The 52,987-nt window shown below is 51.0% G+C and overlaps 1 protein-coding gene across 1 annotated transcript; it reads left to right on the forward strand.

Moving 5' to 3' along the window:
• The first annotated feature begins 12,474 nt into the window (after positions 1-12,474).
• NUMBL (NUMB like endocytic adaptor protein) lies at positions 12,475-49,963 on the forward strand. Its single transcript, XM_079985613.1, has 9 exons — positions 12,475-12,712; positions 30,679-30,821; positions 32,995-33,069; positions 36,939-37,013; positions 37,288-37,428; positions 39,033-39,237; positions 41,616-41,888; positions 45,386-45,556; positions 47,583-49,963. Exons 2-9 carry the CDS (start codon positions 30,696-30,698, stop codon positions 48,191-48,193), a joined length of 1,677 nt encoding a protein of 558 aa, XP_079841739.1. The 5' UTR covers positions 12,475-12,712; positions 30,679-30,695; the 3' UTR covers positions 48,194-49,963.
• The last annotated feature ends 3,024 nt before the right edge of the window (positions 49,964-52,987 follow it).

Genomic DNA, 52,987 nt, shown 5'->3' on the forward strand with positions numbered 1-52,987 from the left:
CTCCGCTGAATCATCTCTTCCTAGTTATTTGTACCATTGTGACATTTACCCAGGGGTGCCAGGTGGTCTGCAGACTTCTCCCCCCGCCCCGCCTACATGTTATCTTCACAACGACCCTTTGAGGTAGGTCAAGCCAAGAGATAATTACTGGCCCGCAAGCGTCATGGCTGAGTGGCAGGATTTGAACCCCTAACCCAGGACATCCAACCACTACACCACAATGACATCTGCAAGATCTAGGGTCATTAGGATGCCCTCTTTGCTCCCAGGAAGAGAGGCCTGTTCCACTCATGAGGCAATAATAATAATATTAATAATAATAATAATAATAATAATAATAATAATAATAATAAGAAGAAGAAGAAGAAGAAGAAGAAGAAGAATTCCCTCCCATCTGGCTGAGTTTTCCCAGCGACTCTGGGCAACTATAATATTAGCAGCAATGAGATTTGCTATTAAAGAATTAGAATCCCAGAGACCCTTTCCTGTAAGCTTTAAATTATTATTATTATTAAACCTCTGTAGGTTTAAATGTCTGCTTGGGTCCACTTGGGTCTACAGGCTCAAAATGTGAAGGGCACAGCACAACCATCCTGGTTAGTAGCCATTGATAGCCCTCCTCCTCTATGAATTTGTCTAAGGATAGCTCTACACACAGGGGAAACCCCCGCTATAAATAAGTCAGAAATTAAATCGTAACAAAAGAAGAAAACTATGTAAAAATTGCATATAATTTTTTTGCTCTCTGGCGCCATCTGGTGTTGCATGTTTATAATGTTTATTGACTAATGTAAAGGTAAAGGGTAAAGGGACCCCTGACCATTAGGTCCAGTCATGGCTGACTCTGGGGTTGCGGCGCTCATCTCGCTTTACTGGCCGAGTTAGCCGGCATACAGCTTCCGGGTCACGCGGCCAGCATGACTAAGCCGCTTCTGGAGAACCAGAGCAGCGCACGGAAACGCCGTTCACCTTCCCACCTGGAATTGTACCTATTTATCTACTTGCACTTTGACGTGCTTTCGAACTGCTAGGTTGGCAGGAGCAGGGACCGTGCAACGGGAGCTCACCCTGTCGCAGGGATTCGAACCGCCGACCTTCTGATCGGCAAGTCCTAGGCTCTGTGGTTTAACCCACAGCGCTACCCGTGTCCCTTATTGACTAATGTATCTGAGTCCTAATCATCTTTTAAGACCATCTAGGTTGGTGGCCTCCTGTGGCAGAGAGTTCCGCAGTTTAACTCCATCTGTCCTGAATCTTTCCGCTATTCAGCTGCATTGGATGTCTGCGAGTTCTTGCATTAGGAGAGAGGGAGATAAGCTTTCCCCTCTTTTCTGCATGCCTTGCCTCCTTTTAGAAAATTCTGTCCTGCTGCCTCTTCCTCGCCTTCTCTCTAGGCGAAAAAGCTACGGTCTTTCTTTGCGGGAGAGTCTCTCTATCGCCTGGCTCCCTGTGGCTGCCCTTTCCTGAACTCAGCAACACAATATCTTCTGCAGAACGATGTTTGCAAACGCCTGCGAGCGCTTTTGCTATTGTGCCGGGTTCAGGAGCTGCCCACTAACCAAACAATAACTTTCCCCAACCTGCTCCAGCAAGTGGCTTTACCCTGAGCCCCAGGCCACAGGCCTATCTGGCTCCATACTGCCCACCCTGGCTGGCAGCAGCAACCACCGCAGCCCTCCAGGATTCCAGCTGGTGAATTTCTCCAGCTCTGGCAGGAGACGCCAAGACGACGGAAGCCGAGCCTGTCAGCGTGTAAAGGAGATGCTCTTATCACGTCTGCGTGAGTGTTTTGGAGCTGCTCCAGAGAACCGGATACTGCGGCTGAAGGGAGATGGGTTTTCAGGATCGCTTCCACTTTGCACCTCGCGCTTGGCTCCCTCGGCAGCATCGCAAAGGCAAACGGCATCCAGGCTGCCCCACAGGTGTGGGGGGCTGCTTCCTGGCATGTTTGGCCACAGAAGCAGTGTGGTGTAGTGGTTAGAGTGTTGCACTAGGGCCTGGGAGAGAGCAGGGTTCGAATTCTGCCACTCAGCAAGGAAGCTCACTGGGTGTGGCCTTGGGGGGCCAAGCACTAGCCTCTGTGGATGTCTAGTGTTGCCCCCTTGGTCACTCCCTGGGTGGGGGGGGTGTGCGTGTATGTGCTCTCACGCTTGGGGAATTATGGCAGGATGCCCTGTTCCTGCTGCCTGCTTCTTGGTCCATGGAGGGAGGTGGAGCCCAAATTCACCTTTCTTTAAGGGTTAAAATGGCGCTGGAATGAGGAGAGACGGTTAAAGTATGGATTTTCTATGAATTTATAAAGCTAGGTATCTTCCCTGAGCTGTCAAATCAAAAGGCTACATTTAGGCATAATATTTGTGTAGCTATGGCTGATTTTCGCTAATGGGAAAACCATAGCTTTAACTATACGGGCCTTTCTCAGCAAGGGGATGTCTGTGCTAGGAAAATAGGAACACCCTATTCCGTCCCCTCCATTTCTCCAGTGAATAGAGGGACGTCCGGTTCCAGAAGATGTCCCAGGCCTGCTCAAGGAAACCGCCCCCCCCGCCCCAGCTCTGGACCAAGCGAAAGGTGCAAAGGGAGCTGAGCTCACTTCCAGGCTGAATCTGAAGGGGATTCACACCACAACCTGGCTGCCCGCTTCAGGTGCCGCTGCAGAATGGCTCAGAGACATTAGTCTGGAAAGAGGAGCAGCTGTAGACGGAACGGGGGGCCTGTTTCTGGGGGAGCCCTGTGGATGTGGCGGGGACTACGCCACAGGGTTCCTAGTGCAAATTGGAGCTCTTGGCCTGGGCTTAGGATTTGAAGCCAAGGCTGCTGTGCCAGGGGAACCACTCCTTCTGGTATGGTCTAGGGGAGCGATGGGCAGAGGCTGGTGGCCAACGAATTGGCTGGCTCTCCTTCCTTCCTTAGCCGAGTATGTGTGGAATCAGAATCATAGAGCTGGAAAAGGACCCCCAAAGGTCATCCATCTAACCCTCTGCCATGCAGGAATGTAACACCTTGAACTTGGCCCCCAACCAGCTCCGATCTCCGAGCACAGGTGTTGCACACTGACAAGGTCTCGCTCCTGTCAGCAATTGCGCTGCAGCATCCTGCACTAACCATAGCTTCCAGATCAAACAGGGGGGAAGTCCCACATTGAGTGCACTGCAGCAATCTCTTCTTCGGGGCAGGGACCTGCCATGCTTCTTATGCGCTCCTCAAAGCCCCCCCCCCTGCCTTCTGCAGCCTGGAGTCGGCCAGATGTTCAGCACCGCTGCTCCCAGGCAGCACAGCCGTGTTGCCCCAGGGGCTGATGGGAGTCGTAGTCCAAAACATCCCCAGAGGGTGCACATCAGTGACAGGCCATAAATAATATCCTAAAGGGTTGGCAGCCCTGCAAAACAGCTCGCAGCCTCCCCTCCGAACAGCTGGACGCTTAAAATCCTAAATCCGGGAGCAACACTGGCCCAGATGGGATTAGTTTGTGAATGGAGGATCCGGCGAGGATTAAGGTCCGAAAGCACTCAAAGGGAAAAGCCCCGGGAGATCAAACACAGCGAGGGAAAGCCCCAGGAATGGAGTGAAGGCGTGGGGCAGAATTTGTCCAGGGGTCTGGTTCCTCCCTCCAAGGCAGCATGGGGGCAAAGAAGGGCAAGGTCAGGCAGAGTTTCCAGAGGAAGCAGAGCTGTGGAGGAGACCCTGTGAGAGGCAGCGTGGAGTAGTGGTTAGAGTGCCGGACTAGGACTTGTGGGACCAGGGTTCGAATCCCCACTCAGCCACGAAGCTCCATGGGGTGTGACCTTGGGGGGCCGGCCACTGCCTCTCAGCCAAATTACCTCGCAGGGTGGTTGTGGGGATTAAATGAGGAGGGGGAGGGAGGCTCTGCTCGCCTTGAGCCCCTTGGAGGAAAAGGGGGGGGGGGGAGAAGAAATGGAAAGCGCTTCCAGAGGACACTTTCTCTGGCCCCGCCTTAAGAGATCTCCCGGAAGAAGGGAAAAGGGTCAGGGTAGAAATCCCAGCAGAGAACTGCAAGTATGTGTGGCATAGCTGTCAACCGTCCCTTATTTGGCGGGAAACTCCCTTATCCCAGTGCCGTGTCCCGCTGCTATCCCTTATTGATGATGTCCCTTAAATTTCCCGGGTTTCAAAGGAAGCAGCTCCTCTCCCTCCCTCCCTCCTTGCCGGCCAGGGAGGAGGGAGGCTCCAGCTGTGTTGCTTGGCTGTGTTGCTCACCCAATAAGGAGTCTAAGAATGACTGGGGGGTGGAGCTTGCATGCCTTGTGCCGATCAAATTGGCCGTGTTGCCTGGGGACTCGCCTTTGCTCAGCGCTTCCCAGTGGAGAGGTGAGGGTGGTTTTCCTTGCTGCATCCCCTTTGCCGGGTTGCTGCGCTGTGGGAACCACCGCTTGAGGCTTCGTTTGGCTGCTGGCTGGGCTTTCTGCCTTTGGCTCGGAGGGGCTCAGAAGTTGAACATACCTGTGCCTGGAAAATCCCTTATTTTGGCTGCTGATCCCTTATTTTTGAGGCTGCTGGTCCCTTATTTTCAAATCTGTAAGTTGACAGCTATGGTGTGTGGACCAGGGCAGCCACGGCACTTTTTAAAGAGCTTTATGGTATCTTAATAAGGACTGCTTCTCAAAGCACTTTAAAGCCTTTAAAACAGCTCTGAAAAGATGATTTGGAATACATAAAGTCAGAAAAATCTAGAGTTGCAAGGGATTCCAGGGACCAGTTCAACCATCACAGTGCATCTAAAAAAACCACTGGAAGGGCCATCCGACCTCTGCTTAAAACGAAGAAGAGTCACCACCTTCTGAGGTAGTCCTAGCTGTTGTCTCCTTCCTGCTCGTTTGCCAAGACCTGAACCTGATGGCTGGTGCTTTTGACGCTGAAATAAAAAATTTAAGGTTATATATATAATGTTCATAAATGCATATATAAACCACATGTCTGAAACCCCACAGAAAAAGTCCTGAAACCATTTTGCCCCTCCCAAATTGACCTCAAATATTTCTCTGCAAGGTCAAAGGAAAATGGAAAAGCCTCCCCATTGTCTTTTCCTTCACAAATCCTGTCTTAAGGGTATGTCTGTGTATGAATAGGGTGAGCCTGTGACCTGGCTCAGGAACAAAAGACAGGCCAGGCTCCCCAGGATATCCAATCAAGTGAGCATTAACAGGTAACCTGCCAAACAGGAGGTAAAACAACGCACTCAGATTTCTGTTGTAGACCGCCCTTTCTGTTATGTAGGTATGATGAGTCTGGGGGTGGTATTGAGCTACACCCATTTCTGTGATGTATGTATGATGTTTCTGGGGGTGGTCTTGAGCTCCAGGGCAGGGAATTTAAAATGTCTATATAAGGGTGGGCACACCTTTGTTCTGGGTCCTCCTCCTTTCCTGCATGTGAGGGGAGCACCCTGTTGCAACAGCTTTAATAAAGATCAGGCTTACAAGCTGCTTTGCTTCTCAATATTCTCTGGTTGGCCTCTGTTATTTTCTCCGACCGATGGAGAACCTACGAAGGACTCTATAAGGGCTTTTGTGTCCCCCATAAGGAAATAAGGGCAGATTTTTGTTTATTACAACACCCTTTCTTCCTTTTTAAAATAATTCTCTTTTTGGGTCCCTGGCGCTGTGGGTTAAACCACAGAGCCTAGGACTTGCCAATCAGAAGATTGGCGGTTCAAATCCCCGCGACAGGGTGAGCTCCCGTTGCTCGGTCCCAGCTCCTGCCAACCTAGCAGTTCAAAAGCACCTCAAAGTGCAAGTAGATAAATAGGTACTGCTCCGGCAGGAAGGCAAACGGCGTTTCCGTGCGCTGCTCTGGTTCGCCAGGAGCGGCTTAGTCATGCTGGCCACATGACCCGGAAGCTGGACGCCGGCTCCCTCGGCCAGTAAAGCGAGATGAGCGCCACAACCCCAGAGTCGGTCACAACTGGACCTAATGGTCAGGGCTCCCCTTTACCTTTACCTTTACAGCAGCAGTGCCACCTTCCAACAGTCTAACTTCTCCCACAAAGGCGCACTCCTCCTCCGTTGACTCCCAAGACGGACGGACGGATGCCAACAACGACAGATTACTCCAGCCCAGGCAGAGCTGGGACTCTCCCAACCAAGCTGACTCAGATTTGATATGGCTGTGGCAGACGTCTGCATCCACGCTTGGGCTGGGCGGATGAGAGCCTGCGCCCACAATCCAAGGCATGTCCGAGGGTTTGTGGGCGAGGGATGTGGAAGAGATGGCCATGACCTGGGAAAAGGCAGGACCCAAAGCCCCAAAAGGAGCAAGGGTGGAGGACGGCAGAGGAAAGGGTCTCCGACGGAGCTTCTAGACCAAACAAAGGCTGGAAGGCTATCTGTCCGGGATTCTTTAGGTTCGATTCCTGCGTTGTGGGAGTTGGACTAGATGACAACATAACAGGCTGCTGGATAAGTCCAGGGACCATCTCACTGAGCATCCTTTTCTCACAGTTGCCTGCAAGCAGAATTCCAAGCATTGCTGCCACCACTCTGGGAGAGAGTTCTATACTTCAACTACGGGCTGCATGAATAAGGACCTTCTTTTTATCTTCCAGCAGACTCTTGGGCATCCCTTCCAACTCTACAATTCTGTAATTCATTAGATGTTTTCAAACACATGTTGGATGGCCATACCTGAAGGAGCGCCTCCACCCCCATCGTTCTGCCCGGACACTGAGGTCCAGCTCTGAGGGCCTTCTGGCGGTTCCCTCACTGCGAGAAGCGAAGTTACAAGGAACCAGGCAGAGGGCCTTCTCGGTGGTGGCGCCTGCCCTGTGGAATGCCCTCCCATCAGATGTCAAGGAAATAAACAACTACAGTGGTACCTCGGGTTACATACGCTTCAGGTTACAGATGCTTCAGGTTATAGACTCTGCTAACCCAGAAATAATACCTCGGGTTAAGAACTTTGCTTCAGGATGAGAACAGAAATCGTGCTCCAGTGGCGCGGTGACAGCAGGAGGCCCCATTTGCTAAAGTGGTGCTTCAGGTTAAGAACCGTTTCAGGTTAAGAACGGCCCTCCAGAACGAATTAAGTTCTTAACCAGAGGTACCACTGTACATGACTTTTAGAAGACATCTGAAGGCAGCCCTGTACAGGGAAGTTTTTAATGTTTGATGTTTTATTGTTTTTTTAATATTCTGCTGGGAGCTTCCCAGAGTGGCTGGGGAAACCAAACCAGATGGGCGGGGTATAAATTATTATTATTATTATTATTATTATTATTATTATTATTATTATTATTATTATTTTCTGCCAGGGATTCTTTAGCTGCCCCCCACTTTCTGCCCACCCACAGCAGAGGGTGACTGCAAGGCGCAAAGGAAGCTCCTTTCCCCTCTTGTGGGCTGAGCGTCCTTGCCAGCGTGTGCCAACTCACCAGCCCCTGCCCCTCTCTTGTCCTCCTTCTACCCAACAACTGGAAGAGAAGCGGGTGTTCATCATTGCTTTATTGATCATCTGGCATTAAATGCTCTTGCCTTAAATGTATTCCCAATTGATCTGAGCTCAGGCTCTGCACAGCTCCTGCCAAGCCTCCTATATTGTTCTGTGGCTGGTTTGCCGGGGAGAGAGAACAGGGCGTGTGTCCCAGTTCCGTGCCAAGCCAGGGCCCATGAGCCCCTTTTTAACTCTTCCTCCTCCTAGCACATGGACTGGATGACCCCGGTGTGCCCTTTGCGGGGCTTCCCTCCCACTTGACCCAGAAGCTGCGGTCAGGGCAGAATGATTGCTGGCAGGAGAAAGGCCTTATCTCCAAATCTGCCCTGGTTCCCCATTTACTTACTGGGCCAGGTTCAAGGTGTTACAATTAGCATATAAAGCCGTTGACAAGCTTCGGACCACTTTACCTATGAGATTGCTTGACTCCTGACTGCTTGTAAGAACCTGGCCACTTAGTGCGGCACTTTGGAACTCCCTGCCTATTGATATCGAACAGCCGTCTTCGCTGCACTCTTTTCCACCGCCTGCTAAAAACACTCTTGTTTGGGCAAGATGCTGAGAAATACTGGTGCGACTTTTAACCTGTTTGAGTATTTTTAGTCTTTTGTATGTTCTAAACGTATTCTTGCATTCCACACACCCCTTGATTTTCTTGTTTTATTCTTTTTTCATAAAATGCTTTGAGCCATGGGTAGGCAAACTAAGGCCAGATGGCTGGATCCGGCCCAATCGCCTTCTAAATCCGGCCCGCAGACAGTCCGGGAATCAGCATGTTTTTACATGAGTAGAATGTGTGCGTTTAATTAAAATGCATCTCTGGGTTATTTTGGGGGCATAGCTGGACCATCAAGAAGGCTGATCGCTGAAGAATGGATGCTTTTGAATTATGGTGCTGGAGGAGACTCTTGAGAGTCCTATGGACTGCAAGAAGATCAGACCTCTCCATTTTGAAGGAAATCAGCCCTGAGTGCTCACTGGAAGGACAGATCCTGAAGCTGAGAAGAGAAGACTCCCTGGAAAAGACCCTGATGTTGGGAAAGATGGAGGGCACAAGGAGAAGGGGACGACAGAGGACGAGATGGTGGGACAGTGTTCTTGAAGCTGCCAGCATGAGTTTGACCAAACTGCGGGAGGCAGTGGAAGACAGGAGTGCCTGGCGTGCTCTGGTCCAGGGGGTCACGAAGAGGCGGACAAGACTAAACAACTAAACAACAGGAATTCGTTCATTCCCCCCCCCAAATATAGTTGGGCCCCCAATAAGGTCTGAGGGACAGTGGACCAGCCCCCTGCTTAAAAAGTTTGTTGAGCCCTGCTTTGAGCTTTTTCGGCTTCTTTTTGCAATCAATTATTTCATGAAATAAGGTAAAGGTAAAGGTACCCCTGCCCGTACGGGCCAGTCTTGACAGACTCTGGGGTTGTGCGCCCATCTCACTTAAGAGGCCAGGGGCCAGCGCTGTCCGGAGACACTTCCGGGCCACGTGGCCAGCGTGACAAAGCTGCATCTGGCGAGCCAGAGCCGCACACGGAAACGCCGTTTACCTTCCCACCAGTAAGCGGTCCCTATTTATCTACTTGCACCCGGAGGTGCTTTCGAACTGCTAGGTTGGCAGGCGCTGGGACCGAGCAGCGGGAGCGCACCCTGCCGCGGGGATTCGAACCGCCAACCTTTCGATCGGCAAGCCCTAGGCGCTGAGGCTTTTACCCACAGCGCCACCCGCGTCATGAAATACTGGTAACTAAATTGTGGCTGGTGTGGAGTGGAGCCCTTATTCCTCACGAGGGCTTAGCAGGGAGGAAGCAGTGTGGGTCCCTTGGTTAGAGCAGCAAGAGTTTTGCTTTTTATTATTATTCCTGAGCAGTGTTGACTCAAAGGAGCATCTCTGGGGGGGCTTTATGGGCTGCTTCCAGGGTTAAATGCCACCAAATACCAGTTGCTGGGAAACAGAGATGGAGAGGGGCTTGGGGGTTGTTTTTTTGGGGGGGGGGTTGTCTATTGTCATCCTGCCCTGCTTGTGGTCTTCCAAAGGCATCTGGTTGGCAGAGCAAAGGAGAGGGGCCTTTAGCCTGATCCAGCTGCAGAACTTTTTCTGACTATCTTGGCTGTGGGTTCTGCCAGACAAAGCTTCTCACAAGGGCTGCAGATTCTTGGGCCTGGGTATCGTTTATGTGCTTTCATCGGGGTCAATATTCAATTGCGGTCGAGCTCTCACCTCCATACATCACTACTGGGAAAACCATAGCTACACAAATATTATGCCTAAATGTAGCCTTTTGATTTGAAAGCTCAGGGAAGATACCTAGCTTTATAAATTCATAGAAAATCCATACTTTAACCGACTCTCCTCATTCCAGCGCCATTTTAACCCTTAAAGAAAGGTGAATTTGGGCTCCACCTCCCTCCATGGACCAAGAAGCAGGCAGCAGGAACAGGGCATCCTGTCATAATTCCCCAAGCGTGAGAGCACATACACAGCCCCCCACCCAGGGAGTGACCAAGGGGGCAACACTAGACATCCGCAGAGGCAGTTGAGCAAGTCAGGTGTTCTGAAAGCCCATCGCCAGACCAGTCCCGAGGGCAAGGAGATGTCAAGAGTTTTATTGTTCTTTCGGTGATGGGTACTTAAGAGGTCCGTGTTGTTAAAGCTCTGGTTTTCCCAGTAGTGATGTATGGAAGTGAGAACTGGACCATAAAGAAGGCTGATCGCCGAAGAATGGATGCTTTTGAATTCTGGTGCTGGAGGAGACTCTTGAGAGTCCCAGGGACTGCAAGAAGATCAGACCTCTCCATTCTGAAGGAAATCAGCCCTGAGTGCTCACTGGAAGGACAGATCCTGAAGCTGAGGCTCCAAGACTTTGGCCACCTCAGGAGAAGAGAAGACTCCCTGGAAAAGACCCTGATGTTGGGAAAGATGGAGGGCACAAGGAGAAGGGGACGACAGAGGACGAGATGGTGGGACAGTGTTCTCGAAGCTACCAGCATGAGTCTGACCAACTGTGGGAGGCAGTGGAAGACAGGAGTGCCTGGCATGCTCTGGTCCAGGGGGTCACGAAGAGGCGGACATGACTAAACAACAACAACAATTTTCCTAGGAGGGGCTGGAATAGGAGAAACGTTGGAGGGGATGGATTAGGATGTCCCTCTTCTCAAGGGGAACACCGATCTCGCCCAAGCTTTCTCTTTCTTTGCAATTTTGGCTCCCCAGGTGCACCCAGCTCCCCCCCCCCGCCTCGCCAGCACACAGCTGGATCCAATCTAAGCATCGTCTTCCGGAATAAGGAACCACAGCTCCCAAAAAGAGAGGCGCATTTTTCCACTGCAGAAACGCCTGAAAACATCAAGGCTGCCAACGGCTCCCTTTCTCCTCTTTCCCTCTCAGAACACGGGCTTTTGGGACACTGGAAGAATTCCTTTTGCACTTTTTCAATTTCATTTCACTTTTCATTCGTATGCAGTTCTTCCATATTGCTACACATGAGGCGGTTTGCAAGCTGGGGAAATGACGGGATGCGCGTAAAAGATGGCACACCAGTGTTGGGGCTGGCAGGAGAGGCCGATGGACGGGCCCCAGGTTTGCAGAATCTGCCCTAATAATAATAATAAATAATTTTTTATTTATACCCCGCCCTTCCCGGTTCAGAAAACTGGGCTCAGGGCGGCTAACAACAGATTTAAAACACTTAATTGATACAACAAAAAACAGCATAAAATACAGTACAAAACGTGAATAACAATAAATTCAGAATTCAAAAATCAATTTAGGGGGGAAATCCATCCAATAAACATTAGATGATGCCCTAGTGGCAGCGGGAGAGGGGCAGGCCCTTCCTAGCCTTTGCCCCCCCCCCCTTGGCCTGGCACGGATGGGGCTGGCGCAGGCTGTTTGTTTTGAGAGCAAACAATTCCTTCCTTTCCACCCTTTGTGGGACCCGCCCTGGCCGGCGACAGCAGCCAACACCCGGGGGGGGGGGTGCCCAGGCAGAACGAGGGAGACTGCACATCTGGGGACAAGGGCAGGGGAGGGTTTACCCCCATCCCCCCTCCTTGGGGTGTCTTGTCGCCGTTTTTTAACCCTCTCCCCAGCCCCCAGTTGCCAATTTTATGTATTTTTATCTCATGAAATTTATACATCGCGAGGTTATACACAAAGCGGTTTACAAAAGAAGGATACAAGAATAAAGTTATCAATAAGAAGCATTTAAGGCCTTCGGGATGTCAGAACAGCGATAGACGAAAAACAGACCCAAACTCACATCTGCTTTCTAAGCTGCTCAGCCAAGCGAGAATGTTTCAAGTAGGCCCTGCTTGTATCAAGAGGCAGGGAGTTCCAAAGGCTCAGGTTCCGGCAAACACTAAAAAAAAAGGGTTCGGAAAAAGGGTGATCTGCCCTTGGGGGGGTCTTGGCCAGTGGTCCACAAGGCAGGTACAGAGTTTGTCTCTAGGGAAGCCCATCCAGGCAAAAATCAGGAAAAAGCGGCGGGGCAGAGAGGAGACAGGCGCCGCCCGCTGCGTTTTGCTGTGAAAGGGCTTCTGCGAGCATGTGCAGAGTGCCTCCCTTGGACCAGCCTTGAGAAAGAAGCCAGCGGGACTTGCAAACGGGGTGAGAGAGCCTTGAACCCCGGACACCTCTCCGCTTTCCCTTTCATGGTGTGGGGGCGGGGCTTAAGACAGGCATAGGATTTGCATAGTCGCATCCCGACGAGGTGGGCGGGCTGAGAGGACGGGCTAATTTGCATGCGGGGACGCGCGCGGGCCAATAGCCAGCCTCGGTGGGCGGGGTCGGCAGAACTTTGTAAATAACACCGGGAGGGGAGGGAAGGAAGGAGAGCGAGAGAGAGCGCGGCGGTGACCTTTTTTTTACTTTTGCATATTCAGGAGCGCGAAGCCAATAAAAACCAGCGGAGGCGCGGGAGGCGGGGTTTTGCGGCGAGAAGAGCGCGCCGGCGGGGGAGGGGGCGTGTCTGTATTTGCATATCGCAGAGCGGCGGGGGCGGGGCCGAGTCCAGCTGGACTCAAGGCGCGTGCGCGGAGGAGCCGAGGCAGCGGCGAGACGAGACGGGGCGTCCGCAGCGGAGAGAAGAGGCGGATCGGGAGGGGGGCCGGCGGAGGAGCAGCAGCAGCAGCAGCAGCAGCCGGGGAGGGGCGGCCCAGGGCGGCAGCAGCGGAGGAGGAGGAGGAGGAGGAGGAGGACCCGCGCCGGGCTCACCGTGGATGCGGAGCCGGGAAGAGGCGGCGGAGGAGGCGTCGGAGCTCCGCCGCACCCGGGTAAGGCGAAGCGGGCAGGGATGGGATGCAGGGATGGATGGGGTTGGGGGGGGGGGCTGGCAGGGGAGTCTCCCCTCCTCTCGCCTTCTCTCTCCCTCCTCTTTTTCCGCGCACCGACGACGCCCCCCCTCCTCCCGCGACGCCTCTTTCCGGGGATCCCCGCCGCCCCCGCCTTTCCGCATCCCTCTCCCGCGCCCCCTCCCCTCCAACAGATCCCTCCCTCCCTCCGCCTCCCACCCCGCCTCGAGTGACAGCTGCGAAGGGCACAGGCCCCCACCTCTTGCTCCCCCCCTCAAAAAAAAAAGCAGCCTTGCTCGGAGATCAAAGCGGACGGAGGGGGGGAGGGATCGCATCTTTCTGTGTGGTGTCCCCCCCCCCCCCCAAGCGCGCCGCCTCCGCCTCCTCCTCCTCCGGGGTTCGCAGCTTCCGTCGGCAGGCAGCGGCGCCCCCGGCTGGATAGGGCTGCGCCCCTTCTGCCTCGCCGGCCCCCCCGATGGGGCCTCGCGGGATCGTGGTCGGGGAGGGGGTGGGGAGCAGTTGCCCCACCCAGTCCTGGGCCCGGGGACGGGAGAATGGGGCTCCCCCCTCGCCAGTACTTCAGGATCGACGTAACTGGGTGGGTGGGGTTAAGAGGGATTGCGCAGGGCCAGGCGTTTGGGGAGGGGGCCTTCTGGAAACCTGGCCAGCGCCGAGCGTCCCCTCCCCGTTGTTCCGGAGAGATTCGGGATGGAATTCCCCCGCGGATGCCAGGAAAAGGCCCGTGGGGACATTTGGGGGGGGGCTCCCCCCCACTTGAGAAGTGCACAGGTTGGGTAACGCAATAGGTGGTTTGTTTGGGTGTCAAGGGGGAGAGTCGTGGGGAGTTGGTTTCCCCGTGGCAAAAAACGACATGATGCGTCCTGCAAATAAGTTGGGGAGCATTCATGACCTCCATCACCCCAAATGGCTGGTAGCATTGGGTGGAGCCCCTCAATTTCTCTGTTCTTGGCTGTCGGGGAACAGATTGTTTTAATTCTGAATCATACACATGCCTGGGAGCCTGTTTGCACCCTTGGTAGGCGTGTATTTAAAGGTGTCCCCCCCCCAAGGGCTCCTTGGGGGCCTGTTGATGACTGCAGGTGAGACCCTGTGGGTGAGTCCTGGCTTCCTGCCTGGCAGAATGAGCATCTGGGTCTGATCTTCACCCCAACTGCTGGATTCGGACGAGGCATGTGATTTGGGGTGGGGAGCTCCCTCTGCCCTCGGAGGCTGACTTTTGAAAGGATGTGCGATGTAGAGCAGGTGGCCCCCAGCAAGCCACACCCGGCCCTTGCAGTGGGCAAAAGGGGCTGGGTGCTAATGACGCTTCAGCAATCCCTGGGCAGAGCCCCAATGCAGAGCCTGCCCTCTTCCCCTGGGTGCTGGGTGCCCAGGGCTTGGGGAGATTCTGCCTCGGCTATTTTGAGGCCAGTCTAGAGCCCCAGCCCTGGTTTTATTTCCCAGCTTCTCAACTTGCTTCTTTCAAGATAAGCTTGGAGGTCATCTTGTCCCAGGCCCCTCTGTGCCCAGGAACTGCTTTGTTTAAAATGTTGTGCCTCGGGTTAGATGGCAAGTTAAGAGCATGGCCGCCTCTGAACATGTGCAAAGTGAATTTCTAATGCCCACCGACCCTGGTGCATCTGGGACTTGCGAGTATCTTGCTTCCAGGTGTTCCTGTTTGAGTCTCAGCGCTCCCCACCCCAGAGACAATCTCTCCTTAAAGGCCAGCCCAAGTTTGGATGTTCAGGTCAGAGTTGGGGGTCAAAGGAAAAGCCGTTGCTGCGAGTCGGTGTAGACACCACTGCTTTGTATGCAACAGGGTCCTGGCTAGGTTTAAGGTATCTTCCAGCCTTCCTCTCATTTTTCTGCAAAATCTTAGCCAGAGGGAAGAGAGACTTGGAGTGGATTTGGAGAGCTCAGTAGCTCCTCAAGCAGAGCCTTGCGAAATGACAAGCACTCGTCAAGAGTGCCTCTGAGCACATTCAGCGCTCTTTTCCTTTCTCCGCTAAACATCTCCTTGGGCTCTGCTTGGAGGACGTTCTTCCTGTGGCACTTCCAACTCAACATGCTGCTTTTTAGAAGAAGAAGAAAAAAACTTGAGAATCGGCCTCTCCATTCCACCCCAACCAGTGATTTTAGACTCTCGGGCTTCGCTCACTTCCAGATGCAGCCAGACAGCTGTGCTGCATTGTGGGGCGGGTGCTCCCCACATTAGAATATATATACCAGAGCCTGGGGATGCAGGTGGCGCTGTGGGTTAAACCACAGAGCCTAGGACTTGCCAATCAGAAGGTCGGCGGTTCGAATCCCCGCAACGGGGTGAGCTCCCGTTGCTCGATCCCTGCTCCTGCCAACCTAGCACTTCGAAAGCACATCAAAGTGCAAGTAGATAAATAGGTACTGCTCCGGCGGGAAGGTAAACAGCGTTTCTGTGTGCTGCTCTGGTTTGCCAGAAGTGGCTTAGTCATGCTGTACGCTGGCTCCCTCGGCCAATAAAGCGAGATGAACGCCGCAACCCCAGAGTTGGCCACGACTGGACCTAACGGTCAGGGGTCCCTTTACCTTTAACAGAGCCTGTTGGAGCCTTGTGGGAGGGAGTTCCACAGTTTGTCCTGCGTTGAAGGAGGACTTCTTTTAATCCGCCCTGAATCTTCCAGCACTTCTGCTTTGCTGGCTGTCCACAATTCCTGGCCCTACGAGGGATAAAAAAGCTTTCTTCTTTCTCTGAGCCATGATAGCTCTAGATTGCGGGAGGAATCTACTCATAATCCAGGAGATCCCTGCCTTCTTGGGGTTGGCAGGATATCCCTAAGGTGGTGTTGGTGTGTGTTTTGGGGGTGTTCCAGTGGAGGCCACCATCTGTCCCCCGCCCCCAGGATCCCTCTGCCCCACAGAGAGCGCAAAACATCACTGCCAGAGCAAGTTGCTTGAATCCTGCCCTCCTTGGGCATGTCATGCCTGGGCAATGCCAAAGGTGGACCACATTGGGGATGTGATGTACCTGGGACCATCGAGTGCCTGTTTCTTAAATTAGGCATGGCCTACCTGTGGGTGAATGTCCCCATAGACCAGAAGGACGTTCCCCTAAGGTCAGGTGTTTGTGGGTCATTACCATAGGATGCAGGACGAGGGCGGCGCTGTGGGTTAAACCACTGAGCCTCTTGGGCTTGCTGATCAGAAGGTCAGCGGTTCGAATCCCCGCGATGGGGTGAGCTCCCGTTGCACGGTCCCTGCTCCTGCCAACCTAGCAGTTCAAAAGCACGTCAAAGTGCAAGTAGATCAATAGGTACCTCTCTGGCGGGAAGGTAAACGGTGTTTCCGTCTTGCTCTGGTTCGCCAGAAGCGGCTTAGTCTTGCTGGCCACATGACCCGGAAGCTGTACGCTGGCTCCCTCGGCCAGTAAAGCAAGATGAGCGCCGCAACCCCAGAGTCGGCCACGACTGGACCTAATGGTCAGGGGTCTCTACACCTTACCATAAGATGCTGCCTATGATCCACCCAGCTCAAAATTGTCTGCAGGAGCAATGGGGTTCCTTTGCTTCTCCAGAGGTCAATGGGCTCCCACCCCCACCAGCCCGGTGTGGCCATGGGTGTGGCATCCAGGAATTTCTGGAGTGGTCTCCACAAGTACCCCAGCCCTGGCCGGCAGCAGCCCCCTCGAGAATCCTGGGCAGGGAGATTCTTATCCCGACTTGGTTGTGATGTTGTCCATTGAGTCTGGGTCCTGTGCTCAGGTGCTCGGTCGCTTCGCTATGGCCTCTTCCCAAATGGAGAGGCATTTTGCACATGCCCAGAGGTACCCCGCTGAACATGAGCTGCTTTGGAGCACCCAGAAAAGACACTTTTCCCTCCTTGCAAAGATGCTCTTGCTGTTTGGGGAAGGAAAAGGGAATGAGCAGACGGCGATGGATCCAGCCAGGGCTGGTCTAAGGGAGGTTCCAGCTGTGTCCTTTGGGGTGTAGAGGCCCCCCGACCTTTATCACCGTGGCTCTGACCCTGACCCTACTCTGAGTAGGCGGGAGCAGCCCAAGGCCCCATGGCAAGAGCTTCCAGGGACCCTTTTTCCAGAGGGCCAAATGGTGTGACTCTGCTGCTTATGGGGCAGTTTTGAAAGGAACCCCTCTGCCTTGGTTAGCAGCTGATGGGGTTTGGGGGGCCGGCATCTGAGACAGGGGATTGTTTCCCTGCCCCTCCCATGTCTGGACGCAGAAGGGCAGCCGAGTTCATGGCTTCCCAGACCAGGGGCAGCAAGCAGGAAACTGGGAAATAATCTGCAATTATTGCTGCCCATTAAGGCGGCCCAATTAGCTCCGGAGAGGCGCAGCTGCTGTTTCTTTGCCGCTTTCCTCCACAGGGGTAGCGGAAGGACTCCTGGGGTCTCCCCTGGTGACGCAAGGGGAGATGGGAGCTAGGATTCCTGGGTTCTCTGCTGGGGGGGGGGGGCGTGTTTGGACAGGCCAGGCTGCAGCACAAGGGCGGAGAATCCGGCTCCTGAGATTTTCTGGTCTGTTTGGAGCAGACACAGTGGGCGGGAGGGAAAGAGGAGTCTGTTGCAGTTTGGCAGACAGTGCATGTGAGTCATTGGGCATCTGTTTCTCAATTATTATTATTTTGAAGCGGGGGGGGGGGGGATTGTCCTCTCCCTAACCCTATGGGGCTGGTCACTCTTGTTCCCATTTTGCAGACGGGGTGATGAGGTCTGTTGTAGCTTCTCCCTTCGGGTGCACGGCCCTTTAGAAGCCTGTTGGATCAGGCCGTACAGAACAGTCCAGCGTCCTGTTCTCACGGGGGGGGGAGGGGGGCGCCCAGCCAGGTGCCCCTTTTGGGAAACCCGCAAGCGGGAATTGAGCACGGAAGCGCTCAGCCTTCCTGTGCATTCCAGCAACTCATATTCAGAAGTATTGCTTCCTCTGCATGTGGGAGGCAAAGCACAGCCGTGGTGGGTAATAGCCGTTCAATCGCCATCTCCCCATCCATGAATTGGTCTAATCCTCTTTTAAAGCCATATACCTGTAGTTTGTTTGTGGCCATTGCTTCCTCTTGTGGGAAAGGAGTTCCACAGTTTAACCCTGCCCTGCATAGAGAAGGACTTTCTAAATGTCTATTCATAATAATAAGAATAATAAATTTTATTTATATCCCACCCTCCCCGGCCAGATCCGGGCTCAGGGCAGCTAACACCAATAAAATCACAGCAAAATCATAATAGGGAGAAAAAAACCCCAATTTAAAATACAGGTTAAAATGCAGCCTCGTTTTAAAAGTAGCCCATAGATCAAGACCATAAGGGGAGGGCAGCATAAGGGTCAGACTGAGTCCAAACCAAAGGCCAGGCGGAACAGCTCTGTCTTGCAGGCCCTGCGGAAAGATGTCAAGTCCCGCAGGGCCCTAGTCTCTTGTGACAGAGCGTTCCACCAAGTCGGGGCCACTACTGAAAAGGCCCTGGCCCTAGTTGAGACCAATCTAACCACCTTGCAACTTGGGACCTCCAAAACGTTGTCATTTGTGGACCTTAAGGTCCTCTGTGGGACATACCAGGAGAGGCGGTCCCGTAGGTACGTGGGTCCTAGGCCGCCTAGGGCTTTAAAGGTTAAAACCAGCACCTTAAACCTGACCCTATACTCCACCGGGAGCCAGTGCAGCTGGTAAAGCGCTGGATGAATGTGATCCCGTGGCCAGGACCCCGTATTGCTTCTTCCCCAAATGCTGCAACCTTTTTTCCTTGGGGAATCCTTCTGTCGTTCCTGTCCCCCCCCCCCCGCCTTGTTCCAATTGGCTGCTCCTTCCTTTATTTGCAGCCCCCACCCACCCACTTCCATGCTGGCGGAGGGGAAGCTTCCTGTAATGGGCAGCCTTTTGTGGGGTGGGGGTCCCACAGATCTTGCACGCAGAGGGGTCATGTCTGGGGCTGACGCCCCACGTCATCCTCCTGAAAAAGGAGTAGGGGCGAAGGCAAACTGAGACTCTCCCCCACCTTGTACCCACTGGGGGTCCCGTATGGGAGAGAATCTCCCAGCCATGGGGCCTACGTCTTGCCTGGATGGGGGCTCTGCCACCCCCTCCCAGCTGACTCAGCTTGGCTCCATGAGCTCCAAGATTCCCTGGGGTTTTTATGGCTCTAAGTCAGGGGTCAGCAAACTTTTTCAGCAGGGGGCCGGTCCACTGTCCCTCAGACCTTGTTGGGGGGGGCGGACTATATTCTGGGGGGGGGGAATGAACAGATTCCTATGCCCCACAAATAACCCAGAGATGCCCCACAAATAACCCAGATAAATGTCTTCCGATGAAGAATATCGGTGCTATGGGGTCATTCCGTCTAGTTCCCAGTTTGCCAGGCTTTTGAGAAGGATTGGCTTGGAAATGGTGCTTCCTTTGTATGTGTATAATAAGGGAAATGCAAATAATATAAAAAGCACCTTGAGGTTCTAGTGCTTGTCAAAATCTCAAAGAATGCGTAATTTTCTCTGTTCCAGAGCAAGTGGCCCTAAATGTCCAGCGTTTTCCATAGAGCTGCAATGACTATTTGAGCTGCCTGTGTCACACATAAGACCAGCAAACTTTTTCAGCAGGGGGCCGGTCCACTGTCCCTCAGACCTTGTGGGGGTCTGGACTATATTTTGAAAAAAATAATAATGAACGAATTCCTATGCCCCACAAATCACCCAGAGATGCATTTTAAATAAAAGCACACATTCTACTCATGTAAAAACACACTGATTCCTGGACCGTCCGTGGGCCGGATTTAGAAGGCGATTGGGCTGGATCCGACCCCCGGGCCTTAGTTTGCCTACCCATGCTGTAAGTGGCTCAGAGGCAATGACTCTTCAGGTTTCCGTGGGTCACAAGGAGCCTTCTGCTTTCCTTTTGCTCCCCAGCAATCGGCTTTAAAATGGGTGGGTGGGACGAGAGACTGTTTCTGGGGCAGGCTGGGGCAAGGCGCGACGACCCTAGTGAGTGGGGAGGTGCCCAGGTTGTGGGGTGAGGATCCTGGTCTGTGGCAGCCCAGAGTCACTGCCGAGCTGGGGGTCTGCGATTGCTCTGATCCACAGTGGGGCTCAGTCGGCAGAGCGCGAGGCTCTCAATCTCACAGTTGTGGGTTCAAGCATTGGACAAAAGATTCCTGCAGTGCAGCGGGTTGGACTAGATGACTCTCGTGGTCCCATCCAGGATTGTGTCCTTCCCTGGCGCTGCTGTGGATGGCAGCCGGACTCTATCCCTGACCGAGGGAGCTGTGGCCTTTTTGTCCAAGGCAGTGTCTCTGGTTTGGCTGCCAAACGGCGAAGGCTGGGAATCCCAGGCATGGATCTAGAGGGTGGGGGGTCGATGCCCCCACAAGAAGGTGATGATGCTGAGATGGGAAGTAGCTCAGACACAGAACAGCTGTTCTGCTTGCAGAAGGTCTCAGGTTCAGTACTGAGCAGCTTTGCCTTGTCTGAAACTCTGTTGCTGGAGGTCAGGGTAGGCAATACTGAGCTACCCGGACCAATGGCCTGGCTCTGTAGAAGTAATAATAATAATAATAATAATAATAATAATAATAATAATAAAGTAGTAGTAATAATAATAATAAGTAGAGACATCACCTTGCCAACAAAGGTCCATATAGTTAAAGCTATGGTTTTCCCAGTATTGATGTATGGAAGTGAGAGCTGGACCATAAAGAAGGCTGATTGCTGAAGAATGGATGCTTTTGAATTCTGGTGCTGGAGGAGACTCTTGAGAGTCCCATGGACTGCAAGAAGATCAAACCTCTCCATTCTGAAGGAAATCAGCCCTGAGTGCTCACTGGAAGGACAGATCTTGAAGCTGAGGCTCCAAGACTTTGGCCACCTCATGAGAAGAGAAGACTCCCTGGAAAAGCCCCTGATGTTGGGAAAGATGGAGGGCACAAGGAGAAGGGGACAACAGAGAACAAGATGGTGGGACAGTGTTCTCGAAGCTACCAGCATGAGTTTGACCCAACTGCGGGAGGCAGTGGAAGAGAGGAGTGCCTGGCGTGCTCTGGTCTAGAGGGTCACGAAGAGGCGGACACGACTAAACATCAACACCCCGCCCATCTGGGAAGCTTCATGAGTTGATCTCCACTCCAAGGAGCGCAAAAGGGAAACAGTTGACCTCAGAGGTTCTAAGAAGTTTTTTTTGAGGCTTGCCAGGGAACTGGGCAAGTTGCTTTCATATTGGACTGGGATAAGAAAGCCACTTTCCCCCCAGAAATATGGTTGGACCAAGGCGGTGCTGAGTGCACTGGCTGTGGAGCCTTTTATAAAATAATAGCTTTGCTTCAGCCCAGGTCCCCTCCCTCCTGGGCTGCAGGAATCATAAAGTCACAAAACCTTAGAGCTGGAAGGGACCCTGGAGTCATCTAGTCTAGCCCCCTCCAACGCAGGAATCTCAGCTAAAGCATCCATCACAGGTGCCCCCCCAACCTCTGCTTAAAAACATCCAAGGAAGGAGAGTCCACCACCTCTCGTGGGAATCTGTTCCACAGCTCGTACTGTCAGAAAGTTTTTCCAAATGTTTAGTTGGAATCTCCTTTCTTGTAACTTGAAGCCCTGGGTTCGAGTCCTACCCTCCAGAGCAGGAGAAAACAAGCTTGTTCCCTCTTCCATGTGACAACCCTGAAGATATTTAAAGGGTGCTCTCCTATCTCCTCTCAGTCTCCTCTTTTCCAGGCTAAACATACCCAGCTCCTTCAACCGTTCCTCATCAGGTTTTCAGACCTTTGACCATCTCAGTTGCCCTCCTCTGCACACCTTCCAGCTCGTCAAAATCCTTCTTAAATTGTGGTGCCCAAAACTGGACACAGTATTCCAGGTGTGGTCTGACCAAGGCAGAAGGGAGCAGGACCATGACTAATAATAATAATAATAATAATAATTTATTTATACCCCACCCATCTGGCTGAGTTTCCCCAGCCACTCTGGGCGGCTCCCAATCGAGTGTTAAAAACAATACAGGATTAAATATTAAAAACTTCCCTAAACAGGGCTGCCTTCAGATGTCTTTATAAGATAGCTGCTTATTTCCTTGACGTCTGATGGGAGGGCGTTCCACAGGGCGGGCGCCACAACCGAAAAGTCCCTCTGCTTGGTTCCCTGTAACCTCACTTTGAATAGGGAGGGAGCCACCAGAAGGCCCTCGGCACTGGACCTCAGTGTCCGGACAGAACGATGGGGGTGGAGACGCTCCTTCAGGTATACTGGGCCGAGGCTGTTTAGGGCTTTAAAGGTCAACACCAGCACTTTGAATTGTGCTCGGAAACGTACTGGGAGCCAATGTAGGTCTTTCAGGACTGGTGTTATATGGTCTCGGCGGCCGCCCCCAGTCCCCAGTCTAGCTGCCACATTCTGGATTAGTCGTAGTTTCCAAGTCACCTTCAAAGGTAGCCCCACATAGAGCGCATTGCAGTAGTCCAAGCGGGAGATAACCAGAGCATGCACCACTCTGGCAACACCCACTGTCAGCCCTGCAGGGTTGTTGTGTTGCAATGGGGCCTTTCTTGGGTGTCTCCCTCCCCTTGGCAGCTTGGGCTGGGCTGAAGGGGGAGAGCAGGAGACAGCCTAGCTGATCTCCGTGTCTCCGGGAAAAACTCTCCAGCGGAGACATGGATAATGGTGGTGCTTCTCTCCCTTTCCACCCCCCACCCCCCTGCTTTCTCCTAGAAGGCTGAGTGATGCGCAGAGAGGATGAAAGCCATGAAAGCCGATAAAAGCTGTTCCGCTAATGGGCCAGGGCGGAGGAGGCAGGCAGGAAGCCAGGAGGGAGGCGCTGGCGCAGGTACCAAATGCAGGAAGTGGGGTGGGGAGGCGTCCCTTTGGAACCAGCTTGGAAGAGCATCTGCTTCCACGATCTTAGGAGAGTAGAATCGCAAGGGCCCCCCAAAGGTCCTCTAGTCCAACCCCCCGCAGCGGAAGAATTCCTGACAGGTGGCCGTCCAACCTCTGCTTGAAAGCCTTCCAGGAAGCTCTTCCTAATGTTTAGTGGGAATCTCCTTCCTTGCAATTCGAACCCATCGCTTCGTCTCCTCCCCACTGGAGCCACAGAAAGCGAGTTTTGTTCCATGTTCTTCCCCGTGAGGGTCCTTCAGGTATGTCATGCCTCCTTCCTGAACCTGCGAGGATCTGCATGGACCATCCGTCCCGGGGCTCTTGCAGCACCAGATGCCAGGATTTGGCCCCAGGAGATACTGGCTAAATCTCAAAGAAGCGTAACAGCAAGCATGCACAGAGTGCTGGGCAGGTGTGGGGGACTCCCTGGTCCTGAATGGGGTAACTGTGCCCCTGAAGGACCAGGTGCGCAGCCTGGGAGTCATTTTGGACTCACAGCTGTCCATGGAAGCGCAGGTCAATTCTGTGTCCAGGGCAGCTGTCTACCAGATCCATCTGGTACGCAGGATGAGACCCTACCTTCCCGCAGACTGTCTCGCCAGAGTGGTGCATGCTCTGGTTATCTCCCGCTTGGACTACTGCAATGCACTCTACATGGGGCTACCTTTGAAGGTGACACGGAAACAGCAATTAATCCAGAATGTGGCAGCTAGACTGGTGACTGGGAGTGGCCGCCGGGACCCCATAACACCGGTCTTGAAAGACCTACACTGGCTCCCAGTACGTTTCTGAGTACAATTCAAAGTGTTGATGTTGACCTTTAAAGCCCTAAACAGCCTCAAAGGCCCAGTACACCTGAAGGAGCATCTCTACCCCCATCATCTGGCTCAGACACTGAGGTCCAGCTCCGAGGGCCTTCTGGCAGTTCCCTCACTGCGAGAAGTGAGGTTGCAGGGAACCAGGCAGAGGGCCTTCTCAGTGGTGGCACCCACCCTGTGGAACACCCTCCCACCAGATATCAAGGAAATAAACAACTACAGTGGTATCTCGGGTTACATACGCTTCAGGTTACATACGCTTCAGGTTACAGACTCCACTAACCCAGAAATATTACCTCGGGTTAAGAACTTTGCTTCAGGATGAGATCAGAAATCGTGCTCCGGCGGCAGCGGGAGGCCCCATTAGCTAAAGTGGTGCTTCAGGTTAAGAACAGTTTCAGGTTCAGAACGGGCCTCCGGAACGAATTAAATACGTAACCAAAGGTACCACTGTATTTGACCTTTAGAAGGCAGCTGAAGGCAGCACTGTTCAGGGAAGTTTTTCATGTTTGAAGTTTTATTCTTTTTTTAGTATTCTGCTGGGAGCTGCCCAGAGTGGCTGGGGAAACCCAGCCAGGTAAGTGGGGTATAAATATTATTTTTTAAAAATATATTATTATTATTATTATTATTATTACTACTACTACTTAGTGAGTGTGTGTGTGGGGGGGGTGAGGTTTGTGCATGACCCACTGCGGAGACTTCTGAGTCTTGCTGTTGACTCCTGAAAAGACGCAATTCTTTTTTTTTTTTTAAATAATATTTATTGAAATTTCCAAAAAAAAGAAAAAAAGAAAAAAGAAATTACATATTCCAAGAAAAAAAAAAATACAAAATACAGGGGGGAAAAATGAAAATAAAAACAAGTTAAAAACAAATCCCTCTTTCTCTATCTTATGATTCATTTACCGTATTTTTCGCTCTATAAGACGCACCAGACCACAAGACGCACCTAGTTTTTGGAGGAGGAAAACAAGAAAAATAAATATTCTGCATCTCAGAAGCCAGAACAGGGATCGCTGCACAGTGAAAGCAGCAATCCCTTTTGCTGTTCTGGCTTCTGTGATAGCTGTGCAGCCTGCATTTGCTCCATAAGACGCACACACTTTTTAGGAGGGAAAAAGTGAGTCTTATAGAGCAAAAAATACGGTACTTATTTCCGTGACTTCCTCACACCTCCCTCCTTTATATTCCAATTCAAATAATTAATTCAGCAAATTCTTCCCTCTTTGTTTTATCTTAATTTTTTATCTTAAACATATTATATCATTCTATTTTCTATCTAATTATCAAACCATTTTTTGCATATTCCTTTTTAACCTTATTGTTAGAAATCACTTCGTTTCCTCTGCTTCATTTTAACATCCATTAATTTTACACTATTTCTGCAAGTAGTCCTTAAATTTCTTCCCATAAAATTTCATTGAGAAGACGCAATTCTTGAGCCCCAGCACCTATTACAACTCACTCTAGCCTCTGCCCAGGCTCCTAGCTCTGAGACTCACCCCACCACTGTCTCTTGGTTTTGTCCTGGGCTTGAGGGTCCCCGGAGGAGGAGACCTCCCTCCCCCCCCTTTAGAGGGGGCACATCCGAGGACACCCCCCTCTCCCGCCCCCCCCCTTTGCTTGTCTGGGACTGGCTCCCATCTGCTGAGCCAGCGGCTGGTGGCAGCTGAGGAAACAATCCCACCGTCCGTCGCGCCCCCCCTTTCTGCCTTTTGGCCAAATGTTTGCCCAGCCCCGGTACAGCTGGTGTGCTTGGACCAGGCACTGGGATGGGGGCATAGAAACAAGGGAGGGGGCTTGTCAGGACACACACACAGCTGTTGGCTCCCCAAACCCATTCAGGGGCAGCTGTCTTGCCCGGCAACGGGTTCGGGGGGGTGGGGGGGGCTCTGCAGGATGCTCTTTTGTTTCAAACAGGTCTGGTGCAGCTGTTGCAAGGGAAAGTTTGACTTTGCAAAGAAGAAAGGGGGGGACTGCCTTTAAACCGCCCCCCCTCCCCATTCCCTGTAGAATCTTTTTTTTAAAAACTTTTTAAAATTCAAAATTAAAACATATTATCCAGAAACATATCACCCTTATTCCCCCTCCCCATTTTTCCTCCCTCCCCCCACCCTCCCACACAAAACCCACCTACCCCCACCCCGGCTTCCCTCAGTTCCAGTCTCTGATTTCTCTAAGAATGTTGTTTTCTGCATGTTATAGATCCTCAAACTATTTAGCTGATTATCATCAATTAAAAGTTTGTGAATGTTTATTCAGAGCCAGCCAAGGAGTCCAGTTTGCTTTGTTGCGTCTTCAAATACTTTGTAAAGGGTTCCCATTCATCTTTCAAGTCACAGTTATCCTTGTCCCGTAGCTTATATGTCAGTTTTGCCAGTTCTGCATAGTCCGTCAATTTTTCTTGCCGTGATTCTTTAGTTGGCGGTTCTTCAGTCTTCCATCCTACCAGAACTCTTGCGGCCGTTGTCGCATACATGAAGATGTTTTTCAGCTTTTTTGGCAGATCTTTCCCTACAATCCCGAACAAAAATCAGGTTTTTTAACAAATATTAAATGGAATTCCCTGTAGAATCTGCTTGGGGGGTCTCCATTCATTTTCTCTGCTCCTCGGCGCACCCCCCCCCATCTTCACAAGAGGGGTCAGAGTTACGGGGAGGGGGGCTGTACCAGCCCAGTGTTTGTACCCTTTTTGTGTCTCTCCGCAGCCGGCCGTCTGGTGGGGGTTGGGGGGGAAAGATTGGCTTTGTGGCCATTGTGTGGGGCACACGCGTCACACAAAAGAGAACACTCCATCTCTCCCCCCCACTCCTGCTTGTCCTTTTCTGTTGTCCTCGTCTGGCTATTTTGGTGGGGGGGGGGTGCCTTTAACAGCTGGCCGGGGCCATCTGTGAGATGAGAGGAGCCGTGGGGTGGCGGCCGCCGTGGGGAGGGAGCGAGGTATCTGCAAGCTCCAGAGAGGCTGGTGCAGCAGGCAAAGGGGTCTCTGTGAACTTTCTCTGCAGCTCAAGAGTAAGAATGAGGATCCGCGGTTTCCCTCTGTTGTTGGGGTTGGGCTGGATGACCCCACGGGGTCCTTTCCACTCTGCAATTCTGTGACTTGCAGGGATTCCTGCTAGAGGGGGAGACGACAGCTCCTGACCACAATTCAATGACCTGGGAAGGAGCCTCGGCAGTTAGCGGAGTTGGTGAGGGCATGGTGATAACGCGCAGGCCATGGGTTTGATCCCCGTGCGGGTGCATTTTCCTTTATTGCAGGAGGTTAGACTAGATGACCCATGGCGCCCCAAGTCTCCTTCTTCATGCAGTGCAAACGGTGGAACTCCCTGCCACAGGAGGCAGAGATGGCCACCAATATGGGTCGCTTTAAAATATTCCATTTTTCACTCCATAAGACACACCTGACCGTAAGACGCACCTGGTTTTTAGAGGAGGAAAAGAAGAAAAAAAATATTCTGAACGAAACAGTGGATGTATGATTTTTGTGGCTCATGCTGTGGTCACAGACATGTGATTTGACAGTGAGTTTGGGGTACCCAGTGCAAAAATCCTGAGGATTCATGTGGATCTGTGCTTTGTAACCACATTTTTGCGCCATTGCGGCCCCAGGCAACAGTGAGTGTGTGATTTTTTTGGTGCAGGCTGTAGCCATGGACATGCTATGTGATCTGATGGTGAATTTGGGGTGACTCAATGCAAAAATCCTGAGGATCCATGGGCTTTTACCTCCCCCCTCCCAGGCAGCCTCCACTAGCATCCTTCATCTCTCTTCCGATCCCACCGATCAGCTGTTACCTTTCAACACTCCCTTCCCTCTTGTTTGCCTTAGTGTCTTTTCCTTAGCTGGAGCAGTTTTTTGCTCCTCCTTTTCTTCTAATTTCTCTCCTCATTGCTTTAGTCTTCCTGTCTCCTCTCCTTGCAAGTTCCCTGTCTTTACCTCCCCCCTCCCAGGCAGCCTCCTTTATTGCTAGCGTCCCTTATCTCTCTCCCCGATCGCTTGCCAATCAGCAGCTTTGTTTCAACACCCCCTTCCCTCTTTCAAAAAAAGAAGAAGCATGATCTGCTTTCCGCCCCTGGGCAATTCAGCTCCAGGGACCACGCATTTGCTCCATAAGACGCACAGACATTTCCCCTTACTTTTTAGGAAGAAAAAAGTGTGTCTTATGGAGCGAAAAATACGGTAGGACTAGACAAATGCATGGAACGATGCTTCTGAATCCCAGTTGCTGGTAACCGCAGGAGGGGAGAGAACTATTGTTTACGGATCCTGCATGTGGGTTTCTCTTTGAGGCCCCTGGGAGAAGAGGTTGCTGGGCCAGAGGAGCCTCCTTGGGCCTGATCCAGCTGTCCTTCTGTCCAAGGCCTCTTGCTCAGCTCCTGAGCATAGCTGTCAATGTTTTCCTTTTTTTAAAGAGAAATTCCCTTATTCTGAATAGGATTCCTCGCAAGAAAAGGGAAAAGTTGACAGCTATGCTCCTGAGTGATGGCTCTTTTCGGCTTCATGGCCTCTCTACCCCCACCCCAAGAAATCCTACGCTCGACCCACCCCAGGGGATGCAGGCTGTGGCTTGAAGCCCTTTTGTGGAGAATGTGGGGCAGGAGCTGACCCTTCCCCAGGCGATGGCTAAGTAGCTTTGACCTCCTGGCCTTGGGCCGGGTCAGGGGGGAGCAGCTGGCGGCACACAGCCCCTTTCTCTGCAAAGATGGCCACTTCCCTTCTTTGGTGGGGCTCCTGTGTGCTTAGCAGCCTTGCTTCAGGAAGAAATGTGCTGTCAGGGGAGCAGAGCCCCCTCCAGGAGGAAAAGGGGGCAACCCCTTTTTCCCTCCCCCTGCAAAGTGGGTGGGGGCCCTGCTGTGTCGTACCATCTGCAGGTTTAATGCTCAACTGTGGCAGGGGGCTTATTTAAGCATGTCAGGAGTTCAGTGCTAGCACTTTGCCTTGCGAGACTGCTCCTGAGCACGTGGGAAGTGCCCTTCTGCCCATGTCCAAAATTTGTCGGGCACATTTTGCGCTTGGCTACCAGCCACTTGGGACGGGGGTGGCGGTGTGGGTTAAACCACAGAGCCTAGGGCTTCCCAACATCAGGGTCTTTTCCAGGGAGTCTTCTCTTCTCCTGAGGTGGCCAAAGTCTTGGAGCCTCAGCTTCAGGATCTGTCCTTCCAGTGAGCACTCAGGGCTGATTTCCTTCAGAATGGAGAGGTTTGATCTTCTTGCAGTCCATGGGACTCTCAAGAGTCTCCTCCAGCACCAGAATTCAAAAGCATCCATTCTTCGGCGATCAGTTAGACTACAGCTCCCATATTGGCCATGCTGGCTGGGACTGATGGGAATTGGAGTCTCAGCATCATTTGGGTGGCGCCCGGGTCTCCATTACTGTCCCCGTGAGTGATGGGCAAGGCTTCTGGCTGATGTTGCAGTGGACGCTCAGTTCTGCCTCAAGCAACATATCCATTTAGGCTTGGGCACTGTGGGTTAAACCACAGAACCTAGGACTTGCCGATCAGAAGGTCGGTGGTTCGAATCCCCGAGACGGGGTGAGCTCCCATTGCTCGGCCCCTGCTTCTGCCAACCTAGCAGTTCAAAAGCACGTCAAAGTGCAAGTAGATAAATAGGTACCACTCCGGCGGGAAGGTAAAAGGCGTTTCCGTGCGCTGCTCTGGTTCACCAGAAGCGGATTAGTCATGCTGGCCACATGACCCGGAAGCTGTATGCCGGCTCCCTCGGCCAATAAAGTGAGATGAGCGCTGCAACCCCAGAGTCGGCCACGACGGGGGCCTAATGGTCAGGGGTCCCTTTACCTTTACCTTTACCTTTAGGCACTTGCTGCCACCAAGTGAAGATGCCCAGGTGCCAGGATGCCTGTCAACTGACATTTCCACCCTCTGGAGGTGCCTGCCTGGTTCAAAATTCTACAATCTGGACCGTTTTCTCACACCAGCGACACGTCCTGTCGAATTCTGTCTGTGATACTTTGTCTGCACCTGCAGAACGAATTTCAGGAAACCAAAAAGTCATATTGAAAACTTCCAGCTTTTGAGCCAAATGGCAACCAGCCGTTCCGTTTTGGCAACTGGAAACCCTGATTTAAGAAGCCACCTGGCTTATATACCTGAGTTTCTAACCGTCTCCTGGCCTCTTGTCTGTGCATCTCTGGGTCTTCCAGGGACCCAGGTCTCCCCTTAGCAGCTCCCATCTGGGTTGCAAGGACTGTGTGTTGTTTGTGTGTTTTCTTTTTCTTTCCTCTGCCTGCGATTGAGGCGTCCCAGTTAAATCAGCCAAGGCAAGATCAAGGGTGTTTGTGTGCATGCTCAGAGATGGTTATAAAAGCCCCGGCTCCCTGATGCTCCTTTGATCTTGGGAATGTGAAATTTGCTGGAGATTCGCCTCCCAGAAAATCCTTGCCAAAAGGGCGGGGGGAGGCAAAAAAACCCCCACCACCTTGCTGTGTTTCTTTTTTAAAAAAATATCTTCTTTATTAATTTAAAATACCATCTTACAAATACATTACAGCAAAGTTTAACGCGAAAATGAAAAAAAAAGATAAAGAAAATAAAAATAAGGAACATAAAAGAATTAACAATAACAAATGAATATCCGTTAAAAAGCCAGTTATTTATAGTGATATTATCCTAGCGGAATTGAATGATACTTGTGTACAGTGGTACCTCGGGTTACATACGCTTCAGGTTACATACGCTTCAGGTTACAGACTCCGCTAACCCAGAAATAGTGCTTCAGGTTAAGTACTTTGCTTCAGGATGAGAACAGAAATCGTTCTCCGGCGGCACGGCAGCAACAGGAGGCCCCATGAGCTAAAGTGGTGCTTCAGCTTAAGAACAATTTCAGGTTAAGTACGGACCTCCGGAACGAATTAAGTACTTAACCCGAGGTACCACTGTATAACAAACAAGTGGAATAAATACCATACCTTAGGGGAATATACAGAAAAAGCAATGAAACAAACTGTGCGATAAAATGAAGACAATATAAAAAAGTACAACGAGAAGGATGGGAAGTTTCTTCCAGGAGACCTTATTGGATAAGATATGATGTTATATAAACATCTTGCTGTGTTTCACTCCCAGTGAGATGGGGGCGGGGGAACAGGACGGGACCCCCAGGGTTATTAACCCTTGCTCTGCCAGAGGCTTCCGGGTCTCCTGAGATTTTGGTGAGCTGCATCCTGGGGTCATCATGGCAGCAGCCCTCCCTGCTGTGAGTCCTCCCTCCCTCCCTCCCTCCTTTGGGGTCCTCAGGGATGCTGAGCGCGGCCTTTTCCCCTCTCTGCCCCCTTTGCAGGCCCGGGGGGGTCAGCGATGAACAAGCTGCGGCAGAGCCTGAGACGGAAGAAGTCAGCCTACGTCCCGGAGGCTAGTCGTCCCCACCAGTGGCAGGCCGATGAGGAAGCCGTCAGAAAGGGCCGCTGTAGTTTCCCGGTGCGGGTGAGTCTGGTGAGGGGCGCCGGTGGGGGGGGGGCAGAGTTGGAGGGAGCAGAAGGAGGGGGGTGCCTTTATTTTACCTTATTTCGTGAGATCTATACGCCGCTTGTTTTAAAGGCGCGACAGCTCCAAAGCCGCTTACAGGAAGAATGAAACACGATCCGTATAAATACCGTATTTTTTCGCTCTATAAGACGCACCAGACCACAAGACGCACCTAGTTTTTGGAGGAGGAAAACAAGAAAAAGAATATTCTGAATCTCAGAAGCCAGAACAGCAAGAGGGATCGCTGTGCAGTGAAAGCAGCAATCCCTCTTGCTGTTCTGGCTTCTGGGATAGCTGCGCAGCCTGCATTCGCTCCATAAGATGCACACACATTTCCCCTTACTTTTTAGGAGGGAAAAAGTGAGTCTTATAGAGCAAAAAATACAGTAACTCCTTGAAATATTTGGAAGCTAAAATTGGGCAATGGATGGAAAACGGATCAAAACTCACACAAGTCTCGGGAAGGCTTTTCCCAAACGGAAATGGTTATTTGGTGGTACCCCCCCTTTTTTATTGATTTTCCATATTTATAAACAAACAAAAATCTTATATGTAATAATTCCACTTTTGTTTACATTGTTGGATAACTTCCTTGACTCCCCCAAGCTGAGTTTCAATGTATATCATTGCAACAGTTTTCCAAAACTATTTTCCCATAAAATTTACTTAGGCAATTAACATCTTTCTTTCTTTTCATTTTCACTTTAGACATACTATTCTATAACATCACTTATTTAAATCCTAGGCCAGTCTGGTGCTCGCAAATATTTCTATTTAGATTATCTTAGCATATTTGGTTAAATAGTCTTTAAATTTCTTCCATTCCTCCTGGTACTCCAGGTTTTGTTTTGTTTTTTTGCCAAGCACTGCAAATTGTATGGTATATCAAGAGGCATGGAGTTCCACAGGGCTGCGCTGCCACACTCAGGATCAAATACTAATAGTTACCCTTTGAATTTGGCCCTGTGGCAAATCGGGAACCAGCGTGGATCTCTGGCAGCAATGCTTTGACGTTGGTGACAGGGACTTGCTCCCGTCAGCAATTGTGCTGCAGTATTCTGCCTGCAGCTTCCAGATCAAGCGCAAGGGAAGCCCCACAGACAGGGCGCTGTGGCAGTCAGTCTTGAAGAAACCCGTGCATTCTGTGGCCAAGCTTTCCTGGTCCTGGAATGGTTTCAGGTCCTTTGGGGATCTTTCATCGCTTTGCCGGGTCCAGATCCCAGCTCAGCCCAGGATTTCCCGAGAGCAGCTGCCCAGGCTCTCTGCCATACCCAGCGCCTTTCCTGTCTGTGAAATGGGAATATCAGTGGCGACCCTGAGTGATGGCCAGGGAGGTGAGTCCAGCTGTCTGGACTCTGCTCTAGGAACATGTGTGTATGTGTGTGCTTGGGGAGGAGAATATAAAGAGTGCAGAGTGCCCGTTCCTCCACTGTGAATTGCCAGGGCTTGGTTTTCAAAGCAGGTGGGAGCTCCGTTATCCAAACATTTATCATGGATATTATTTGGGGTGGGGGGTGATGCTCAAGTCCGTCTTTTGACTAGAGTGTGTGGGGGGGGTTCGGAGCAGGAGGCAGAAGCCTGGCTTCATTATTTATTTCATAAATTTTTACACTGTTTGATTGTTTTGAAAAAATGGAGCGGTTTGCGAAAAGAAAAGAGAAGGATAAAGCGAATTATCAGTAGAATTATCAGTAAGAAGGATGAATAAGAATTTAAGACTTTTGAAAAGTTTTAAATGCCCTTAGACTAAAAGCAAGTTGAAGCTTAAAATGGGTTTAAGCAGGTGCTGAAAGGAGTACAGTAAAGGCACCACTGCTGCTATTATTATTATTATTATTATTATTATTAGTTAGTTAGTTTGTTTGTTTGTTAGCACCCCACTCATCTGACTGGGTTGCCCCGGCCACTCTAGGCAGCTTGCTATCAAGTGGCAGGGAGTTCCAAAGTATAGGTTCCACCAGACGAAAAGATGGATTTCTGAGAAACATGGAGCAGGTTTCACATGACCCCTGCAACAGGGCCAGCTCTGCTGATTTGAGGGGGGTCGCATGTGGGGGGAGGCGATTTCGCAGGCAAACTGTTCCCAAGTTTAAAGGGCTTTATACCTTGACCCCTGTCCTTGTCCCCGTAGTACCTGGGTCATGCTGAAGTCGCGGAGTCTCGGGGAATGCACGTTTGCGAAGAAGCCGTGAAGAAGCTGAAAGCGGTGAGTTGCTGGGGGGTCTCGCAGGGAGTGTGGGGCAGGGTCTGGTTTCTCTCCCGGAAACGCATGGGGGGGGGCAGAGAAGAGGCTAGAGGGCAACCTGTGTGTGGAGCAAGGCACTGGCTGCTTCGGTAGGGCCTCTCTGCCCTGGGATGCAGAATCGTGGAGTTGGGACCTCCAAAGGTCCTCTAGTCCAACCCCCTCCAATGTGGGGAATGGCTTATGTGTGTTTCGTGGGGGTGAGTGGGTGGGGGGTCGCTGGCTTGGGAAACAGGACCCGGACCATTTGCGCTGAAAGGGTCACAGCAGATCTGTGCAGTTACCTAACAGCGTTGCCAAATGACTCAGCGTCATAAAGCAGATGGTCAAAAGGGAAATAAAAAAACCAGGGAGACAGGGGGAATCATTAAAAATTAGCTTGGTGCATGTTTTAAATTTTTGCGATTTGAAGGCTTCTAACTAGAAAGCGGGACGCAGGTGGCGCTGTGGGTTAAACCACAGAGCCTAGGACTTGCCGATCAGAAGGTCGGCGGTTCGAATCCCCGCGACGGGGTGAGCTCCCGTTGCTCGGTCCCTGCTCCTGCCAACTTAGCAGTTCGAAAGCACATCAAGTACGTGTAGATAAATAGGTACCGCTCCGGGGGAAGGTAAACGGTGTTTCCGTGCGCTGATCTGGTTCGCCAGAAGCGGCTTAGTCATGCTGGCCATGTGACCCGGAAGCTGTACGCCGGCTCCCTCGGCCAAGAAAGCGAGATGAGCGCCGCAACCCCATAGTCATCTGCAACTGGACCTAATGGACAGGGGTCCCTTTACCTTTACCTTTAACTAGAAAGCAGAGTTTGCCCTCCTTGTCATTTTGGACGGAGAGTTGGGCAGGGATGGGGAGACTTCTATGCCCTCATTAATTAGAAGGTTGAAGTTTGCTCTGATTTTATATTTCTAGCCTACCTTTCCAGCAACAAATGTTGCGCTCAGTGTGGCTCCCAATGATCACAAAAGCATTGAAAAAACAGCCAATGTTGCAATCACTGTGCCATCAAACACAATAACATATAAATGCAGAAAACAGCAACCAATTCATTGAAATGATTTTTGCATTTCAATACAGTCTTAGTCATCCAGAAAACCTCAAAAATCATTCATCGAAACGATTAATACAGAGCTGAAGAAACCAGTGAGTTGAGCAGATGAGCTTTAACCATTTGTGCTAGTTAAATCTTCCAAAATGTAGAGGCAGCGATGCGTAGTGGTTAGTGTCGGACAAGGACCGGGGAGACCAGGGTTCGAATTCCCCACTCGGAAGCTCACCTTGGGAGCCCAGTCCTTGCCTCTCAGACTAACCTACCTTGCGTGGTTGTGGGAATTAGATGAGGATGAGAAGGACCATGTTTGCTGCCTTGAGCTCCTTTGAGAAAAAGGGATGTAAACACAGTAAATTGATAAAATCCTACAGGACGAAATCCATAGTATTCTTGAGGAAGGGAGAGAGAGGTTGGGGGTTATGGAGGCAGCCTGAGAGTGATGGTGGTGCAAGGCCTCTGCTGCCCCCTGCAGCTTTTAAAAAGTAACAACAAAGCAACAAGCATTTTAAAAAGGTAAAGGTAAAGGACCCCTGACAGTTAAGTCCAGTCGCAGACGACTCTGGGGTTGCGGCGCTCATCTCACTTTACTGGCTGATGGAGCCGGCATTTGTCCGCAGACAGTTTTTCCAGGTCATGTGGACAGCATGACTAGCCGCTTCCGGTGAAACCAGAGCATCACACGGAAACGCCGTTTACCTTCCCACCAGAGCAGTACCTATTTATCTACTTGCACAGGTGTGCTTTCGAACTGCTAGGTGGGCAGGAGCAGGGACTGAGCAACGGGAGCTCACCCTGTCACGGGGATTCGAATTGCTGACCTTCCGATCGGCAAGCCCTAGGCTCGGTGGTTTAGACCATGGCGCTACCTGCGCCCCATTAATAAGCATTTTACTGTATTTTAAATTTTAAAAGTTGAGCAATTTTTAAATTGGGAGATGCCTTCTAAGCAGAGTCAAGCCAAGCGACTTCTTTTTAAACCCAATGCTTTGTGTTTTATTGCCTCCATTCTGTTTCAAACCCTTTTCCTCTCCCTCTCTCACTCCCCCCCATAAATGTACAGTGGTACCTCGGGTTACATACACTTCAGGTTACATACGCTTCAGGTTACAGACTCCGCTAACCCAGAAATAGTGCTTCAGGTTAAGAACTTTGCTTCAGGTTGAGAACAGAAATCGTGCTCCGGCGGCACGGCAGCAGCAGGAGGCCCCATTAGCTAAAGTGGTGCTTCAGCTTAAGAACAATTTCAGGTTAAGTACGGACCTCCGGAATGAATTAAGTACTTAACCCGAGGTACCTTGATTCCCAAACTTTAAGTACTTAACCCGAGGTACCTTGATTCCCAAACTGTACCTTGATTCCCAAACTTAATCCATTTCGGAAGTCCGTTCCAAAACCAAAGCGTTCCAAAACCAAGACCCATAGAAAGTAATGCAAAACGGATTAATCCATTCCAGACTTTTAAAAACAACCCCTAAAACAGCAATTTAACATTCTAACGAGACCATTGATCCATAAAATGAAAGCAATAAACAATGTAAAGGTAAAGGTAAAGGTACCCCTGCCCGTACGGGCCAGTCTTGACAGACTCTGGGGTTGTGCGCCCATCTCACTTAAGAGGCCAGGGGCCAGCGCTGTCCGGAGACACTTCCGGGTCACGTGGCCAGCGTGACATCGCTGCTCTGGCGAGCCAGAGCCGCACATGGAAACGCCGTTTACCTTCCCGCTGGTAAGCGGTCCCTATTTATCTACTTGCACCCGGAGGTGCTTTCGAACTGCTAGGTTGGCAGGCGCTGGGACCGAGCAGCGGGAGCGCACCCCGCCGCAGGGATTCGAACCGCCGACCTTTCGATCGGCAAGCCCTAGGCGCTGAGGCTTTAACCCACAGCGCCACCTGCGTCCCAATAATAAACAATGTACTGTATTATAAAATAAATAAGACCGTATTGTAGATGATAAAAATTAAAATTAATTTTTTTTCTTACCTGCACTGATTTCTGCAGTCACGCAATCAATCAATCAATCAATCAATCAGGAACTGAACTGGGTTCCACACAGTCACAAAAACAAATTCAAAAAAGCTTCAAAAACAAAAACACAAAATAAATAGCAAAAACAAAAGCCCCAAACTTCATCAGTTCTGGAAGTCCATTTGACTTCTGAAATGTCCAGAAACCGAGGCACAGTTTCTGATTGGTGCAGGTGCCTCAGAAACAATAGCCAACAATTGCATCGGATGTTCGGCTTCTGCAAAATGTTTGAAAACCAGAATATTTACTGGGTTTTCAGAGTTTGAGAACCAAGGCATTTGAGAACCAAGGTACCAGTGTATACCCAAATGGGCCTTTTCACACATTCTCTGAGGCACAAACTAGTTTTGCCCTTGAATGTGTGCTCAGCCAGGGGGGAAGGAGCTGTTTGCTGCCCTGGGATCAGAAGGACAGACATGTTGATGTGCATTGCCCGTTCCCCAACATCTGGTGCCCTCCAGATGTTGCCAACCACTCCTCCCTTTGGCCCTGACCTTCTGCCCGCTGGCTGAGGCTGCTGGGAATTGTCATCTAGAACAACTTTGTGGGTGGGGGGAGATTGTGAGCCCCGCTTGGGCGCAGCGGCCTGGTTGCAACAACCGGTGCCATCTCCAAAATCCAGGAGGGCAGAAGCAAAGAAATTCATTCTGTCCTCCCTTCTCCCTGAAAGAAAACCAGAGAGCCTATGGGGCTGTAGCAAGGCTGGCGAGGTGGAATTCTGTTAACTTTGCTGCCCTCCCTCTCATTGCCCCCCTCCCAATAGAGCGGCCGCAAATCGGTGAAGTCCGTGCTTTGGGTCTCGGCGGATGGCTTGAGAGTTGTGGACGACAAAACCAAGGTACAAAGTTGCTGTGGCTCAGAGCGCCTGCTCTGGGTACGGAAGGTTCTGGGTTCGAGTGATGCTTTTGTGGCTTGCTGGGAGAGCCGTGGCGGAGCTGCCTTCCGCTGGCCTGAGGGCTCCTTGCGCTCCAGCGTCAAAGCGGCGACATGGAGGAGCTTTAGCCTCGGGGAACAGCAGCCTCTGGGCGTGCGCAGAGAGCAGCTTCCGCTCGCACGATGCAAACTCTCCCTTCCGCAGTGTCACGCCTGCCCTTTCCCTTCCCCCCCGCCAGGATCTGATCGTGGACCAGACGATTGAGAAGGTCTCCTTCTGCGCCCCAGACCGCAACTTCGACAAGGCCTTTTCCTACATCTGCCGGGACGGAACCACACGGCGATGGATCTGCCACTGCTTCCTGGCGCTGAAGGATTCGGTGGGTGGTGCCAGGGGGGCACACCGACTTTGCAAACCCGTGCATATGGAGCTCTTAACCATAGCTGTCAACCGTCCCTTATTTGGTGGGAAAGTCCCTTATCCCAGCGCCAGGTCCCGCTGCTGTCCCTTATTGATGATGTCCCTTAAATTTCCCGGGTTTCAAAGGAAGCAGCTCCCCTCCCTCCCTCCTTGCCGGCTAGGAAGGAGGGAGGCTCCAGCTGTGTTGCTTGGCTGCGTTGCTCACCCAATAAGGAGTCGAAGAATGACTGGGGGGTGGAGCTTGCATGCCTTGTGCCGATCAAATCGGCCGCATTGCCTGGGGACTCGCCTTTGCTCAGCGCTTCCCAGCGGAGAGGTAACGGTGGTTTTCCTTGCTGCATCCCCTTTGCCGGGTTGCTGCACTGTGGGAACCACCGCTTGAGGCTTCGTTTGGCTGCTGGCTGGGCTTTCTGCCTTTGGCTCGAAGGGGCTCAGAAGTTGAACATACCTGTGCCCCTTGGAAAATCCCTTATTTTGGCTGCTGATCCCTTATTTTTGAGGCTGCTGGTCCCTTATTTTCAAATCTGTAAGTTGACAGCTATACTCTTAACGGTTTCTGATTTTATTGCATTGGTACCCTACCTTTTCCTCCACGGGGCTCACGGTGTGGTTTGCTTTTGTTCTCGCTTCATTATGCATTTTGTGATCTCACTTTGCATTTTTAGGTTGTGGTCCTTGGATGAAGGGCGAAATATAAACGTAATAAATGGTAACAATAATAATCACGGAATCATAGATTTGGAGATTTGGAAGGAACCTCAAGGGTTCTAATGCAGCTCCCAGCAGCAGCAGCAGCAGCAGCAGCAGCAGCAATAATAATAATAATAATAATAATAATAATAATAATAATGTACATGGTTCTCTCCCTTCCTCATTTAATCCCCACAACAACCCCGTGAGGTAGGTCAGCCCAAGAGGCAGGGACTGGCCCCCAACGTCATTCCCTGAGCTTCATGGTTGGGTGCGGGGATTCGAACCCTGGTCCCAGTCTGGCACTCTAACCACTGCACCACCGCTGCCACTCTCCCCCCAGCCGGCACCATCAGAACCATAGATGCTGCTCTGGATGTCCTCCTGCAACGCTTCTCGGCCTTTTGGCTAAGATCAAGTGTGGATGTCCTCCTGCAACGAGCGAAGCCTCAAAAATCACTTCGCTGCCCCTTGGCACCCCCAAAGTACCTGCTGGCAACCCTAGAGCTGTGTGGATGCCGTGGGGTCCCTTTCCCCTGTGAGACCCCTCTTGTCATTGGGTGGAAAGGATCAGGTTTAAAGCCTTTAACGCAGAAAGTCGCCATCTCTCTCATCCCAACCTACCTCACAGGGTTGTTGTAAGGAGGGGGACAAGTGTTCTTCAGCAAACGTCCCATAAATCTGCCTAGCTCTTTCTCAAAGCCGTCTAAGTGAGCGGCTGCTGCTGCACCTTGTGGCAGGGAGTTCCGCAGGTTATCCACCGACCGGCGCAGGGGCCCGTCTTCCTCCTCAGCCGGTGTGAGGCCCGCCCCTGCCCCCCGGCCTTCCCTCTGGGCTGCTCTTGACAGCCTCGTCCGCCTCTTCCCCTCGCAGGGAGAGCGCCTGAGCCACGCCGTGGGATGTGCCTTTGCCGCTTGCCTGGAGCGCAAGCAGAAGCGGGAGAAGGAGTGTGGCGTCACGGCCTCCTTCGACGCCACCCGCACCAGCTTCGCCCGCGAGGGATCCTTCCGCCTGCCGGGACCCCCTGCCTCGGCCAGCCGACCCTCGGGAGCCAGGCCGCCGCAGGACAGGAAGAAAGGTAAAACCCCCAGCCTTTGGGTGCTAAGAGCAGACGACCAGGATCAGGACCATCTGGTCCAGCATCATCTTCTCACACTGGCCAAAATACCCCAAAGAACCGAGGAATCGAAATAGACTGCCTCTCCAGCTGGAGGTTCCATAAGAGTATCAGAAGAGCCTGGTTTGCTGGATCAGGCCCATGTCCCATCGAATCCAGCCTCCTGCTCCCACAGTGCCCAACCAAATGCCCATTATGAGAAACCTTGCAGGCAGGATTCGAACCCAAGAGCCCTCCTTTGGTTTCCAGCAATTGGCATTCAGAAGCATTTTCTGCCTCCAACTGCAGAAGCAAGTCAGAGCCTTCGATAGGCCTCTCCTCCTCCCTGACTTTGTCCAATCCTCTTTCAAAGCCATTCCTGTGGGAGGGAGTTCCGCAGTTTAACTCTGGGCGAAAAAGCCTTCTCTTTTATCTGCCCAACCTTCAGGCTCATAGCACAAGTTCCAGTCTTAGGAGATGTAGCGTTTCCAAAGCAAGGAAGGATTGGACCCTGATTAATAAAATACACATGAGACTTGACCAGCAAGACTCTGGGAGGGGTGCCAATAACAATTCCTGTCCACCCCTCGGCCCAGGTCGTTTTATTCACAAAAGAATTTTTTACACAGTGTTCGTAAGAACCAATCAGATTTCCTCTGAGCATTTCGAAAACCCCGACGTGGGGACAAAGCTAAAATTAAAACTACAAAGAGCTAATTTGAGCATGCATAGTAAAAAGGTAAAGGGAATCCTGACCATTACGTCTAGTTGTGACCAACTCTGGGGTTGCGGCGCTCATCTCGCTTTATTGGCCGAGGGAGCCTGCGTACAGCTTCCAGGTCATGTGGTCAGCATGACTAAGCTGCTTCTGGCAAACCAGAGCAGTTCACGGAAACGCCGTTTACTTTCCCGCCGGAGTGGTACCTATTTATCTACAAAATAAAAAAATTCCTTCCAGTAGCACCTTAAAGACCAACTAGGTTAGTACTTGGTATGAGCTTTCGTGTGCATGCACACTTCAGATACACTGAAACAGAAGTCACCAGACCCTTCTATATAGTGAGAAGGTGGGGAGGGGTATTACTCAGAAGGGTGGTGGGATTGGGTGATTGGCAGATAGCTGTGATTGGCAGATAGCTGTGATAGTCGTCAACAGGCTCATCACAGCTATCTGCCAATCACCCAATCCCACCACCCTTCTGCACACGAAAGCTCATACCAAGTACTAACCTAGTTGGTCTTTAAGGTGCTACTGGAAGGAATTTTTTTATTTTGTTTTGACTATGGCAGACCAACACGGCTACCTATCTGTAACTGGAACTATTTATCTACATGCACGTTGACGTGCTTTCAAACTGCTAGGTTGGCAGGAGCAGGGACCGAGCAACGGGAGCTCACCCCGTCGCGGGGATTCGAACCGCCGACCTTCCGATCGGCAAGCCCTAGGCTCTGTTGTTTAACCCACAGCGCCACCTGCATGCATAGTAGTTCAAAGTAAATAAAAAAGTCTTAAACAGCAGTAAACGGGAGAGGAAGGATGGCAGTGTTTACCATCTTGTGAACTCTCTTCCTGGCCCTTAAGATCTGTCTAAAGATTAAACTACATCAAAGCAACCTTCTATCTTTATGACCCAGGATGCCTGGTGAAGCAACTGGCCTGTGTTTTTAGAATGCTTATACAGTGGTGCCCCGCAAGACGAACGCCTCGCAAGACGGAAAACCCGCTAGACGAAAGGGTTTTCCGTTTCGGAGGCGCTTCGCAGAACGAATTTCCCTATGGGCTTGCTTCGCAAGACGAAATATCTTGCGAGTTCCTGCGGGTTCCCCCCCTTTCCCCCCTTTTCCTAAGCCGCTAAGCCGCTTATCAGCTGATCCACTAAAAGCCGCTAAACCGCTAATAGCGCTAATCCGCTAAGCTGTCAGTGGGCTTGCTTCACAAGACGCTATACGAAGAGCCTCACGGAACGGATTAATTTCGTCTTGCGAGGCACCATTGTACATGCCTGTCAGGCGTAGAGAAAGCAAATGGCAGAGGTGCAGAGGCTCGTGGGATTCGATCAGAAATTATTGTCAACGAATCAAGCCCAATGGCTTGCTCCGTGTTTCATAATTCCTGACCCCCACACTCTGGATATTTGCACCCCTACAAAGAGGAGAATAAAAAACTGTCTGCTTTCTCCTTTCCATACATAAATCGTATAAAGGCGACCCCTTCCCCAAGACCCCAGAATGTGGGCACTTCAGAGGGGCGGGGGAAGGCGGTGGCAACCACGGAAAGCGGAGCCAAAACTCCTTTGCAAGAGAAGCGCGAGGTCCTGGGTTCAAGGACTCCTCTATATCTTTGCTTTCTCCCCCTTCAGCCGAAGCGGCGACGGTGCCTGCGCCCCCCTCCCCAGCTCCCGCCCAGCCAGGCAGCGCCTCCCCTCCGCAGGGGGCCACGTCTCCGGAGGAGAAGGCCGAGGTGGGGGGCGCCCACGCCATCCCACGCCGCCATGCGCCCCTGGAGCAGCTGGTGCGCCAGGGCTCCTTCCGGGGCTTCCCCACCCTCAGCCAGAAGAACTCTCCATTCAAGAGGCAACTCTCCTTGCGGCTAAACGAGCTGCCCTCCACCTTGCAGCGCAGGGGGGACGCAGGTGAGGAACGGGGGCGCAGCAGAGGGAGGTGAAGCGTGGAGGGGGGGGCCTCGAGAGACCCTTTGGGTGCATGGGTGTCATTCCATAGAGGTTTTCAAATGTGCTTCCTAAATGGAGCTTCCACATGCCATGGCAGTCTACGTTCTGATTACGCTGGTGGGACAAACCATGCCGGGGCGGGTATAAAACACTTGTTATTATAATCATAATCATAATCATAATTAATAATACAGTGGTACCTCGGGTTATGTACTTAATTCGTTCTGGAGGACCGTTCTTTTTTATATATATAATATATAAGTTTTTATTAGATTTTCCCTTTACAAATTCCCTTTACACACAACCATGTTTTCAAATTTCCAGTTTTTGTACTTCCACCAGCTCCTCCATCAATCATCCATTTTTCCTATCTTCACGCATTTTCTATATATAATATTACCGATTAATATTATCCTTTCATCTGTTTCTTTTTTACAATACACCTTAAACTATCACAAAACCTCTTTAAAACCCACTAGCGTTGTCTGTTCATCACATATGTTTTTCAGATAATCCGTAAACATTCCCCAGTCCTCGATGAACTTGTGATCCCTCTGATACCTAATTTTCCCAGTCATTTTGTCCAATTCTACATAGTCCATAAGTTTCATTCTCCACTCTTCAAGAGTCGGTAGTTCCTCTTGTTTCCATTTTTGGGCCATTAAAATTCTTGCCGCAGTTACTGCATATTGAAAAAGTTTGTAATCACTTCTATTAATCTCTCTTCCTGTTATTCCTAACAAAAAGGCTTCTGGTTTCTTTGCAAATGTATATTTAAGCATCTTTTTCAACTCATTGTATATCATTTCCCAGAAACCCTTTACCTTCTTATATTCCCACCACATATGACAGAATGATCCTTCTTTTTCTTTACATTTCCAGCACTTATTACATGTTTTAAACATTTTTGCTAACTTAACTGGAGTAATATACCATCTATACACCGTTCTTATCCTGAAACTGTTCTTAACCTGAAGCACCACTTTAGCTCATGGGGCCTCCTGCTGCCGCCACACGATTTCTGTTCTCATCCTGAAGCAAAGTTCTTAACCCGAGGTACTATTTCTGGGTTAGCGGAGTTTGTAACCTGAAGCGTATGTAACCCGAGGTACCACTGTAGTAATAATAATAATAATAATAAATAATAATAAATAATAATAAATAATAATAATTAATAATAATTAATAATAATTAATAATAATTAAAAATAAATAGATAGATAGATAGATAGATAGATAGATAGATAGATAGATAGATAGATAGAATGTATTATTTGTACCCCACCCCTCTGGCTCGATTTCCCCAGCCACTCTGGGCGGCTTCCAACAAAGATTAAAAATACATTAAAATGTCACACATTAAAAACTTCCCTGAACAGGGCTGCCTTCAGATGTCTTCTAAATGTCAGGTAGTTGTTTTATCTCTTTGACATCTGGTGGGAGGGCGTTCCACAGGGCGGGTGCCACCACCGAGAAGGCCCTCTGCCTGGTTCCCTGTAGCTTTGCTTCTCGCAAGGAGGAAACCACCAGAAGGCCCTCAGCTCTGGACCTCAGTGTCAGGGTAGAATGATGGGGGGGGAGACGCTCCTTCAGGTATCCAGGGCCGAGGCCGTTTAGGTCTTTTTGTTTCATTCTTGGAAATCTTTTCTGTTTCATTTCACACCGTATATAAAGCAAGAGGGAACTGTTATAACGACAGGTGAAATTTAGCCGTACCCCTTTGTGATTCGGGGTAGATTACTTGCAAGATTCACGACAGATAAACATATATATATTTTTTTTGTATAAAAAAGAGAGATAAAATTAAAAGATGGGGAAAAACCAAACTATAAAATAGGCACGTAAACTGAGTACATCCGCTCAGAGGTTAAAATAATAGTCCAGTTCGTGAAAGAAAAAAGCAAGAATAAATGTCTTCCGATGAAGAATATCGGTGCTATGGGGTCATTCAGTTTAGTTCTCAATTTGCCAGGCTTTTGAGAAGGATTGGCTTGGAAATGGTGCTTCCTTTGTATGTGTATATTAAGGGAAATGCAAATAATATAAAAAGAACCTTGAGGTTCTAGTGCCTGTCAAAATCTCAAAGAATGCGTAATTTTCTCTGTTCCAGAGCAAGTGGCCCTAAATGTCCAGCATTTTCCATAGAGCTGCAATGACTATTTGAGCTGCCTGTGTCACACATGACCAGGGGTCAGCAAACTTTTTCAGCAGGGGGCCGGTCCACTGTCCCTCAGACCTTGTGGGGGCCTGGACTATATTTTGAAAAAAATAATAATGAACGAATTCCTATGCCCCACAAATCACCCAGAGATGCGTTTTAAATAAAAGGACACATTCTACTCATGTAAAAACACGCTGATTCCCAGACCGCCCCCGGGCCGGACTGAGAAGGTGACTGGGCCGCATCTGGCCCCCGGGCCTTAGTTTGCCTACTATGCATAAGACCAATTCTTTTGACATTAGGTAAAGGTAAAGGGACCCCTGACCATTAGGTCCAGTCGTGGCCAACTCTGGGGTTGCGGCGCTCATCTCGCTTTATTGGCCAAGGGAGCCGGCGTACAGCTTGCGGGTCATGTGGCCAGCATGACTAAGCCGCTTCTGATGAACCAGAGCAGCGCACGGAAATGCCGTTTACCTTTCCGCAGGAGCGATACCTATTTATCTACTTGAATGTGACGTGCTTTTGAACTGCTAGGTTGGCAGGAGCAGGGACCGAGCAGCGGGAGCTCACCCCGTCGTGAGGATTCGAACCGCCGACCTTCTGATCGGCAAGTCCTAAGCTCAGTGGTTTAGACCACAGCACCACCCGCGTCCCATATTTTGACAATACATCTCCATTAATTAATGCAACAGCAAAAAATAAAATAAAATACTTAGCAGCATTTCTCATTTATTCTTGCTGTCTTTCTGGTGACAGATGAAGTCCTTTTTATTCTGACACGGATTTAGGAACTGCCTTTTTTTTTAAGCAAAGGGTGCTGAGATGTTTTTATCGCTCTCATAATCTGCATTTTTAACAGATATTTAAAATTTATATTGTTTTAATTCTGTTAGTTTTCAATTACTTTTTAATGGTGATCTATGTTTTTAGCTTTTCTGTCTTTCTATCCTGTAAGCTGTCTTGCCCAAAAAAAAGCGGGTATGAATTTGCTTTTTTTATTGCGTAAAAGGTATGCACTGCTTGATGGTAGAAAAACAACCGTAGCACGGTTTAGAAAAAGCGATACAATCATCAATTTGAATTTTTTTTCTGACAGCCGTAATTAAAAACATACAAAAAGTTAAGACTTAAAACATGCATCAAACATCTAGGTAAGGCTCGCGGGGAGACTGAGGTCTGGGGGTTGTGTGTATTGTTGGGGGGGGGCTCTTGATGGGGATGCTAGTTGGAAAATGTGGGGCGCAAGCTGCTTTGGGGGGCGGCAGGCCCTTCTGAAATCCTCCCCTCCCTTCCTCCAGTCATTGAGCTCGACTCGACTCCCAACGGCGACTCCGACAGCATCACTGCCCTCTGCAGCCAGATCGACTCCTCGCTCACCCAGCCGGCCGGGGACGCCCCCAATGGCACCCCACTTAACGGCACCCCTGGACCCACGGCAGCCGCAATGCCCATGGAAGGGGGCAGCACAGGTATGTTGCCACCGCCCCTCCCCAGAAAGGCCTATGCCCCACAGATGATGATGATAATAATAATAATAATAAAATTTATTATTTATATCCCGCCCATCGGGCTGGGCTTCCCCAGCCACTCTGGGCGGCTTCCAACAAAATATTAAAATACAGACATACCTCGAGTTGAATGTGCTTCGGGTTGAGCGCGTTCGAGTTGCACTCCGTGGCAACCCGGAAGTAACAGAGCGCTTTACTTCTGGGTTTCGCTGCATGTGCAGATGCTCAAAATGACATCACGCGCATGCGCGGTAACAGTGAAACGCGACACGCGCTGACGCATCTTGCGTTCCATTCGGGATGCGAACGGGGCTCCGGAACGGATCCCGTTCGCATCCCGAGGTACCACTGTACCGTAATACATCAAACATTAAAAGCTTCCCTAAACAGGGCTGCCTGTCAGATGTCTTCTAAAAGTCTGGTGCTTGTTGTTCTCTTTGACATCTAGTGGGAGGGCGTTCCACAGGGCAGGCGCCACCACTGAGAAGGCCCTCTGCCTGGTTCCCTGTAACTTTGCTTCTCGCAGTGAGGGAACCGCCAGAAGGCCCTCGGAGCTGGACCTCAGTGTCCTGGTAGAACGACTGGGAGGTGCAAAACCAGACTGGGAGGTGCAAAACCTGGCTTGACTAGCAGCGCAGGGCGAAAGGATCTTAGGGGTTTTAATATAGACCACAAGCCAACCATGAGATGCAGCTGCAAAAAAGGCGAATGCTATTCCAGGCTGCATCCGCAGAAGTCGAGTGTCCTGATCGAGGGAAGTCATAGTCCCACTCTTCTGCCTTGGTTCAGGCCATACCTGGAATACTGTGTCCATTTCTGGGCACCACAATTTAAGGATATTGAGAAGCTGGAAGGTGTGCAGAGGAGGGCAACCAAGATGATCAAGGGCCTGGAAACTAAGCCTGATGAGGAACGGTTGAAGGAGCTGAGAATCTTTAGCCTGGAACAGAGAAGATATGAAAGCCATCTTCAAATATCTCAAGGGCTGTCAAACGGAAGAGGGAACAAACTTGTTTTCTCCCACTTTGGGGAAGAGAAGGATGCTATCCTCTGGCTTCAAGTTGCAAGAAAGTATTGCAGATATTAATAGTTTGCAGCACAGATGCATAAAAACTGACTCCTTTCAGGATGTAACATTGCCCAGACCCAGGCATAGGCAAACTCCGGCCTTCCAGGTGTTTGGGACTACAATTCCCATCATCCCTAGGTAACAGGACCAGTGGTCAGGGATGATGGGAATTATAGTCCCAAACATCTAGAGGGCCAGAGTTTGCCTATGCCTGGCCCAGACCCATACAGATTGACTACTGTAATTCACTCTACGCGGGGCTGACCCAGAAACTCTAGCGAGTGCAGAATGCTGCAGCGAGGCTCCTTACGGGGTCCCTGGCATGGGAGCATATTCACCCAGTGCTTTTCAAGCTGCACTGGCTCCCAGTGGAGTACAGGGTCAGGTTTAAGGTGCTGGTTTTGACCTTTAAAGCCCTTCATGGCCCAGGACCCTCGTACCTACAAGACCGCTTCTGCCGGTATGCCCCACGGGGGACCTTAAGGTGCATAAATAGCAACACCCTAGTGGTCCCAGGCCCTAAAGAAGTTAGATTGGCTTCAACCAGAGGCAGGGCCTTTTCAACACTGGCCCCAACCTGGTGGAAGGCTCTGTCTCATGAGACCAGGGTTCTGCGGGATCTGATTTCTTTCCGCAGAGCCTGTAAGACAGAGTTGTTCCACCTGGCCTTTGCCTTGGAGCCAATTTGATTCCTTCCCCCTCTTTCTTTTTTCCTTTCTCCTCCTGTGATGAGGCTGCATTTTAATGTTTTAATGTAGGTACGAGGGTCCTAGACCGTGAAGGGCTTTAAAGGTCAAGACCTTGCCTGGCAGCGGGTTGGGCTAGATGACCCGTAGGAGCACCCCCAGCCCTACGACTCCTCCTCTCCCGTCCTCCGGGACTGAGCTGCTTTTCTCTTCTCCCTCTTGCCCTCTGCAGGTCCCTCGGCCGGAGCCCCCGTCACCCCCCCGTTCCAGCCAGGCCACAAGCGGACGCCCTCAGAAGCAGAGCGCTGGCTGCAGGAAGTGGCCAAGGCCGCGAAGGCCCAACAACAGCAGCAGCAGCAGCAGCAGGTGCCCATGGCACTGCCCGCCTTCCCCCTGAGCTACGACGTGGGCCCCCCGCCCCTGGGCATGTTTGTGCCGCCCCCTCCTCAAATGCCACCGGCTTTCCTCTCCATGGGCATGCAATACCCCCCGGGGATGCCCTACGCTGCTGCTGCCGCCGCGCCCAGCTTGCCCGTGGTGGGCATCACCCCCTCCCAGATGGTGGCCAACGCCTTCTGCTCTGCCACGCAGGTGCCCACCGCAAACTTGGGGGCCAAGGCCAGCCCCTTCCCGCAGAACCTGCTGGGCCCGGCCCGGCCCAGGCCCAACGGCGGCTCCTGGCCCCCCGAGCAGAGCCTGCCGCCGCCGCCCCCCGCCCCCCGCCAGGACCCCCCCACAGACCCCTTTGAAGCACAGTGGGCGGCGCTGGAGTCCCGGGCTCCTTCCGCCACCCCCAACCCCTTCTCCGGCGACCAGCAGAAAACCTTCGAGATCGAGCTGTGACCGCCACGTTTCCGCAACTTGGACTGCCGGGGGCCGCCCTGCTCTCCTTCCCGGCCCCCTCCCCACCACAGAGTCCCGCCTGCGGGCTGTCAACGTTCTCGGACTCCATTTCCCATCAGCCCCTGTAGGCTGGCATCCGCCAACGGCCTGGGGGTTTTGGGAGCTTTTTGTTGCTTCTGGTGGGGTTTCCCTCCTTGTCTGGTTGGGGGGCTCAGTTTATTTCTCTCTTCCTCCCCAGAGGAAACGAAAGAGGGGGCCGAGGTGCGGGTGCCGGGGGAGCCCTTCTCTTGCCATAACGTCCAGAGTTTCTGCCCCTGGGCATTTGGGGCGACGGTGAATCCAGCTGGCCTGGCGCTGCCTCGTTTTGTGCTTCCTTTACTCCCCTGTGTTTGGTTGAGCAGCCCAAAGACTCTCTTCCCTAGCTTGTCCCAACCCGGCTGCCTTCTGCAGAGCCCCCCCCTTGCCCCCCTACATAATCCATTCCTCAGGCAGCACCTTGCAAGCCACAGAGTCATTCTTTGGAGGGCTCAAATCCCTGCAGCAGGGAGTTCCCCAGCTCCCTGAGCACATGAAACCTCTCTCCTCGCAGCCCTGTGTTAGCAAATGCCCTGAAGCAGAAGCCTGAGACACCGTGCGAGTGGCAGAGTCGTGCCCCATTTTGGGCCGTGCTCAGGTGGGAGTCAAGGCCCCTTAAGTCCCTCCAGTGGCTTGAGTGGGGAGGGTGAACCATTAGTGCTTAGTAGGCTTATGTGCATTGCGGGGGGGGGGCGATCTCACCTGCACAACATTTAGATCGGATCGTGCCCAAGCAAACAGTTTTAACTCACTTTCGTCTGGTGGAAACATCCGTTGTTTTTAAACGACATTCCCAGCTATGAATGGCACTCGGATTACAGGGAATCTGTGGGGTGTGGCGACTGACACCCCCACTTCGAAGCTGCTGGTTTTAGAAATCTGCCCAATCGCCAACAGCGTGGATAAAATTGGTGGAGTGGGCTTGTGGGTTTCCTACCTTCCTTCCGCCCCCCCCCTTAATAATTTGATCTCCGCTGTATTTTATTTTTTGGAACGGGGGAAAGGATAAAAGCCCCTAGGATGTAAAATTATATTGAATTCGGCAAGGGAACCGTCTTAATTTTTTATTTTGTTTTTAACCGTGCCTCAAAGTCAAATTCCAGTAATGGAACTGAACAATTTCAAAACGTGGTTCAGCAAAAAAACACGTGGTTGTGCTGCAGAAAAAGTGTGAATGTTAGGAGAGGGAGGGGGGATTTTGGTTCTGCAGCTGCAGGGAGCGCCGGACATGGGGGGGGGAGGAAGTACAATGGAGCTGGACTGACCCCCCCCCCCAGGAAAACAAGATGTTGGACTGCAGGTTCAGTTTAAGAAGAATCCAGCCGCGCTTCTGCCGTTTGGGGTCTGTGGCAAACGCCCCCGCCCCGGCTGTGATGGAGCTGGTGAGCCTGGTACCATTTGCACCGGGGGGGGGGACACACATCACGCTTGATGCCCCCCCCAACTGAGTAGCCATTCCTTCCTCTGCCCCCTCCCACCTAGAGAGCACCTGGGTCACATACAAGGGGGGTGGGGCTGGGGGTGGAAAGGGGCTCTGGTTCTCCTGCCCCCCCAAAAAACTGCCTGGACACAGAAAATCCCTCTCCCCCCCCCCACTTTCTATTTTCTATCTTATTTCCAAATGTTTTGTATCTAAGAATTCCACATATTTGTATTATATAATAAATGACAAAATAAAGCCAGTAATATAATAGCCCAATTTTGAGCCTTGTATGTTTATGTGGCATTAAAAAAAAAGCAGAGACATAAAAAGCAGAGATATCACCTTGCCAACAAAGGTCCGTATAGTTAAAGCTATGGTTTTCCCAGTAGTGATGTATGGAAGTGAGAGCTGAACCATAAAGAAGGCTGATCGCCGAAGAATTGATGCTTTTGAATTCTGGTGCTGGAGGAGACTCTTGAGAGTCCCATGGACTGCAAGAAGATCAAACCTCTCCATTCTGAAGGAAATCAGCCCTGAGTGCTCACTGGAAGGACAGATCCTGAAGCTGAGGCTCCAAGACTTTGGCCAGCTCATGAGAAGAGAAGACTCCCTGGAAAAGACCCTGATGTTGGGAAAGATGGAGGGCACAAGAAGAAGGGGACGACAGAGGATGAGATGGTGGGACAGTGTTCTCGAAGCTACCAGCATGAGGTTGACCAAACTGTGGGAGGCAGTGGAAGACAGGAGTGCCTGGCGTGCTCTGGTCCAGGGGGTCATGAAGAGTCGGACACGACTAAACGACTAAACAACAACAGCAACAATATTTATGTCTAGGTTTTTTGTCGTCATTCCCCCCTCCCTCCCCCCCCGGAGCAGCAGGAGGAACTTGGGGAGAGGGGCTGGCTGAGCGTTTTGTAGTATTAATGCATTTCCAAAATAAGGCACTTTTAGGTGAGCTTGTAATTTTTTACTTTTCAAAAAGCTTCCGGGCATTTTGGAGGAGCATCTGGACACAGACACACAGACACACACTTGCACAAACACATCTCTGCCAGCGGGCAGCCTGCTTTCTGTTTTTATCTTGCAGCATGCAATGGGTAATGAATCACACAAAAAATCATGAGAGCCGTTTAAAAGCCACGACGGAAGGGGCAGATGAGTTTCTCGTCTCCTGCATTTGGGATCCTCTGTGCATTTCTGGTCGCTTCTCTGCCCAAAAAAAGGATGTTGCAGGAGTTGGGAAAAGTTCAGAAAACGGCAAACGTTCCGGCTTGACTCCCCGTGAGGAAATGTTGCAGCGTTTGGGACTTTTTGGAGATAAGGCAAGTATGGCGACGGGGCAGAAGTATATAAAATTATGCCTGGAATGGGAAAAGTAGAGAAAAGTTTTTTCCCCCTCTCTCTCAAAGCATCCATACCTCCTGAGCAAGCAATGGAACTGAAGGCTGGAAGATTTGGGAAAGATGGAAGAAAATTTTTCACGAAACCGATAGTTAAACGGTGGAACTCCCTCCCACAAGATTCCCAATAACTAGGGTGGCTTTGAAAGAGGATTGGGCAAATTCATGGAGGGCCTGGGGTGGCTACTGGCCGGGATGTTTGGGGGCAGCCATGCTTCTGAATCCCAGTTGAAGGGGACCTCAGGAAGGCCCAATGTTTTCCTGCTCTCACCCTCCTCTCGGGTTTCCAATAACGGACATTGGGCTGGACACTGGGAGAAGAGGATGTGGGCCTGATCCTGCAGACATTTCTTAGGTTCTTAAGCACAAAGTTCCTTGGAAGGAAGAAGGCCGCTTATTGGTTTATTTTACAAAATGTTTATACTACATGATTGTAAGGGAAACCTCAAAGCGGTTTGCAAAAAGATAAAACATTAAAATCAATTTTTAAAAATTCAGAACATACAAAAGCAAAAATACTAAAACGAGTTAAAGTGGCCTCAACCTTCCTAGGGGTCTAGGGGTCAGCAAACTTTTTCAGCAGGAGGCCGGTCCACTGGGGGTCGGTCAGACCTTATGGGGGGGAGGACTATATTTTGAAAAAAGAAATGAACGAATTCCTATGCCCCACAAATGCATTTGTGCACAAATGCATAAAATGCACCCAGTGATAAAAGGACACATTCTGCTCATGTAAAAACATGCTGATTCTCGGACCGTCTGCGGGTGGATTTAGAAGGCAATTGGGCCGGCTCCGGCTCCTGGGCCTTAGGTTGTCTACCCACTAGGGGGACGGAAAGCTAGCTCTAGAACTCCTTTTCCCTTTTTTTTTTTTTTGTTAAATCTTTTTATTTATTGAGTTTTACATTGCAATTTTTAGATTTAAACATCAACATCATCATTTAGGAATTCCTGAATCCTTTGACTCCCCTCCGCTCTTCCATGGTTACCATTTTCAATCTTTTTTCAACTGCTTCACTTATTTTCTCTATTTTTCTTAAACAATCCATTTTTACCTTAATTTTTTACCTACATTACAAGCGTCACTCAAATCCTGCCAAAGTTTTTAGTTGTTTACAAGTGTTCTCTTAAATACATTGTAAATTTTCCCTGTTCCTTCTTAAAGTTCTTCTCTTCCTGCTTTCTGATTTTCCCGATCATTTTTGCCATTTCGGTGTAGTCCATCACCTTCATCAACCATTCGTCTCCGGTCAGGACTTTATCTTCTTTCCATCTCTGGGCCAGTAGTATCCAGGCTGCTGTCGTTGAATAAAATAAATAGTATTTTCTGCTCCTTAGGTATCTCCGCACCTAAAATTCCTAATAAAACAGCCTCTGGTCTAGAACTCCTTTTCCATGCCAGCTTGCCTCTGAGGATATGCAGAGTGCCCATAGGCAGAGCCAGGCAACCCTGGCCGTCTCTCTTCAAGGCTTTTAGGTTTCCTCTTCTTCAGTGGTGACAATGACCCTGCCACACACACTGGTGGGCCAGGGTCTTCTTGCCCCTAGTCCCCACATTGGCAGTCTGCAGCCCCCTACCCCATAATAATGTGGGGCTCCCCACCTAGCAGGGGCCTGTAGGCAGAGGGAGAGGCTCAGCTGGCCCTGAAACAGGAGTGGAAGGATGCTGACAAGGACTCTGAGCATGTACAGAGAGCTGGACCCTGAGCAGCTCTCAAATTTGCATTTGGGGCACACAGGTGGGCTTGAGCTACAGGAAATTTGACGTTAGCGGGATGGGATGTGCCCTCACCTTCAGAGTGACCCCAAAATAATATATGTATCAGCTGCACACACACAAATATGACCCCCCCGCCCCAAATAAATTCCTTCTCCCCACCCAGCAGAATCTAGGCT

The sequence above is a fragment of the Podarcis cretensis genome (assembly GCF_951804945.1).
Source record: "Podarcis cretensis genome assembly, chromosome: 8".
NCBI lineage: Eukaryota > Metazoa > Chordata > Lepidosauria > Squamata > Lacertidae > Podarcis > Podarcis cretensis.

Bases quoted from the DNA above. Each gene is read 5' to 3' on its own strand.
- NUMBL (XM_079985613.1), top strand. From the start codon at position 30,696: ATGAACAAGCTGCGGCAGAGCCTGAGACGGAAGAAGTCAGCCTACGTC. The intron at 33,070-36,938 runs GTGAGTTGCTGG...CCCTCCCAATAG, and splicing joins CCGTGAAGAAGCTGAAAGCG to AGCGGCCGCAAATCGGTGAA. The intron at 45,557-47,582 runs GTATGTTGCCAC...TGCCCTCTGCAG, and splicing joins CATGGAAGGGGGCAGCACAG to GTCCCTCGGCCGGAGCCCCC.